We start from the raw sequence: 53,881 nt of genomic DNA, 5'->3' as shown, positions 1-53,881 counted from the left end.
GTGTGGGAAGTCATGCTAATGCGGCGAAAAACCGGAAGCAAGTGTTGAAGCAAGGCAAGACGGAAAAGAAGCGGTTTTCATGTTGTTCTCCGCACAGAGCTCGGTAGAGCATCCTTGAATCCCTGTGTGCACTTTGTGTTGGAAGAATCTGGTCATAACAGCCGCTGTTCGCATTCAAATGGACTTTGCCAATTTTCAATTCCGAAAATAGTCGCTCCAGGCAGGTCTCTCTCTCCAACAGGTACCAATTATCTGGTCGGCAAGCTGGTCAGTGACGTCATGACGGTTTGCGACTAGTGTTGCCGTGCCAACTATCTGAAAATAGAGCCCGGTCGTCCCTTTCTGGGCTTTGACCATATCTGGGGCATTTCCTCTCTTTCTCTGTTCATCGCATTCTTTCATTTTGCGGAGTCAACAGAAAATCTTTATTCTAACCAACAATGTTTGGTTCACAAACATCCCGCCCGTCGTGTCCAACCGGTTTTTGGCACCCATCTTTTATCGATTTCGACATCGAAAAGAGAAATTTTAGCATTCATATCATTAAAATAACAAGGAGGAACAAATGAGAGGAAAGAATTTGGAAAATGATCCATGAAAACGTGTGAGGAGTCCCAAATATAACTGAAAATCGATTATTACAACTTACCAGGTGATCCATCGACTATGCTGAAGATATTTCCATCCATCGTTTTTGTCGGTGTGTAGACGTCGCCCATTTCGAGGTGTTTCACGGTGCAGGCGACCTGAAAAATAAGACGTTTTAAGCAAATTATGGTGGAAAAAGAGCGAGAAAATGAATTACGAGATTGAAAGTCCATTAAAACCAAAGTATTAATGAAGATGTGAACAACAAATTCAATACGAAACGAAAGGGAAAGAAGGAAAAAGATGAAATCGGTCCCCGCAGAGACGTACACGCACACACACACTGAACATTGAGAGAAGAGGCTAGTGTGTCCCTCGTGAGCGGCGCACACGGATCGATAGAGCGGGGGGAGAGCGTCTGCGGGGTCACATGACGGGCGGCGCATAAAGAGAAACGGGAAGAGAGAGGGAAAGAGTGTGTGGCGGGAGGAGACACAGTGTTTGTGGGGAGGAGATACGTAGTGGGAGGACGACGGTGAGTGCGGAGATGAGGCCGTGGGGGAGTAATGCATAGAGAGATGGAGCGCCCGAGGGGCCTCCCTCGGGAGTACGCAAACACCGTGACGCGCACACCACCACGACATAGTGCACGGTTTTTGCAGTTTGAATTTTATAACCCTATTTTTAAGATATTTTGGCTTTTACGCTTTTAAAACTTCAGTTTTGTGCATTAAAAAATTTGAAGCGTGAGTGTTTCAGACTTCCAAAGAAATCAGACTAGAAAAAAGGAGAAAGAAGTCAAAGAGAACTGGAAAAAAGGAAATCAATAATTACAGTTAGTTTTTCCTCCTTTTTCGCTGAAAACAAGTACAAAACCAGCTGTTGACAACAACTCATTTATCGGAGAGACTTCCTGGATGAGGAAACGCATGTGAAAGCAAAATTGATCTAATGAACGTGATGGGATGCAAGTTGGTCGAAAATTGCTGAAAATCGAGGAAAGGAAAAAGAAAAGAATTATAGAAAGATGTATCTGATCATTTGAAAAGACCGGATGGTGTTCTGGCTACTGGAGCACATGGAACGTCAAAAGTGAAGCAGTGAAATCGTGAAAATGGTTGGGGAACAGAAAAAGTCGTAAAATAATGCTACTGGACTTCATGAAACCAAATAGAATCAAGCAAACAAGCATCGGGTGAGTATTATTTTGTCAAAAATTGCCTGGACATAAACAACCTTTAGAAACACCGGTTCGAGAAGCAGAATAATGTTTACAACTGCGGATAGCAGAGAAGTCTTTCTACGAAAAATTTTTTGTGGAACTTCAAACAATCGGGAAGTTCAGTATGGCACGAGAAGAATGGAAACGCTGTTGGATTGGGAAGAAGCTCTACTGAAATTGTTGTTGAATGTAGGACAAAGTGTTCGGTGGTCAATCAAAGCAGTTTTTTACATGAATGCGTGACTGGTTCGAAATATTGTCCTCTGATTCGAAAAAATGGAAAATACCTATGAAAGGCATTGGAAAGCATCGGGGTAAGCATTTTTTAACAAAACTGGTTCTTGAAACATGACAAATGGCCATTGAACAAAAGCAAATTTTCAGAAACATCGTCGATAAACGATTCTGGAATTGGCAGAGGCATGTTTAGAACAATTGACATGCTCAAAATATCATGAAGTAATTGAAAGAAATGCACAACTAGAAGACTCAAAATCTGGGAACGATGTGAAATTTGAGGAACTTTTCAGAATGTTCCATCCGAATCTGCTTGTTCAGTTTTGGCAACATCCGGAAGTAGTTTGGAGAGAGGAGAAAAACAGATGGCGAGTAAATCGGATTTCGACTCAAAATTTGGATGAGAACTTAAAATAGCGACGATAAATTGGCGACTATCAGTAAGTTTACATTCTTGATCACTGATTTTCACTATTTTGAGCACTGTAACGGACAATTTAGTCACATCAAAAAGCGATTTTGGTCACTGTAACTGACAATTTGGTCACTGTAATTAAAATTTTTGTCATTCTAACTGACGATTGAGGTCAGATAAACTCGTGATACCGAAAACATGACGAAGGACTCGTGAAATGATTCAATTTTCAGAAACAACAAGGAGATACAAGTCATGACCAGTCGACACAATCATATTGTCACAAAGCGACTGGAGAATATGCTAAACTGGAGACTTCGATATTTGAGAGCGGCTTTGAATTCAAGATGGTGGTCCGAAGATCTAACGAGAAGATGGAAAACAGAGATTGCGGAAAACTTGAATTTCAACATGTACTTGAGATACGGACGCGGTTTATTGTCAGGATAATCATTTGAGTAAGTATTTGATGTTAAACGACCTTCAATCATGAGGAAACTTTCAGAAGCATCGACAAAGGAGACATGTGAAACTGGCGACAAGAATTCCGGGACATTGGGAAAATGTGCCCAATTAGAACCTCCAACATTTGAGAGCCATTTGGAGTTCAAGATGATGTCTAAACTTTCAAGTTCGAATCGAGTCAGTTTTTAAATCCGGATGCAAACGTGGACGGGCAGAGTTGAGCTATCATTACACTGAGAAAATAGAGAATGAAGCAAAAATAGGAAATATTTTGATTCCGGATTTCACAAATTTTTTCAAAAGTGACCGAGCGATGATGTAAATGAGACAAAATCCATAGCGTAACCTGTCAATGACATTGCAAGTATCAAGAGCCGATGTAAGACTGATCACACCAACTTTCGCGAGCATTGTGGATTTTAAGATGCGCATTTCCAATAAAACCAAGAGAGCCATGTGGAGGAGTACTGGATTGCCAAAACATGACAGATTTTTTGTCGGGAAAATTATTAAAGTGAGACTTCTCAACGTCACAACAATGACCCAGAAGATCTCTGAGACTGGATAGCAAACTCGCTTCTTCAAAAGTTATTTTGGACTATTGTAGACAATTGATGTGCTCAGTGTGTAGATAGAGGATCGAAACTGAAAGTGAATAAAAGACTGAAGAACCTCACGCATGGAGCGTTTCAGTATTGACAAGAAATCTGGGTCATTTGGAAAACTTGGTCAGCTAATGCAATCGATATTTGAGAACCATTTGGAGTTTAAGATGCTGTCCAAAACTTCCAGTTCCAATCGAGACAATTCTAAAATCCGAACGCAAGCGTGAAGTATGGTTGAGCTATCACTGGATTGAAAAAAAAGAGAAGAAAGCAGAAATAAGGAAAAATCGTAACAATTTAATTCCGGATAAAAATGAAAAAAATTTGTCAGGAAAGGCGTCAAACTAGCATTTTTTCAAAAAAGTTGTCAAAATGACTTGTGGAGCCGAACATATTCAAGAGTGCTGCTGGAAGGACGTGACCGGTCTGTGAAATAGCACAAACTATCAATCGCAGGGTGATAAACATACCAAGCGGCTTGAAAGTGAAATCAGTTGTGAGATATAGACCTCAGATCTTGAAAAATGGAGACTACCTGGCAGGAAGGACATCGGAGTAAGTTTTTTCTTGAAAGTCATTCTGAATGCATAGCGAATGGTCCCTGGAAATGAGCAATCTTTCAGAAACATCGACAAAGAAGATCTTGGAAAATAAAAAGCAATATCAATACAAATCTGGGGAGCTCAACATCTGTGATCCACTTGGAAGTCAAGGTGGTGGCAAGAAGTTCTGATCAAAACAGAGGGCATTCTGAAATCTGAACGCAAAAACAAGTAGAGTGAAAAAAGAATGAAACACGTACGAACCAGGTGAGTAGCTAAGCTTTCTGTCCTAAAGCACAACGATAATATATCAATACAAAACTGTTTTTCAGAAAGTTCTTTGTGAATCTGCTACCACTTTCTTGGAATTCAATCACACAATTCGATCAAGACCAAAAGCGCTTTGAAATGCGGACACAAACGTGAAGGAGCATGATTGAGCAATCGTAGGATAAAAATATGGACGCAGAGCTCTCGATGTTAAAGACGCTGCTGGAATGATCGACAATCATAAAATGCCCTGAATTTTATGGAAAAAAAAGCCAAACTGTACTTCGACATCTGGATTTGGAATTGAAACTGCTGGTCAGCAGTTCCAAAAGGAACGGAATACTTTTTGACATCGAGAAGCATTGGAAGAGCATTGGATCAAATTGTAACATCATGGTATTGGACTCCAAGGAACACTGAATACGATTTCCGAGAGTAATATGGAATTCAAGATGTGAAGTCGTAATTAAAACAGGAGAGTATTAGATCCGCACACGAACTGGGATGATCCATGAGGATGAACTCACGATTTCTGCGGAATAGTTGAAGATAACAGGTTAAAATGAACGAAAATCGTGACAAAATGGTTTTGGATTGCCAGAACGTCACCTAATTCTTGTCAAGAAAAACATAGAAGTGAGCTTCTTCTCAGAATATTGAAGCCAAAACGGTTGGTGCACGGAAAGCATGCAAATAACATTGGAAGACGTAAGAAGAAAATCGGTTGGTCTACGCTGCATCAGAAATATCGATGATAAAGTTATATGAAGCTGGCGAAGACAATTATGGAATAAATGAAAAGCTCCAAAGGACATGAATTTATTTAAAAAACCCGTGGATTACGATTACAGAACTCGTTTCACGACAATTTGGAAGCAATTGATGAGCTCAAGTGTGGTTGAGAAAGCGAAACCGCTTGTGGTTAGTGGACTGACTTGTGAGATTCCTAACGTGTGGAGCACTTTGCATAGGAGGATGAGGTCAGAATCATAAAACAGATAAGGTATCCTCAACCTTATATGACCTGTGAAACGTTGCTCAACACCGGAAAAAACAGAAGATAGATTTCGCCCTCTGAACTATGAAAATCGAAGGAGGAATAGTGAAACAGGACGGAGTTTGCCTACAAAAAAAACAGAAAGTGAAGTCAACAAGGAAGAATTTATAAATCAATTACTGAAATAACTAAGTTCGGGTTGTCTTCTGAAGCACGAAATAAATTATTGATTTTCAGAAAATATAATTCAAATCTGCTACCACTTTCGATATTAAAGAGTGGCTTGGAATTCAAGATGCTGATCACAAAATCCAACAAACGCGGAGGAGCATGGTTGAGCCATTGTCGAAAAAAAGAAAAAATATGAACGCAGAAGGTTTCGATTGCTCTCGATGTTGAAGACGGGGCTGAAATGATCAACAGTCTTAAAATGCCCTGAATTATATTGAAAAAATGCCAAAATGGACTTCGACACCTGGATTTATGACCGAAACTGCACAATCCAACGAATATGGAGGAGCATGGTTGGGCGATCGTTGAAAATTGTGTATTTTATGAAGAAAGAATGCTGATTCCTTGGAATGTTAGTCAGATTTTGAAGCGTAATCAAGACGCCAAGAGAAGCTAGAGATGCAGTGCGATAAGGCTGAATATATTGAATTCTTTTCAGGTAAATTTTCCACAAGATATGGTTCCGTGAAACAGAAAATTATCCGTAGGGAAATTCGAAATTTACAGAACATCTCAAAAAGATCAGAAGAGTGATTCAAGAAGATCAGAGTCTGAATGATCAACTACAGAGAGCTGGAAAACGAGAATGAATATGATTTGAACAAGGAGAATCTGTACGGAGAGAAGTAAACTTACTTCAAAAATTGGCTCCACTCTGACGACCTAGCATTGAATCATGGTTAGTCAAAAAAAAGTTTTTTAATGCCGATTGGGTGAAAAATGCGTCCAGCTAAATGCAGACTTTTTTGAAAACTTTTTAAAAAAGTCAAGGATTCGACCATATTTTTTAAATATTGATAGAACTCAAGCTTACTTTGGATTTTTGACTTTTAAAATGTGAAGTTTTAAAAAATCGAAGAATTTGTGTGAAAATTGTGAACATTTTTTGAAACCGGGACGAGATTTGGCAAGTATATGTCAATCAATGTCAAAACCTCAGGAGAACCAATTTGTGTTTTTTTCTTAACAATCAGATGTGAGCAAATTTTGTAAGTATGACGACGCGCAAATCTAGTATCTTCCAAAAACAACACAAACTCAAAATTCGTAAAGATGTCTAATGTGAGCTTAACCTAAACTAAATCTAAAGCAAATAATTTTCAGAGGAGTATGCAGTGTCAATCGTGAAGTGACTAGGATCTGAACGCGTCTAGAACTAGAAACAGCTTTGATTGGAACATGATACGGAGCTATATGGATTTTTAATCATTAACACTATTTGTAATTTACGTGTTTATTTTGTTTATTTTTTCTAATGTGCGGCATTTCTCATATTTTCTAAGACAGCTGGAAAAATGCTTTCTTAGATACATTCACATCCGAAACTATGGGAAAAACGAAAAATAGAATTTGACGGCTTCCCAGCAACCAGAACCTCTTCAGCACTTCCTTTTCTGCCTTTTTCCCTCTCCTCTCTTCTACCTCTCTCCTAACCCTGATTATATGCTCTACCCGTCCTCCGACCAAAGCAATTATAAAGCGGGATGCAGAATAAGGCATATGGGCAGGGTGAACTGATTTTCGGGAAGTGTCCAAATGGGCAATACGAACACTAGGGAAGGGGAAATTGGAATGTTGGGCCGGAAAAAAAGAAGACGAGGGAGTTGCAGTTTATGTTTTTGTAACGAGCAAAAAGTTAAGGCAGGAGACAAGTTTATCGACAGAAAATAATCTTTTATGTTAGTTTATACAAAACTGTAAACTGAAAATCATTCTTAATACGTTTGAATCATTTGAATGACTGAATCGAATAAAATTAGTGCTTGTAAATAAATCTAAAGCACTTTTATTTAATAAACTGGGAAAAAAACATTACACAATTGATAATACTGTATCGAACACATTAGATTTGACTTTTCAGAAAGTTATGAAAGAAAATTCAGAAAAAAAATTTTGTTTCAGATTTAGCGGAAACTTTTTACAATGATTATTAACATTACAAATAAATTCTTTTTATTGTTTTCAACAAACCGCCAAGTGGCTTTCGAGTTGCTGACAGTTGGCATTTTATAACTGCTACTGAACAATTTTTGGAATAAAGATTATTTTAAGCCGTTTATCGGTTTTTGTTATGATAAAGCCATCAATTGTACTCTGCTACATAATAAAAAATATGTTTAATCAACTTGATCGAGTGATATGACATTTGCCATCCTAATTTTGACATGGAAAAATATAGAAGCCAACAAATTTAACTATAAAAAAGCACAAAAGTTCGTTAGGTGAGTTGTTTCCCATGTTTTAATAATTTTCCTTACTTAATACCTCGCTACAAAATGTTTCAAGAAGTTACGAAAAAAAAATTTTTTTTGGACCAAAATTTTTTTCTCAATTTTTGAAAAAAAAATTCAGACGAAAAATGTTTAAGATTTAGATTTGGCTGAAACTTTTCACAATGATTATTTGCACCACTACTAAACTCTTTTCACTGTTTTCAACTGACCTCCAATTGTTTTTCAAATTTCCGAAGGTATTTTAAAACTGCTACTGTACAAATTTTGGAATAAGATTATTTTTTAGCTTTTTCCAGTATTGGTAAGGATAAAATTTGAAAATTTACATTTCCACATTAAAAAATGTTTTGATTAACGATAGGACAATTGACAGGCTAATTATGATTTGAAAAAAATCTTTAAACCAAACAAATTTGTACAGTAGCAGTTTTAAAATACCTTCGGAAATTCGAAAAACAATTGAAGGTCAGTTGAAAACAGTGAAAAGAAATTAGTAGTGGTGCAAATAATCATTGTGAAAAGTTTCAGCCAAATCTAAATCTTAAAAATTTTTTCGTCTGATTTTTTTTTCAAAAATTGAGAAAAAAATTTTGGTCCAAAAAAAATTTTTTTTCGAAACTTTTTGAAACTTTTTGTAGCGTGGTATTAAGTAAGGAAAATTATTAAAACATGGGTAACAACCCACCTAACGAACTTTTGAGCTTTTTTATAGTTAAATTTGTTGGCTTCTATAGTTTTCCATGTCAAAATTAGGATGGCAAACGTCATATCACTCGATCAAGTTGATTAAACATATTTTTTATTATGTAGCAGAGTACATTTGATGGCTTTGTCATAACAAAAACCGATAAGCGGTTTAAAATAATCGGCTCTATTACAGTTTAGATGTCCTTTGAAAACTTGAACGTCCCAAAAAACACTTAGACTCCCTTGAAACACTTAGACGTCCTTTGAAACATTTAAACGTCCTTTCAAATCCCAAATATGTTAAAAAATGTTTTAAACGTCCCTTTAAACATTTAGACGTCCCAAAAAACGTTTAGACGTCCCATTAAATATTGAGACGTCCCTTGAAGTCCGAAAATTTGGTTTTAAATACTTAGACGTCCCAAAAAATATTTAGACGTCCCAAAAAACATTTAAACATCCCAAAAGATGTTTAGACGTTTTTTCAACACTAAAAGCCACTGAAAGTGTTCAAGGGACGTCTAAATATTTTTTGGGACGTTTAAATGTTTTTTGGGACGTTTAAATGTTTTTTGGGACGTTTAAATGTTTTTTGGGACGTTTAAATGTTTTTTGGGACGTTTAAATCTTCAGAACTATATTTTGGAATAACAAGGGACGTCTAAACATTTTATGAAACGTTTAAACGTTTTTTGGGACGTCTAAACTTTTAAAAGGACGTTTTAAAAAAATTAGAGTTTGAAAGGACGTTGAAGTGTTTCAAGGGACGTCTAAGTGTTTTAAGGGACGTTTTAGTTTTTAAAAGACATCAAAACTGTAATAGAGCCAAATAATCTTAATTCCAAAAATTGTAAAAATTGGATACTTGCTTTAAAAATTGGATAATTGATTTAAACTTTGGATACTTGAATTAAATTTTGGATACTTGCTTTAAAAATTGGATAATTGATTTAAATTTTGGATACTTGTTTTAAAAATTGGATAATTGATTTAAATTTTGGATACATAAATTAAATTTTGGATACTTGCTTTAAAAATTGGATACTTGCTTTAAAAATTGGATGCTTGCTTTAAAAATTGGATACTTGCTATAAATGTTGGATACTTGCTTTAAAAATTGGATAATTTACTTAACTTTTGGATACTTGATTTAGATTTTGGATACTTGGTTTGAATATGGGATACTTGATTTAGATTTTGGATACTTGCTTTAAAAATTGGATTCTTGATTCAAATTTTGGGTACTTGGTTCGAATTGTGGATACTTGATTTAGATTCTGGATACTTGATTTAGATTTTGGATACTTGGTTTGAATATTGGATACTTGCTTTAAATGTTGGATACTTGTTTTAAATTTTGGATACTTGGTTTAATATTTGGATACTTAGATTATAGTTTGGATACTTGATTCAAAATATGGATAATTGATTTAAATTTTGGATACTTGATTTAAATTTTAGATACTTGGAATAACTTTTGGATACTTGATTTAGATTTTGGATACTTGGTTTGAATATTGGATACTTGCTTTAAAAATTGGATAATTGATTTGAATTGTGGATACTTGATTTAAATTTTGGATACTTGATTTAGATTTTGGATACTTGTTTAAAAATTGGATACTTGGAATAACTTTTGGATATTTGATTTAGATTTTGGATACTTGGTTTGAATTTTGGATACTTGGTTTGAATTTTGGATACTTGCTATAAATGTTGGATACTTGCTTTAAAAATTGGATAATTGATTTGAATTTTGGATACTTGATTTAAATTTCAATACTTGCTTTAAAAATTGGATAATTGATTTGAATTTTGGATACTTGATTTAAATTTCAATACTTGCTTTAAAAATTGGATAATTGATTTAAATTTTGGATACTTGATTTAAATTTTGGATACTTGATTTAAATTTTGGATACTTGGTTCGAATTGTGGATACTTGATTTAAATTTTGGATACTTGATTTAAATTTTGGATACTTGGTTCGAATTGTGGATACTTGATTTAAATTTTGGATACTTGATTTAGATTTTGGATACGTGCTTTAAAAATTGGATACTTAATTTAAATTTTGGATACTTGATTTAGATTTTGGATACTTGCTTTAAAAATTGGATACTTGATTTAAATTTTGGATACTTGATTTAAATTTTGGATACTTGATTTAGATTTTGGATACTTGCTTTAAAAATTGGATACTTGATTTAAATTTTGGATACTTGATTTAAATTTTGGATACTTGGTTTGAATTTTTTTGAGATTTGGTCCAAGTAGAGTTTTCTGTCAAAATGGTTCTGCTCATAATAACTGATCGAGTTATGAGCAGAACCGTTTTGACAGAAAACTCCACTTAGACCATATCTCAAAAATGACGGAATTGTCACTACAACTTTATGAATGTCACTACAACTTTAAGAAAGGTTAGAGAAAAGCGAGAGAGTATGGTGGGGACGAGAGACGCAGAGAAAGTTCAGAGAAAAGCGAGAGAGTATTATGAGAAGAAAGACGCAGAGAAAGGTTAGAGAAAAAGACTTACTGTAATTCAAGAAATTTGTGTGTTCATTTTTTTTTTGGGGGGAGACCCGACCTAATTTTTCTCCAAAAGATGTTTCAATCTGCGACAGTAAGAACGATAATTCAGCTTTACACAAAAAACAATGAGAGCAAAAAGTCAAGACGGAAACATCTAATGGAAGTTACAAACCAATAGTCCGAGAAGTGTTTGTTCAAACAGTGCGAGACGATGGTAGCTTCCATGATTCATCTCGAGATGAAAAAAGGGAAATTGCATGAGCTCAGAGAAGAAGACGGACGATCAAGGCGTCATGCCGACCGCCTCTTCTGTCAACAAAGAAGAATTTGAAACATTAATTCCAACAATTCAAGTGAAAGTTTTCAACCCAAAGAAGAATTGTTGGGAAACAATGTCGGTGATGTTGTACAGTGGAGCTAGCCAGACTTATGCGGACATGAAAATTTTCAAAGAATGGAATCTCCCAGACAAAAGACAAATGACCGATTGAATCAGTCAACAGGTACAAGAAAACTGCAGTTCGTATCCAACTCGGACAAGGAATTCTCGACTTTGACATTTTCGTAATAGATCATCTGGTTGGAAAAATTTCGAAGAGCAAATTATCGATGGAGGACACGAAATTCGTTATTCAAAATGCATTGGTAATGAAATAAGATGATTTGAAATTTTCGTGTCAACCACGGATAATTCTTGGATGTGACTACTACATGAGCAAGATCATGATCGTAGAATTTATCACACTTCCATCAGTGCTCTGGGAACCGCTTGTGAATTCACAACGATGGGACGTTCAGCCAGTAACATCAAGAATGGAGAACAACATCTTCTCATAGTCATCAAAAACTCCGATCCAGATCGTATCATCGAAGATGAGCGAAAAAAGGACATGCAAATGAAAACATCGTCAGAATTCTCAGGTCCATTAACCGTAGAGCAGTCACAAATAGAAAGGAGAAACTGAAGAATAGTTTGACAAGACTATCGAACTGAGAGAAGATGGTTATTGTACCAGACTCCCATTGAGAGAAGAACGCTCAATCCTACCGGACAACTTCGGACCTTCCATCAGCCGACTCCAATCTCATTCATTCAAGGAATTGCTTCAACAATAAACAAGAAAAGAAAGGAATAATTGAAAGAGTCGAATTCTCAAGAGACAAGACAGGAACCATCCATTACAATCGAAGTCAACCTGTGAACACACCACATAAGACTACTACAAAATGACGAGTTGTGGTGGACGGATCAAGGTAACTTTCAATTTTGGTCACTATAACTTTCAATTTGGGCTCAATTCTCATCACTTTTTGATGAAATGACTGAAATATGTGGATTTTGGGTATTCTAGGTGAAATATGCAGTGACCTGAATATCCAAATGAGCTGGTTTTCAAGTAATTATGTCACCACTTAGTGTACAAAACTGGAAATATTTATTTACATTTGTCTTTATCGAATCCTCGGGCCTTAGAATACCAAAAACAATGACAATTTGGTCAGTGTATCCGTCAGTTAAACTGACCAAATTGACAGTTACATTGAGCAAATTGTCTGCTACATTGACCAAATTGTCGGTTACACTGACCAAATTGTCAGTTACATTGACCAAATTGTCGGTTACACTGACCAAATTGTCATTGTTTTTAGTGTTCTAATGCCCGAGGATTCGATAAAGACAAATGTAAATGAATATTTCCAGATTTGGACACTAGGTAGTGACATAATTACTTAAAAACCAGCTCGTTTGAACATTCAGGTCACTGCATATTTCACCTAGAATACCCAAGATCCACATATTTCAGTCATTTCATCGAAAAGTGATGAAAATTGTGCCCAAATTGAAAGTTATAGTGACCAAAATTGAAAGTTACACTGACCAAATGGCAAGTTACACTGACCAAATTTTTTGAAACACTGAAGCAATTTTCTTAATAGAGTGAGCCCTGGAGCACACAAGTTGTGCTATTCTAGCTTGAACAATCTCTTCAGAAACACATCTAATTCAAAGCCATTACCATCAGTTTCTACGACCCCTTGGTCATTTCGCCATTTGCTAAAATCGATTCAAGGTCTCGATCGAATTTATGAAAAAAGATGCAAAATAGTAGGAATGAAAACATTTTGGAGAAATTGATGGATAGTTTGATGGTAATGGTTTTGATATTATTTATGCCAAACAATTGATGTTTTTTGAGTTTTTCTAAATATAATACAAAACAAATTTTGTGAAACGGACCAGTTTTGACGATTTTCGAAAAATTTTGGGTCTCGGCACAAAAATGACTACAGTAATTCTAAAAGAAAATGACTACAGTAATCCTTAAACTACCGTAACCCAAATAAAAAATGTATTTTCATGTTTCTTACAATTTTCTGAGTATAATACAAAAAAAATTGTGAAACGGTCCAGTTTTGACGATTTTCGAATATTTTAGGTCTCGACACGTAAACGGCTACAGTAATCCACAAAGAAAATGGCTACAGTAATCTTCAAATCACCGTAACCCCAATAAAAATGTACTTTCATGTTTCTTACAATTTTCTGAGTATATAACAAAAAAAAATTTGTGAACCGGTTCCGTTGTGACAATTTTCGAAAAATTTTGGGTTTCGACACGAGAATGGCTACAGTAATCCTAAAACTACCGTGACCCAAAAAAATATTGTTTTTTTCAAATTCCTCATAAAATTTGGGTTCTAGACATATATACATTCATCGGGTTTCCTCTACTTTGAAAATCTCGAAAAAAGGCGCATGTGATATTTCGTCACTTGGGTCTCGCAACGAAAATGGCTACAGTAATCCTAAAGCTATCGTAAATCAGATGAACAAACTTTTATTGACTTCGTTGCAATATTCTGATTATTATACAAAAAAAATTTGTGAAACGGTTCAGTTTTGACGATTTTCAAAAATTTTGGGTCTCGACACGAAAATGGCTACAGTAATCCTAAAACTACCGTAACCCAAAAAATATTGTTTTATTCAAATTCCTCATAAAATTTGGGTTCTAGACATATATACATTCATCGGGTTTCCTCTACTTTGAAAATCTCGAAAAAAGGCGCATGTGATATTTCGTCACTTGGGTCTCGCAACGAAAATGGCTACAGTAAGCCAAAAAACTACTGTAAACCATACGAACAAACTTTTATTGACTTCGTTGCAATATTCTGATTATTATACAAAAAAAAATTGTGAAACGGTTCAGTTTTGACGATTTTCAAAAATTTTGGGTCTCGACACGAAAATGGCTACAGTAATCCAAAAAAAACTATCATAAACCAGAATAACAAATTTTTTCTGACTTCGTTGCAATATTCTGATTATTATACAAAAAAAATTGTGAAACGGTTCAGTTTTGACGATTTTTGAAAAATTAGGTCTTGACACGAAAATGGTTACAGTAATCCGAAAAACTACCGTAACCCAAAAAATATTATTTTTTTCGAATTCCTCACAAAATTTGGGTTCTAGACATATATACATTCATGGGGTTTCCTCTACTTTGAAAATCTCGAAAAAAGGCGCATGTGATATTTCGTCACTTGGGTCTCGCCACGATCGACACGTCATCTAACTCCGCCCACTTTTTGCCACGTTTTTGCTTGTTTTTTTCTCGTTTTTTCAAATTTTATCGATTTTTTCTCACCAGTATTTTATCCGATCTTACCAAAACAAAAGCTCTTCTAGACCTAAATTTTACGCTGCGTCGTTTAAGCGCATTTTCAGATTTCTATTTTCTCAGCGCCGCGAGATAAAAATTTAAAAAGGCGAAAAAAATTCATAACTTTTGAAATTTCGAAATTTGAAACCTGAATTTTTTTTGACAGGGCACTACTTATAAGGAGCTAAAATTATAAATTTATTGCAAAAAAATAGATTTCAACAGGTTTTTAGAAACTCAAAAAGAATTGGGATCGGTCTAAAATTTTTGAAAAATGCACATTCCCACGGCTAAAATTTTTTTTTCAAAGCTTGATATTGTTCTTCTCATCTCAAAACTACCCATAGGCTGCTTTTTTACCATTTTAAGCGGTTAACTATCTAGATAAAAAATTTTCAATTTCCGAATTTTTAATTTTTTGCCAATTCCCCCTCTCAAATAACTTTTTTCAGCGTAATAAATCATCGCAAAGGCTCAAAATTTCTGGGGTTGAGAAAGCCGCTTCGGAATCAATGTTAATTGGAAATAAAGTGAGTTTAAATTCAAAAATAAATTTAAAAAATAAAGAAAAAATAAAAACTTTTTTTTCAGCCCTTTGATTCAATGGTGCTTCTCAAAACTTCTCGTCGGATCATCTTCAATGTTCACAATTCCAATCCGACCGTTTTGACATTCAACATCAATCGAAGGAACTTCAGGTAGTTTGTTTTTGTTTGGTTTCAGGTATAGGTGTTTTCATTCACTTTCTATCTCAGAAAACTGATAGAAAGTGAATTGAAATCGGGAGGATGACGGGTTCGGGTGGCTGGGTTCTCTTCTGGGGGTACCGAAAGAAGAGTTGGTTGGGATGGGGAGAAGGAGGGGGCTCTGGAATCGTGTGAGAGAGACAGGAAGACTGCGTTAAGGCTGTGGGCGGGAACTGAAAAATTATGGTAGTTTTAGAGAAAAATTAGTAGTTTTAGAGAAGTTATCAGTTGCGAAATCCCCATAACTCCACCAATTCTTAAGGTTTATCGAGTTTTTAGGATTACCTTGAGGATTTGGAGAAGTTTTCGGAAATACTTGCCTTGTTAGGAAAAGAAGCAGCCGCTTTATTTTGCACCGCGCAAGTTTTATTGCTGCGCACTTTCCGAATTCTTCGAATTCGTTGGTTTTGATTGCAGATGAGTTCAGTGTTTTATGAAATTTTTCAAACTCAACCAAAAAGTTACTCAAAAAGATACTACCGGCCAGGCCTGGGTCGAAATTTCACTCGGTCCGGATTTAAAAATAGAAACTCTGAAAATTTTTTCGAAATGCTTTGAAAGTGTATATTATTCACAGTCTGTCGCCGTAGGGCGTTAAAGACGCATGAAATTTGTTTGGATGGGTGTCGTAGTTGAAATGGGTGAAAAACCGTACTCCACTACGGTTTCAAATATTTTTACTACGGTTTTTATGTTTTCAACTTCGAGTGCCATCCGTACAAATTCCATGCGCCTTTAAAATCCTACGGCAATATACTGCAAATTTGTAATAGTAAAAATTTTTTAATTATCATACACATTTTGATTCAATAGAATTTTTTGGTCCAAAACTATACTTTTCTTCAAATTTTTTTCAAAACGTATTTCAAAAAGGCCAGCGGGCCGAGAATATTATCAACTCCGGCCTGGCCCGGCCGGTGACAAGTCTGCTAAAAATAATTTTATTGGATTAATCAAAAAAAATTTTAATTACAAAAATTTTCAGCCAAAAAAAAACTAAATCACGCCATATTTCTATTTCTTTTGAAATCTAGCTTTTGTTCTACTTAAAACATTTTCGAAGCAGTTTTTCGAATATCAAAACTTACCCAACAATTGGAAAGAAATTTTAGAGTATTGAGAAAAATATATTGAGAAACAATTGGTTGTGTTTGAACATTGACATAAACATCTCAACTGTAACTGCATACATTTTCAATTGGTCACATTTCCCATTTTTACAGTTTTCCTCTTTTAATTTTTCACTCAAGGACTATATTTTCCATTTGGTAATTATTTCGTTTTTTCATAATTTTCAACGCCCGTGAGTTAGAAACAAGACACTTATTTTTTGAAAAATTTGGAATGTTTTCGTGAAAAAAGATAAATTTTTTAGAGTTAATATCAAAAAACACCGTGCCTTGACAAATATAGGATTTTCACATTTATTTTTTTACAAATTAATCTTCGTTTTTCATAATCTTTTTCCATTTTTTTGATCAATGCGCGAGAATTACCTCAGATGTACAGCGAATTGCGCGCCCAAAGCTTCTCAAGCTAAAATGAGAAAAAGCTAATTTGTAAAAACGTTTTGTGAAATGAGAGAGTGTGAGAAATAGCAATTGAAAAAATGAAAACCGCATACGCAAAAATTTATTTTTTTTTTAAATTTTTTTCGTTTTATTCATCTATTTTCGAGTTCAATCCGGACAACCATTCGAGGACGAAGATTCAATGAACAATTAAAGTGAAGGATTCAATAGACAATAACGACGGAGGATTCGGTACGGAGGAGAAAAAGGCAAAAGATGCCTATCTCGTTTAGCGGAACATTGAAATAGAAGTTTTGATTGGTCTCTGATTTGATGTTGAAGTATGGGGTTGACTGCGCGCAAAAATAGAAAAAAAATAGTAGACATCAGATCAAAAATCATGAAAAAACTATCTATTTGAGTCTTTCGCTTCACAGATAGACCATCTTCGATGTCTTTCTGATAACACGCATCAACTGTCTTTATGACAAACTGACGTGTTTCTGAAACTGTGATTTACTGAAATCACCTGTCGAAAGTCGAAATCCATGCCAAAGAGACCCTGCGGGTGTCACTTGGTTCAGTGCGTAAAAATCCATGCCAAAGAGACACTGGGGTGTCCCTTGGTTCTGTGGAAGGCTCCCCCCCCCCCCTAGTTTAGCCACAAAAACTGTGATTGTTTTCCTGTGAAAATAATCTTATTTCATCTTCCTCACTTTTCTTCTTCATCTTCGACGGACTGCAAAGTGGTACTCTCGGTTTCTCCACAATTAGTCTTTTCATGACCTCTTCGTCGAACGTCGTTTGTTAGGTTATTGAGGAACACTGTTCTGATGGAATACACACGGCTTCTTGTACTGAAGACGATATACAGGACTCTTTTGCTACACACATATATATATATATATATATATATACACATATTTTCAGCCACTAGTAACTTCTGCAGCCTTTAAGCTCTTCATTTTTTTCTCATGACAACATGACTCAAAATACCACATTGGTTTGTTTTCCCTTGAATTATTTATTTCATAATTTGTTTTTTCAGGAGATAATTATTTTTTTCAGGAGATAAATGGTTTTTTTCAAGAGATAGTTGGTTTTTTTTGGAGATAATTTGTTTTCTCGAAAGATAATTGATTTTCCAGATATCGAATTCAAAAATTGATTGAACATGAAATCAATGCGAAATCAAATGAACTGAGTTCATAGAATTTGGTTTAAAAGCAGGATATTAAAGGGGAACTGCGGTATTCCAAAAATTGAGTTTTTTGATGTGAATCGACTCAGAATTTTATAGAAAAGAGAAAAGTCTCTTGGAGCCAGGTCCTAAAATTAGTCTAAAGCGAGTTATAAGCACTCAAAGTGTCAACAAAGGGCCCTTCGCCGTGAAAATTTACCTTATATTCCAAGGCAAAATTCTTTCGCCGTGAACGTGAAAAAGTGAATATTGAGAGAATAACGCCGTGAACTCTCTTTTATCTGTATATTCTACTGTTTAAATGAGGAAGTATATTCATGATTATGAAGTCTTTGGCTGGAATTGACCTAAGTAATTCGAGAAAACAATAAGAACTTTGCATCATCGAGAAAGTCACCGTTTGCAGAGAATAGGAGGCTCAAAGCCTTGAGTGCTCTCGAGCGAAATCCTGAATCGAGAGAAAATTGAGCTCCGATTTTTGACAAGACAGATATCACAATATCTTCAAACAAAATAAACCGAGATATATCAGAAACAAAAAAAATCACAAAAAGACAAAAAAGTAATGTATCTAAATGAAATATCTAGATTTTTCTACTTTCAATTAATGACTTTTTCTGAGAAGTTCATTTATAATATTCCGAACCGTTACTCAAAATCTTATCCAGCATTTAAAGGTGGACTAAGGTCAACTCTGATATTTTCATAGAATAATGTATGAGTACCTGTGAGTTCATTTTCATACCGAAAAAATTTTAAAAATCGGTCTGGAACCCGCTGAGAGCGATCGCCGGTGAGTTTGGGCATTTCGGTGGCCTAGAAATTCGACTTCGGCCATGTTGAATTTTTCAAATTTTAACGCTATTTTCTGTCATTTTTGTTGTGTTCTTTCAATAATTTCGAAAGTGAACGGCAAAAATTGATAGAATTATTACAAAAATGTTAGAAAAAACGGAAAAAAACTCGAAAAAAACAACATTTTCGAAAAAGTTCTAGAATGTTCCACGCCCACAGAAATGCCCAAACTGTTTTGCCGCTCGTTCTCCGCGGGGAATGAACCGAATTGAAAAATTCTTGAAATATGAAGATGAACTCACGGTAATGAACAAATGAACATACGACTGAACTCGAATTTCTGAGCCATACCGCCAATTTTCACCAGCCAGCGAAATGCCCAAACTCACCGGCGATCGCTCTCAGCGGGTTCCAGACCGATTTTTAAAATTCTTTCGATATGAAAATGAACTCACCGTTACTCATACATTATTCTATGAAAATATCAGAGTTGAGTTTAGTCCACCTTTAAACCTATTACGACTCAATGAATAATTGAGAAAAATTTTAGATTCTTTTAAAACTTGAACTGCATAAAACTAACTATTTTTCCAAATTTCAAAAATTCTTTTTTCTTTGTTTTCCAAATTCAGTTTCATCAAACTTTTTCTCAACAGTCAATCCATTCCCTCTTACATTTGCGCTCCGTTGCATATAAGAGAGTATCGGCAAGAGACCATGTATTTTTTCTCACACCGACGGAGGTTTTACTGTTTTTGATCTATTTACGATTTATTTCAGCATATTTCAAAATTTGCAAAACAAATTTTTTGTAAACGCACCCGAAGCAGAAAATGAAAAATCTGTGTCGGTGTAAAAATCTCTACGTTACTCGCAGATACTCTCTTGTTTGCAATGGGGTGCAGTTGTGAGATGGGATGCTAATGAATACTGTGCAAAAATATACTTTTTTCTAAATGTAAGTTCCAAGTTTTCGCTTCTAGATTTTTTTTGACCGGGTAAAAACATTCGTTTGCAGAATGATACCCTAAAATAAATTGAAACTACTGAGAACCTAGTTTCTTCTTGTTGGCTTGAGAACTGAAGGTTGCATTCAAAACACGTCTTTTGAAGTTCCGTACAGTTTTGTGTAATAGTTTTGCTAAATCTGTAAAAAGCAGACTTGTCAAAAATCGGGCCGGTCCGGGCCAAAATTTCTCTCGGTCCGGCCCGGCCCGTCGGCTGGATTCAAAAATGTGTACTCATTTTGTGTAACACAATTTTCTGAAATTTTTCGAAAATTTAGAGTAAAAATGCTTAAATTATCATACATATTTACCTTTTTATTGAGTTTTGAATTTTTATTTGGAAACTATTTTTATTCAAAAAATTTCCAAAAAAACATCAAAATTTCAAAAAATGTTTCAAAACGGGCCGGGCCGAGAATATTTCTGATATCGGCCCGCCCGGCTCGGCTCGTGACAAGTATGGTAAAAAGGAAACTTTAATCTTTAAAAAAAAGTTTTTAAAAAGTTTAACTCGACACGGAATATCATTAGTTCGCACGTTTTCCCTGTGCAACTAACCTCTTGAAATTCTTCATATATCATACTTTCTTTCTCTTTTTTTCCTCCTTCTCTCTCCCGCTTTCTTGAATGATTGTTGAATTTATTTCAGAGCCACCAAACTCAACAAATGTCATCCAATCGTTCCCCAACTTCTCCTGTGCCTCAGAGCTCCCCTTCTCCAACACCCACTCCTGAGAGTTTGAGTGAGGGATCAACGTCTGGACGTGAATCGCGATCGAAATCTGCGACGAGAACTCCTCAAATCGAATTGACTGAAACTCCTTCCCCTCAGTGGATTGAAAACTCCAGCGAAGACACTGGCACTGATACTGATACCAATTCCGATACTTCTAAGAAAATGATCTTAATCAATTCCGAAAAGTGTAAGTAAATAGTCAGAATCTCAGAAACTTAATAATTATTATTTTCAGTTCAATTGGTGAAAGTATTGGGGGAAGGAAGTTTTGGAAGAGTGTACTCAATCGTTGGAGAGGTAGAAATTAGAATATTCCTTGTCGCAAAATTAATTACCTGTTTTACAGAACGGTAAACATTTTGCGGCGAAGCTGTTTAAGAAGAAGAACGACTCAGAAGATTGTGATGGTGATGATTCGATTCGTGCAGAAACTGAGGTGAATTAATTATTGTTATAGAAAATCGTCTGAAACTACCTCATTGTTCCAATACTTTTCCAACTGTTCAAGTCTTAATGACACGTTTTCTGTGTTTTTTCGTTTTCCTAAACCAAAAAACTATCAAAACAGTTGAGATTTTTTTCAACATTTTTTTCCCCTAGGTAGTTCCAGACGGTTTTTGGTAAATGACGCTCTGCTTCACGTTTTACAAATTATCGATTTTCAGATCTTTCATCGTCTTGGGTCTTCTTCTCATAGATCTGTACTTAGAATGTACAAGACTGGTATGGTTCAAGATCCTCCGACTGGCTTCTTCCAAAATGTTCTCCTCATGCCGGAAGTCGGAGATTCTATCGGAGACGTTCTGGAGAGTAAGTTTATGATGTGTTTACATATTAAACGAATTTTCTTATTTTCAGAAGCAAAAAGACTCGATGCAAAGTTCAGAAATGAGAATTGTAGCGGAAATGAGAGAACACCAAAGGTTTCGATGAAGATGAATGCCATTCAACTCATTGGCAAGCAAATTTGCGAAGGCATGGAGTTTTTAAGCCGTCACCACATTTTCCACCGAGACCTGAAGCCTTATAATGTTTTCTTCACGAAGAAAATTGGTTTCGCAATGGAACATAACGCCAGTCGATTTTCGTTTGTGCTCCCAAAACATCTGTCCGTAAAAATCGGTGATTATGGAGAAGCGAAAATCATCACAGATTGGGACTTTGATCCGGAAACAGTACAAACAAAAGGATATCGAGCTCCTGAAATTCTCCTTGGTGAGTGAGTTTTCAACTGTTTCATGCAATACATATAGTTTAACTTTTTTATTTCATTTTTTAGGAATCAGTTTCAAATCCAATTCTGATGTATGGTCAACGGTGCTCACAATTCTTGAATTATACGTTGGAACGGATATCTTCCAGACGAGAGGTGGATCTGTCCCATGGGAAACCGAAAGAATTCGATCAATTCAATACGTTCTTGGGCAAAGAATCAGCACTGGGCTGTGGAAAGAAGCGGAACAGCAAGTTGGGTGAGTGAAAACAAAAACTGCAAGAGAATATTTACAAAATCTCAAACTGTTGTATTTCTGTTTATACGCCCTATGTTTTTAATGGACCGGCATCTTTAGTTTACTGACCTTCTCATATAGTAGTATTTGATACTCCGGCACTAACTTTCGAAATGAAAAAGTGATAACAAGGCAAAAATTAGTGTTAAGATTTAAAAGTAGACGATCATGCCATTTTTTATTAAAAAAATACCGATTTTCACGTCGTGATTTCGTTAGAAAAATTGATTTAAAAAAATCTAAACCTTAAATATTTCATTTTCCAGCGGAGAAGACATTCGCGAAAATTTGGTTTTGTTCGACGATGGGAAATGTTCTTCGGATCTGCCAACTCTATTGGATCATAAACGATCGTATCACGCCGATTCGCTATTTGAGTTCGTCCAGTTCGCGTTGATCGTCGACTATAATCATCGTCCATCATTCCAAGATCTCAGCTCACACATTTTTTTCAAGACTACTAAGAACTGATTTCACTGATTGTCTCTGTTTTAATTTCATGATATCCTCTCAAATTTCTATACCGTCTCTCCGGAATCCATCTCCATCGTTTTTGTTTATGATTTTTCGTAGGTTTCGATTTTTTTTATTTCCTTAATATGATTTATTAGTGATAGTAGGTAGTTTTTGAATGAATACTACACACATTCTTCTGACACTATTTTTTGACTTCAATATTCCTACAAAAATTATTCCATTTGCATAGTATCTCCCTAGTTTTCATAGTGTTAAGGTAAAACTACTGTGTCCCCCTTTCAAATCAATTCTAGATGTCTTTAATTTCACTCAATTTTCGATTTATTTCCCATTTCATCTTTTTGTGTCATTTATTCGATTCCCCAGTTGGTTTCGCCGTTCAATTGTGCTTTCCGATATCAATCGCTTACTTTCCTGGCAAGTCCAGTTGATCACTTCCTGGTTTCGCCAGATGATTCATTTCGAATAAACTGTACCATTCAAAAAAAAAAACGTTTCAAACTGCATTGAAAGTCTGAAAACAAAACAAAAAACGCAAAATTAAAATGTTTGGGTTTGCAAAGCAAGCGCGCAAGTGGCGTTAAATTTGGCACTTTTTTTTCAAAGTTCAGATGTTTGTCTCCAAAACACAGAACTCCCAAGAAATGATTAACAATTGCGTTTTTCAAAACTTTCACGGGTTGTCATTAATTGATTAGTTTTGTTTTTTTTTGCGAAACATATTTAACAATCCAGTCATCTGAGAGTATAAACACAATTGACGATCTCAGCAACGTTTTCCCAAACATTATGACTCCGTAATCACGTCTGCAACTCCAAACGTCAATATTTAACTGACTATCGATCTTATCTGTTAAACCAAACAATTGACAAATCAAGGAATAAAGTAAATTCTTTTACCAGCAGGTGACCCTTCCTCCAGAATGTGAGTGACGAAAAATCTTCCCCAAGGAAATGTGATATTATAAGGCCGATAGATTAGAGTAAGTGTGCTGAGACACACTTGCACTTAAAGAAGAAAACAATTCATGACGACACACTTGGCCATTTCCTTGTGTCTGCTCTTATTTGATGCCGAGTCATCAGAACAAAGTAATAAAGGAACTATATCAACCTAAATACTTGATAAAAATGTGAACGGGGAGACTCAGACACTCTAGTCTGGTTTTCCTCTTTCTTATTCCTCTCCTCTAAACGGCCCATCACAAAGAAGAGAGACGAACGAGGTCTTGAGCCAACGTTCTTGTTGTATTTCCCCGTTTCCATTGCTCCCAGTAATGTTTACGCCCGTTCAGTTGTTCGTTTCTTATTGTCTTCTGCTTGAAGCTCTGGATGTGAGCAGATCATAAGATGTTAGACAGAAATCATCTTTCCACATTCTACACTGTGGCACAGATTGTTTCAAACTTCGAGATATCCGTCTGCCGTGAGGACATTATCCATTGTGGAGAAAAACGTTAAAAAAATATTTCCATTTTTCTCACTATAGGAAGGTTTCTTATGACGTAAAACTGGGATTTCACAAATAATTCGGTCTCATTTACTCTGAAATTTGACACAAAAGTTTTTACCGTTTTTCATTTTCACCCTCCGTGTTGTCGTTCTTTTTCAGGTGTATGAATACCTGGGCTCTTCGGTTCATCAAAACATCGCAAAAATTGTGGGAATCGATTTCGTCAATTGGGCACCAGATAATTGTTACCGTAAAATTATTCTCATGCCATTATTGGGTATTTCTATTGGACAGATGATAGATCGTGAGTTTCTAGTTCTTTGATTGATTCAATTTTTATGATTTTCAGAAGCGCAAAAGCTTGATTTGGAGAACAGAAATCTGATTGGTGTGGATGCTTCCAAGGCCAAAGTGTCTTTTCGAATAAAGCATATTCAAGAAATGGGGAGCAACGTTCTCAATGGATTGCAATTTCTTTTAGAGCATCATGTGTTCCACCTAGATTTGAAATTGGAGAATGTGCTCTTCTCAAGCAAAAATTCATTTCACGTCGATTACAACGGGACTTCGCATTCCTTTATTGCGGATTTCGGGTTGTCTAGAGTAGAAAGTGATATTAGGGAGACTGCTGACATATTCCAAACGGAAACGTACCGTTCTCCAGAAATTTATTCTGGTAAGTAAAAAAAAATTTCTAGAAGGGGGGTGAATGAAAATTAATTTGTCTATGATAACATAAATGTCTTTCAGGTTGTCTCCCAAATAAAAAATCAGATCTTTGGTCTTTTTCAATCCTTCTGCTTGAGATGTATACAGGTGCAGACGACTTCCTCTCACCAGAAACGGAAAATGCGGAAGTGCAGCGTTTCAGAAATCTTCAATATGCTATTGATCAGCGTATGACAAGAGATTTATGGGACGAGGCTGCAAAAACAAAAGGGTAAGTGAATACAAACAAAAAAACGAAGCATTAAAACACTGACAAGGAATGTATTTTGACTGGCTCCCCTAACCTATCACTTTTATTTTCTTATTCAATAGCTCCCACAAAGAAAACACCAACCTGGAACGTTTTTCCTCTGACGTTACCTGGTTTTTGAAAAATTGAGATTTTTCAAAAAGTGAAATTTTTCTCAACATTTTTTTTCTTCAATTTTTTTGTGCACAATGCAGCGTGGACAGCAGACAGAAATTACATGTACTAAATTGCTAATTTCTTTGGCTACAAAATTTCTCAAAATGATGAGATTTGATAAATTCAACGTATTCAGCAAGTCTTTCTAAGCTAGAACTGTTTTACTGTAGTTTTTGAGAAGTTATGAGCTTCTGAATTTTTATCTCGTCGGGAAAAATTGCGCGTTTTGAACATGTGCCCTTTCTCGTAGAGTTGACAAAATAAGTTCTAATTTCAGAATCAGATACTTATAACTGATACATAAACTGTGTTTGTTCGGTTCCATTCAAAAGTTTTATCTTTATTGTGAATTGGGTTCCAAATCATGCACACCCCATTCATAGCACTTTTTTGAAAAACGAAATTTTTCAAATCCTTATATCTCGCTTCAAAAAAAAATGTTGAGAAAAATTTCACTTTTTGAAAAATCTCAATTTTTCAAAAACCAGGTAACTTTACAGGAAAAACCTTCCAAGTTGGTGTTTTCTCTGTGGGAGCTATCGAATAAGCAGATAAAAGTGATAGGCTAGGGGGGCCAGTCAAAATACATCCCATGTGAAAGCAATTGTGTTTGCTCATCGTTTTGACAAAATACACACTTTCATGACTATAAAATATAACTAAACTTGTTTTTTTCAGAGGGAACGAAACTCGTGGAGCTCTGAAGCTTTATGATGACGGCGCACCTGACTCAACCGCACCACGTTTGATGAGTTTGAAGCGCTCATATCACGCTGATCAGTTGTTTGAGTTCCTCAAATATTCACTGATTTTGGATTGGCACTCACGTCCGTCGGTTGACGAATTGCTCAGTCACAATTTCTTTAAAAATATTTGAAGCGCCATTTTCTTTCTTTGCTTTCCTTTTCATATTTCCCCTGTGTCTGTAGGTGCAGTATTTTTTCATATAAAATTAACTTTTCCCTTTTGTCTCTCTCACAGGTATTCAAAATAATTTTCTGAATACACCCTCGCCTTTTTTGTATTCCTTTTTTCTAGATCTCTGTTCTGCTTTTCCAAAATTTTCAGTCATTAACCTTGTGAATGACTGATGTTCTTTCGTTTCCCGTGATCTTCTTTCATTTCCTTTCAAATTTTTTTAAATAGGCGCCAAAACAGTTCTTTATATTGAATCATTTACTAGGTAATTCAGTTTATTCTTTCTCTCTGTCTTTACTTTTAATCTGAAATTGAACATCTCCCTGATTTGAGTATTATTATCATCTATTTGTTCTGTAGCATTCGAATTCTTATTTTACTTGTCCTTCCCCATTTTCAAACCTGTAGCTTGATCCATTCCCATTTAATCAGAGTTTACTTGTTTTCTTTTCAAATCACTCCCACAAAAAGCATTCTTTCATTTCTTATGCTATTAGATTGTCGGGCATTATTATTATCATCAAACAACTATCATTATCACAATCAATTGAATTCCTGGTTTATCCAGTTGAGAATAAAACTGTATCATTTTCCAGCTTCTCAAAACATATTCAGATACACAGAACAGTTACCGCATCTTGACAATGATTTGAAGGGTCCTCTGCTCTGGATTCCTTGCCCGTTACATTTGACTGAAAAAGTATCAGCGCTTGTTCCTATGAGGAAGGCTGTCAAACATAGTAGCATGAAAAATGTCGGATTGACTAAGTTCAGGATGATTGAGAAGTTTTTGTTGTTTCTACTGCTATCCTTGTTGGATTGATCTTCATCGTAGCAAATCTTCTTTCTCGAACAAAGATTGTAGCGCTGTTCGTCAATGTCCTGTTGAGTTGGAGTAATTAGTTTTGTAGAATCTGTGTTGATATCTTTCTCGAGATCATCGTCATCCAGTTTCATTGGAATCAGTTGGTTTATGAATCGATTCAGAGTTTTTCCGTTCTCTGATAACTCCATCTTTGGAAGCATTAAGGGTTGTAATCCTTCCGAGTTTCCTCCCATTTCTGGGTTGGTTTTCATCTTGAATGATCACCACTTGTCCAACTTTGCGTTGTTGGCGAGTACCACGTTTTGAGTCCATTCTCAATTTGTGATGTACTCTGAGCTCCGCAAGATACTTGTTACGCTACTGGTTCCATATCTTTGAAGTTGCTTGCATCGATAATTTGATGGCTTCAATCGTCCCCAACTTCGTTTCCATAGAGTTCTTTTTGATTGGCGGCAAGTAGTCTTCCTTGATGCCCAAGGTGTTTTACAGTGGAAGAGTGGTTTTCATCTTCTGATAGACAAAATTTATGGGATGTAGGGGGTACCTGGAGTCCACATCGTCTTTCACAAACGTCAATGATCTGCTGTTTATTGAAGCAGAAACTTCGTAAAACACAGTGTGGAGTTCTTCGAACAAAAGTTTGGACTTTATGGTGTTCTTCTGGAACGCATGTTTGACAGAACGGACCATCCTCTCGTAGAATCCTCCTCTCCATGAATTGCCATTGGATTGGTTGGAGTTCAACTGTGAACAGGGTGCTCCACCGATACTTCAAAACCGATTAAAATCGGTTGAAACATTCGTCGGTTTTTAGAAAAATAAATCGGTTTTTCTCCGGGGGGAAAATCGGAAAAAGTCGATTTTCTTCGATTGTGTTTTGAAAAAACTTCGTTCGGTTTCGGTTTTCATCGGTTTCATAGGTTTTCAACCGGTTAAAAAACCGATTATACTTTGATTTTTACCGATTTTTATCGATTTTCATCGTTTTTTCTGAAAGTTTAAGTTCTACAGTAGTTTGTCACGTTTCTATCATATTTTGTACTGTTCTCAATTTAGATTTTGCGTTAAAATTGATAATTACTCATCTTTGTTCAAATTATCTATAAAAATAGAAAAAAACGTATGAAATTATGGAAACGTGACAAACCGCCGCAGAAATTGAACATTCAGATAAAAACCGATAAAAATCGATAAAAATCGGTAAAAATCAAAGAATCGGTTTTTAACCGGTTTCTAAACTGATGAAAACCAAAACCGAACGGTTTTTTTTTCAAACCCCAATCGAAGAAAATCGATTTTTACCGATTTATGTTTGGTTTCATTTTGGTTTTTGTTTTTGAAAAACCGATTCAAATTAACCGGTTGAAGAAACGATTTTCACTGGTGAAAAAAACCGGTTTTTCTTCGATTTTACCGGCGGTGGAGCACCCTGACTGTGAAGCAACGAAATCTTACAAAATGATTAAAATAATAGCAACATATGCCATGAAATTTATCAAGATCACAACCGAAAGATTCCCAGAAGATTTTTCTCGAATAGGACTCGCCATAATTCGCTGCATTGAAGATAAATCACTATTCTCTGAGGGAGGATTTGGCACTTTCCAGTTTTGGACTCTAGGTCACGGCTGGGCTGCAGCGACGCGTGGCCTAGAAAAATCCACATTAAATACTCACAATCAGCCGAAAAAGTTTTGTACACTTCACACGGACTAGTGTATACAGTAATTCGAAAATGATATGAAAAAGTTTTCCAGTGGAGAAAACAACATAAAAAATGATAAAATGTTGTTTTTTGCAAGAAAAATACTCTATTGGCAGAAAATTGCTTTAAAAAAAAGAACAAGTTCAAAGAAAATATATGGAAAATTAAGTGTGAAGGCTTAGAAACTTGTGTAGATGCGAGAAATAAACTGACTGTTTCAGTAGACCGCAACTAATGTTTTTATTGAATTTTATAGCCTGATTTTACTATAGTGAACTGTTTCACCAAAAAATCCAAAAAAATAGACAATTACATCGTTTTTCCCTATTTTTTCGACATTTTCAAGAAAAAACGGCCCTCAGAATGTTCCAATAGACTGCAGCTCATGCTTTTATTAATTTCTAGACCCCCACGTTACTCTTGAAAACTGTTTCAGAAAAAAATCCAGTCCAGTTTTTGAGAAAATAATAGTTTTATGATTTTTTAACTAACATGGAATGACTCCCGACTGGCTCCACAAAATTTACGAATTTATTGGCTTATTTGATAGATTCTACAGAAAAAATGACAAATTTAACAGCTTTTCCGGTGACTGGACCTAATTTTCGAGATTTTCAGATTTTTAGAAAATCAATTTTTTTCAATTTTTTTTCAAAATTTTTTTTTCATCATTTTTTTTCTCAATGTTCTCCCAACTGGCAAAAAAAGCAAAAACAAGAGAAAAGTAGAGAATTTCATAGGCTTTTCGATAGGCTATAAAAAATTTTTTGGTCATGTTCCTACTTTGACCAGACCCCCGAAAACTGAGAGTCAAAAAAAATAATTTTTTCTGTGAAGTCGTTTGTCTGTTTTAAAAAGCTTTAAAAAATAGAAGAACTCATGCAAACAAATTTTTAAAAAAAAATTTGGGGGTGACCGCGAAAAAAAAAGAATTAAATTTTTTTGAAAATTTCGGTTTTTCAAGATTTTGATGGGTATAGGAAATATGTCATTTCTTCTGTTTAAGCTTTGAAAACGTTAGTATATTTGAAGAAATGAATAACCACAAACTTTTAAAACCTGTATCAAGAAGTTTAAATGTTACCTGATCAGTTTCCAATTCGTAGCAGAGGCTCAAAAAATGCATTCTTTTGAGGTGGTGAAAATTTCAAAAGCTTGCAACGTGCTTTAAACGTCAGATAAACGATTTTTGCTTTAAAAACATCCTTAAAATAGAAGATTCAACAAATTCGGTCACTTTAAACGAAAATTTAAAATTTTCATTTTACATGAAAATTTCATGTGGTCCCCCCTTCTGAAATTTTCATGTAAAATGAAAATTTTAAATTTTTGTTTAAAGAGTCCGAATTTGTTAATTTTTCTATTTTAAGTATGTTTTCAAAACAACAGTCGTTTATCTGACGTTTAAAGCACGTAGCAAGCTTTTGAAATTTTCACCACCTCAAAAGAATGCATTTTTTGAGCCTCTGCTACGAATTGGAAACTGATCAGGAAACATTTAAACTTCTTGATACAGGTTTTAAAAGTTTGTGGTTATTCATTTCTTTAAATATACCAACGTTTTCAAAGCTTAAACAGAAGAAATGACATATTTCCTATACCCATCAAAATCTTGAAAAACCGAAATTTTCAAAAAAATTTAATTCTTTTTTTTCGCGGTTACCCCCAAATTTTTTTTTGAAAAATTTGTTTGCATGAGTTCTTCTATTTTTTAAAGCTTTTTAAAACAGACAAACGACTTCACAGAAAAAATTATTTTTTTTGACTCTCAGTTTTCGGGGGTCTGGTCAAAGTAGGAACATGAACAAAAAAATTTTTATAGCCTATCGAAAAGCCTATGAAATTCTCTACTTTTCTCTTGTTTTTGCTTTTTTTGCCAGTTGGGAGAACATTGAGAAAAAAAATGATGAAAAAAAAATTTTGAAAAAAAATTGAAAAAAATTGATTTTCTAAAAATCTGAAAATCTCGAAAATTAGGTCCAGTCACCGGAAAAGCTATTAAATTTGTCATTTTTTCTGTAGAATCTATCAAATAAGCCAATAAATTCGTAAATTTTGTGGAGCCAGTCGGGAGTCATTCCATGTAAGTTTTAGACATTTTCAAGGAAAACGGCCTTCTAAAAGTTTCAATGGACTGAAACTGTTGTTTTTATTAAATTTCACAGCGCTAAAGCAGTACAGGGGTCTCCATAGCAGCGCTAAAATCTTTTGCAGTTGACGAAAATCAATTGTTTTTGTTTTTTTGTTGTTTGTGTTTTGTGTTCTTAAGGCTCGAGAATAGGAAAAAGACAATTGGAAATAAATATTTCGGGTTTTGGACACTAGGTGGTGAGCTAACCACCTGAAAACAAGCTGATTTGGACATTCAGGTCACTGTATATTCTACCGAGATCACCCAAAATCCACTTATTTCAGTCATTTCATTGAAAATTGATGAAGATTGAGCCCAAATTGAAAGTTACAGTGACTAAAATTGAAAGTTACACTGACCAAATGGCAAAAAAAAACTGAACAGGAAGATGAGTCTAATACAGAACAGGAAGATGAGTCCAATACTGAACAGGAAGATGAATCTGATACGGAATCGGAACACGGAGTCAAAATGAATCGGAACCTGAAACTCAAGATGACTCGGAACCAGATCACCAACAGGAAGATATTGGTAATGATTCCTGTCAATTTTACCTGCATAATATTCATTTTTCAGATACTTCTTGTGAATGCCCTTGTGAGCCTCGGTCCAGCCGGACTCGGCACAGAGAACATCATCGGGAACTGCACGTGTCTGATTTGTCTCAAAATGGACAATCAGTTGAAGATCAAACAACCAAACCACCTTCCGTTTCTGCAGAACATGTTCCACGGGGTTTAAGACGGAAACTCCCAACGGAGGCACCCACTGCGGTGCAGACTTCCAAAAATAAGTCTCTCCTTAACTCCAAGATCACCAAGCCGACTACAAAGGCACCTCCAAAACCAAAAACGAAAACGAAGCCCAATCCCGACAAATCGGTCAATGCTCTAATTACAAACGCCCCAAAAACCACAGAAGCTCGAACGACTAACAAAGCTTGACCTAGAAAAAATTAGGTCACGACATAGAAAAAATTAGGTCATGACCTAGAAAAAATTAGGTCACGACCTAGAAAAAATTAGGTCACGACCTAGAAAAAATTAGGTCATGACCTAGAAAAAATTAGGTCATGACCTAGAAAAAATTAGGTCATGACCTAGAAAAAATTAGGTCATGACCTAGAAAAAATTAGGTCATGACCTAGAAAAAATTAGGTCATGACCTAGAAAAAATTAGGTCATGACCTAGAAAAAATTAGGTCATGACCTAGAAAAAATTAGGTCATGACCTAGAAAAAATTAGGTCACGACCTAGAAAAAATTAGGTCACGACCTAGAAAAAATTAGGTCATGACCTAGAAAAAATTAGGTCATGACCTAGAAAAAATTAGGTCATGACCTAGAAAAAATTAGGTCACGACCTAGAAAAAATTAGGTCATGACCTAGAAAAAATTAGGTCATGACCTAGAAAAAATTAGGTCACGACCTAGAAAAAATTAGGTCATGACCTAGAAAAAATTAGGTCACGACCTAGAAATATTTCCTGACCTTACAGAAAATATTTCCTGACCTTACACGTGGCACCCTAGTTGCCGAATTCCACGTGGACCTGGCTGATTTTTCTGAAATTAATTCATTCCCCGCCTCGTCTCTCTCACAGACGATCCACGCCGCTCTTCTCTTCAAATTTTTCGTCTCGCCAACGGCCACAGCTTCGGGAGCCGTCCAAAACCTTCAGTAAATGTGAGTTTTTTGTGGATTTTGGGTCTTTTTTTGGGAGGAGCTGGGTCATATGCTGGGATAATATTCAGTGGAGTTTGTAGAACAAGCCTAGGGCTACCAGAAAAGTCTTATAAAATTTTTAGAAAAGAGGCCAGTAGCCGGTCCTGGCTCCCTCAACGCAGCTTGTTTTAGGAAAAATCACGAAAATTGCAATTTTTAGGCGCGCAGAACAGTAGGTTAAAGAAAGATATTAAGAAATTTACAAACTTCATTTGGTAGCTCTAGAGTAGGTTTATCATGTTTCAATAGATTCATTAGCTGTACTTTGAGAAGTGGGTCAGTGTGCGCTGTCAAACTTTGCACCTCTGAGTGAAAAACAAGCTCGGTGCCAGGCCCAAATTAGGCAACTTAAGAAAGGAAAATGGAAATTTTTTTTACCAGATGGATAGAATAAGACGCGGGCTACATTTTATATTTTAAATTTTGGTCAAGAATGTAGGTCATTTAGCCGCTAGAGCCAGGGAAATTTGATAATTTTTCGAAAAACTGGAAAATTTTTTTCTTCCAACTTTAGCGTTTTTGCGCGTGGATTTAAAAGTCAAATCTTTTAATTTGACCTATTTTTAAAATGTAGGGCAAATCTGGAAAAAAGTCGCAGTCCAATTCTTCCAATTCATATTTTAAATGTGACGTAATATTCCCAAAAACCGCATTTTTTCTGCGCGCAGAAAAATAGGTAACGGAGGAATACTAAAAAAGTTTCAAAACGGAGTTGTCAGCTCTAAAGCAGTTCTTTCATACTCCAATATTTTTATTAGTTTTACTGTGGGAATTGGGTCAGGGGGTCAAACTTTGCATTGTGGGAAACGCTCGGTGCCAGGTTCAAATTTGGAATCTTAAGAGGAAAATAGGAATATTTCTATTTTATGTAGGTAGACTAGGACACAGGGTACATTTTCTAATAAAAATGAAGTCAAGTATATAGATCATTCGGCATCAAGAGCCAGGGAATCAACAATTTTTCGAAAAATTGGAAAAAGCTGTTGTCCAACTTGAGCGCTTTTGTGGGTGAAATTAAGAGCCAAATCTTTCGGTTCGACTTTTTTTAATTTGTGATAAATTTAGGAGAGTCCCAGCCCAATCCTTTAAATTGATCTCTCAAATGTGGTGCAAAACCTATGAATTTCTTGTTTTTACAGCGCAATGCCTTTCAACCCTGCTCTGCGCAATATGACCGGAAAAACTATTGCCGGGTATCATTTGACTCAAATCATTGGCTACGGCTCGTATGGTGCAACGTATAAGGCAATCAGCGGAAGTGAAACAATTTGCTTGAAAGTCAGTGATAAGTTCCGTGGATACGAAAACGAGTGGAAAACTATGGAGAAGCTGAAAGGAATACGCGGAGTTCCAACATTGATCATGCACAACAGCAACGAAACCCTTTGGGTAATTGGTGAGCAGTCTACAAATTAATTGAAACTTATGTCATTTCTTTCAGGCATGTCCTTGGAAGGACCAAATCTCAAGACTCTTCAGGAAAGAAACCCAACAAAATCTTTCCAAAAATCCACTCTCCACAAGATGTTGTATCAGCTGGTTACAATTCTCGAGGAGATTCATACACGTGGTATTGTGCATCGAGACATCAAACTCAATAATATCATTGTGTCACATCCACGCTCCAACGATAACAGCGTTTATCTGATCATCTGCGATTACGGGCAAGCACGCCAATACAGAAATGAGGAGGGACAAAGGATTATGGAACCAGACGACGACTACCGCTTGGCGAATCGCTTTCACGCAACACCGAATGTTGATATGGGAGAAGATCACGGTCCAATGGATGACGTCCGCCAACTTTCCTACGCGGTTCTTTTCGCATCTGGTTACAATGACCCTGAGTACTTAAAGAATAGAACACATAGAGACAAAATCAAGCGAGAGCTCGTGAGTTATACTTTTTACAAATTCTTGAAAAAAATTAATTCAATATTTTTTCAGTTCCGTGCGCCAACCGGAGTTCTGCCAGAATGTGCACAGTGGATGGAATACTTTTTTGAAGCCATCTCCGAGAACGATGATATTGATTTTCCCAACTACGAAGAAATCAAGGATTCCATCCTCGAGGTGTTGCCGGTGACGAATGCAATTGAGCCCCTCAGACTCAGCTTGGAAGCTGACACGTGGTACCTCTTCTAGTTGCATTCTTTCTTTCGGTGTATATTTCCTCTCTTCTGTATTTCTGTAGTCCTTTTTTAAACTCTAATGATCTTTCTACTTGAAAAGTGTATTTTATGTCTTACTTTACTTGATCTGAATTTTCCCCACACTCAACTTGATGGTATCGATACTGAGCAATGCTCCTTACTTGTGAATGTCCGAAATAAAAGAGATTTATGAATTTTCAGTTGTCTTTTTAACAGGTTTTCAGAAATTAACTGTTTCAAAAATGCCTAATAAGTTGTTTGGACTCCTACTGGAAACTTCTGCAAGATTCTGGAAGCTTCTAGAAGATTTAGAAAGCGACTGGAACTTTTCTGCTCATTTCTAAAATATTTCGAGAGGTTCTGGAAGCTATCAGAAGTTTCTCGAAGGTACTCGAATCATCTAAAAATTTCTGAAACACTTTGAAAGCTTTTATAAGGTCGCTATCACTGGGGACTTGAGAGGAAACCTTAATCAATTGCAGAAAAGTTTATTGTCCGGCGGATGGTGTTGAAATTCAGACAGAATGAGGCCAAATTAACTGCACAAAGTACCTGATTTTAGTTATTCAAGCCAAAATGTTGACTTTAATAACTTTTTTTCTAGCAGAGATATCGCGAAACGGTAACGTTCATTAGATTCAGCGCTATTTTAACTACTTGACCGTCGAAATTCAGACAGAATGAGGCCACATTAACTGAGGACTCCTAGTTGTACCTCATAAAATACCTGATTTTAGTTATTCAAGCCAAAATGTTGACTTTTATAACTTCTTTTCTGGCAGAGATATTCCAAAATGGATACGTTCGTAATATTCAACGCTTTTTAAACTACTTTACCGCCGAAACACAGACAGAATGAGGCCAAATTAACTGAGGAATCTTAGTTTTACCTCATAAAATACCTGATTTTAGTTATTCAAGCCAAAATGTTGACTTATTCAAGCCAAAATGTTGCCAAATTAAGGGAATCCTAGTTAGAGCCAGCCGGCAGTGTTGGATGTGCTCCTTCTGGAGCTGCCAGTACTCAAGTTGGCTCCTTGTCAAATAAAGTTCGTTTTTAGAAATAAGTCATTAGATATAGGGATCTACCGGTTTTGTGTAATTGATGGGTGAGCCAACCGGCAGTGTTATATGTGCTATAAACAAAAATTGGGTTGAATTGGCTTCTCAACTCCTGAGCATCGTGCTTGAGCTCCAGAAGTCAAAAGTAATGTCCTCGGAAAAATCTTCATAACTCATCAAAAAAGGTTTCAAATCAGCCAAAACATGAACCAAAAGACGTGTCTTGTGTTTTTCTACAAACCAACATAAATCACGATTAAGAAAAAATAAATTTTCTAATTTTTTTCACTAAAAATTTTTTAAATTCCTATTTTTTCTCAATTTCTGGTATTTTCTGACTACAGCACAAACAAGGAACACATAAATGTGTTTTATTATGTGTGATAAAGCATCTTGCATGCAATATTTGAAAGTTATGTTTGTTTTTCATCCAGAAAATACCAGAAATTGAGAAAAAATAGGAATTAAAAAAATTTTTAGCGAAAAAAATTAGAAAAATTATTTTTTCTTAATCTGTAATTTTTTGATGTTGGTTTGTAGAAAAAACAGAAGACACGTCTTATGGTGCATGTTTTGGCTAATTTGAAACATTTTTTGATGAGTTATGAAGATTTTTCCGAGGACACTACTTTTGACTTCTGGAGCACTAGCACGATGCTCAGGAGTTGAGAAGCCAATTCATCACAATTTTTTGTTTATCTGATCATTTTCCAACATTTCAAAACAAAAAACTCAATAACTCCAAGAGAAAAATAAAAAGTTTTTTTTCGAATTTTCAAATCAAGATCAGGAAAAATCGATTATCAAAAAAATCAGTGATGAAAGTTTTTCAAAAAACATTTATTCGTATTGCTCAATATTTTGGCTTCTTTCAAAAAAAAGTTTAGGCAAAACGGACATGATTCAGCTGAGTTACACATAAAAGTATCTAGGGGTACTCACTTATGCTCGCTACTGTACAAGAAAAATGGTGCCAAACTCCCCCCCACAGTTCTCTCACTGCAATGAACAGCATACGATGACGGAGGTCAGGAAGAAATTCTGGATCCCAAATCTTTGCCAACAAGTGAAATCGCTCTTGTCAAAGTGTGTAGCCTGTCAAAAATACAACAAGCCGCCATTCAAATACCCAGACATGGTGGATCTGCCAGAGCTCCTAGTGAAAGAAACAGCACCTTTCCAACACACAGGACTCGATTATTTTGGTCCGATCTCCTACCGAAAAGAAGACAACACTGTCGCTTCGTGCTGGGTATGCCTATTCATCTGTGCCACAACAAGATTAGTCCACATCCAATTGATAGTCCGACCGGATACAAGCTGTTTTCTGAAAGCCTTTTAACGTTTTGTTAGCCTCTGTGGAAAACCAAATGCTATCGTCAGTGATAACGCACCACATTTCATCTTAGGCGACAAGATCCTCCAAGACATTGCAGGAACCACAACAAAAAACTGCAATTTCAACAATGAGGTGAAGAAATTTCTTGGAGACGCAAAGATCGAGTGGAAATTTATCACGCCATACGCCCCCTGGCAAGGAGGAATGTATGAAAGAATGATGCGCTCAATCAAACAATCAATGTTCAAAGGCATTGGACGGAGCATAGTAAAATGCCGCGTCGAATTTTCTTGGGCCTTGTTGACGCAGAAGCGTGTAATGGGTCGTACGAGAAGTCTCCGTTCAACTTTCAACCACACGGAATAACCGACATTCACATTGACTATTGTGGAATGTCGGTTCCGGGGCGCCCCTTCTCGCTGGATTTCACAAAGAACAAGTTTATCGAGGCCTACATTCAGCTACAAGAGACTCTGGGACGCGAAACAACTTTAGCTGCAACTCTATTAGCACCCAAATGTTCAAAGAAGGCGGCTACACCATATTCGGTTTTGAGCTGAGTCCCGTCGCTCAGGACAACTCGCTTTTTGAGCTGGTGCGCCAGACCGTCTCAACTCAGCGCTCGTCTCAACTTTCGCGACAAAACTCCACAGGAGGGCCTCTACTGTGTAGTCTACGCGGAGTTTGATCAGATTTTTTCTCTGGACGCTCTTCGCAATCCTTTTATCGATAGCATTGTCTAATTTTCGGGCATGTGGTCAGGAAAACTATGTCAAACGGCGTCATTTGTTGCTGTTGCACCATAGCGAGTTGGTGAGCTCCATATAGAAGGTTTTTTGCCAGAAAATCGGTACGATGTCAGGAGCATACAAATACTGGGCCGTGAACCGGAAGACGGTGTCAGGAAATACGGAAGGATGCAAATATGTGTGTGATGAAAAAGGGTAAAAATAGCCACGGTTGCACCAGACTTAACCCGTCACCACACTCATGCCGATAAATGGGATATTTGTCGCTAACGTCACAACGCTTGGGGAGCCGGGGTATTGAATCCTAATAAAACTTGACACAGTGTCGCAGATAGAAGTCATACACGCAATGAAGATAAAGTTGGATTCTGCTTTGTAGCGGGGTTGCCTGGCAAGATTCCGGACTATTGTGACGCTGAAGTACGGGAAAACCACAGAAAAGACAGTGGATATATTTATGTAGGGGATGAGAACGGAGAAAATTTAAAAGACATTCTGAAACTAATAGGTGAAGCTAATCGTACTAAGAAAGGAAATCGAGTTAAGATGGACTTATTCAAATGCGTATACTGTTTTTGCAAAACGATCTTGTGAAAAACGTTATACGCTATTTTCTACTTTCCCAGTGCAAAAATTAGCATTGATTAATTTAAATTAGCTTGACTCACTAAATTAATGTTTTTTTATTTTAACGAACTTCTTTGTGTTAAACGTATATTTTTAATCATATAATTAATATTGTTTTTGTGGAAACTTTTGAACATTTTCAGACAAATTTTTTGAAGATTCATCATTTTTGAAAGAAACCACACAAAAAATTTTCTGAAATTTAATTATGAAATCAAACTTCACGAAAAATATTTCGACATTTGTATTCACACGTCCAACACAGAAAAATTTGAAAAAAACATGAGAAGAACATTAATTCTGTGATTCTTGAAGATTTTAAATGACGTTAGCGACGTATATCCAACTTATCGGGATGAGTCTGGTGATGGGTTGAGTCTGGTGCAACCGTGGCTACTTTTTTCCTTTTTCATGTTGTACTTACTTACTTAGTTACTTTACTTAGTTACTTAGTCGATCCGTACTTGGGGTGTGGGCGCGGGTCACAGCTATCCATTTGTTTCGATCTTTTGCGATTGTTCTCCAAGGTTCTATCGTTTGAGTTCCTTGTCGCACTGAGATTACTTTTCTCAATGAGTCGGCCCATCGCATTGGTGGTCTTCCTACTGGTCTCTTCTTATTCCTGGGTATCCATTCTTGAAGTAACGTTGTCCACCGATTACCGTTTCTTCTCATCACATGACCAGCCCATCCTAAGTTTCGTTTCGTTATGAAGACGAGAGGGTCTTTCACTTGGGATATCTTCCTTATGTCTTCTCTGTGAAGGTTCTTCTATCGTTGCTCCGTGAGGTGAGCTTCCTCAAGTGCGGCATGTGTGATTCTTACTCGTTCGGAAAAGGCTTTTGTGAACGTCCATGTTTCAAATCAAAATTTCTCTCGTAAATAAATTCGAACCCCAAAAATTTTTTGCATCTTTTGTACTTTCTACCCTAAACGGGAAAAAAATGAATAGTTTCGTTAAATTTGATTAGAACGGTTAAAAATTTGAGTTGGAGTCAGTTTTTTAAAAATTTCACACTCAAAAAAAGTTTTTTCACCGTTTCAATTCTTATTCAAAAAGTCCTTGAAATTTGCAACATTTATGTCATAATCCCATATTTTCAGTATTACATCTAGAGAGAGTGAGACGCAGACGGTAGGGGTGTGTCCCGACAGGGTGGTAAAAAGGCGAAAACATCAACCTAACACTACTTATGGCCGTTTGCGCGTGCGCTTGCGCGGTCGCGGTCACGGTCGCTGATCGATTTTCCACTCCTCTCTATATTTATACGTATCTCACTTTCCCTTCCTTTGATTTGTTAGGAATACAAACGATCTTTCACTTCGGATAACTTCCTTATGTCTTCCTGTGAATATTTTTTTCTCGTTGTTGAGTGAGGATTATTCCAACTAGTTTCCTTTCGAGTGCGGCGTATGTAACTCTTATTCTTTCAAATAGAGCTTGTGTTAACGTCCTTGTTTCTGATCCAGATGTCAAGGCGGGGAGGACAGTGGTGTCGAAGAGTTGGGCTCGAATTTTAGGGCACGACAAGGCGTCTGTTGTGTTTTTGATGTTGTTCAATGCTGTCCATGCTGCTCTTCGTCTTCTGTGAGTTTCAGGCTCTAGATCGTTATTTGTATTAAGCAGTCTTCCTAAACACATATTCATCCATTTGCTTGATTGTTGTCATGGCATGGTTTTTATCCGACTGTTTTTAATGACTTGACCCAAATTTGTTCCTCAAATTTTTTTCTGCGTTCAAGTGTTCAAGTTTTCAAAATGAGAATGATGTCATCAGCGGATGAATTGGATTTCTCCCGTTCATTCTAATACCAGAGGAGTTATCGTAGTGTTCTTTGCCTTTTTTCAATTGTGACCATGACATTCCGCTGAAAGTCGATTCGAGACCGACAGAGAACAAATTTGGTGAAATAGGGTTTCCTTGTCTGACATTTCTGATAATGGGAATGCTGACCAGATCGTAAAACGGTGTGATCAATTGTTGTAACATTTGATCATGAGTTTTATGTACCCGTTGAGTATTTAGGCATTCCCAGCAGGAAGATCGGAAGATAGCTTTCCAGATTCTCTGTGTCTCCTAGCTTGAATATCAGAGCTGTTTTGAAGGTTTCCATTTCGTTGAAACTTTTCATCCTTTCAGGTATCGTAAGAATCTAGGAGTTTATAAACAGTTAAATGACAATTTTCAAGAAGTCTGCTGATAGTTAGTCTTCTCCTGCCGGTTTCTCGTTTTAGAATGAGTTCAGGGTTTTCGTTTTTTTCTCGTCAAATTGGAGGCGAAATGATGTTTGTTGAGGATGAGCGGTTCTCACGTTTGGCTTTTTGGTTTCAACCAGGTTTGAGTAGAAGCGTTTAATTCGATTTTGATTTTTTTTTCTCGAGAAATGAGTTTTTCTCCGGTCTCTCCTGATATCAAACAAAAAATTTACGGTTGATATTTTCAGATGTTTCTTGCCGGCATTTTCAAACTGGTTTTCTGGTTCGCTGCATCGATAAGTATTGTATTGGAAGAATAGACAAAATCAGTTTATTGTAGACGACTCCACGGTATTCTTAAAAAGGATTATTCTAGACATCGGCCGCTTCTTGCGGCAAGTCGTAGCGATGGAACGTCTATTCATCCAAACGAATAGTAAACTAACATCCTCTCTTGACGACAAGTTTTTACCATCTTCAGTGATAACGAGCTCATGACGTGCAAATCATTTTTGAAAAGAATCTGGTATGTCGATTGACAACTGAAACCGTAGAATTCTTCTCTCCAAGTCACCCATCAACCGAGCAGTGCTCCTTGCTCTTGGTGTCGGCAAAGTCACATTACCCAGAGTCTCTGTTTCGGAACAAATTTGGATCTGACCTGTCCGTGAATCTCATTTTTGAGAGTCACGTGTTGTTCGTCAGTCGACCTCTAGAATGATTACTTGGCACACAACAATGTCGTAGCCCTTATCAATATTTAGATCTTCGCAATACTGCACGGTTTCCCTTATGAGCACAGCTGCTGTCGGGTCTAGTACTATTCTAGGCCGCTCTCTTTTTTACTTGCTGAAACTTGGTGTTTTGAGTTTGTGTGGACACTCGCTCGTAGCCTACAATGGGCGCTGCTTTTGATGGTAATGGAATTCCATCTCCACTATTGTTTCCGTTTTTCATGAGGTTCGACTCGTACTTGTATTTTTTGTCTGGACTTATGTGGGTCCATCGTCAGTGAGTCGGCTTTACAAACTGTGAATTTATGTGAAAAACTCTGTTAATTCAGCAGAGAATGACAAGTTTTTCTCCACTATCGTTTCCATTTTTCATTGAATTTGGACAAATAAATATTTCATTTTCTTTTCTTTGTCCGATTTTAGCATTCAAGTTTCCTATGATCAGTTTAAATCTGCTTTTGCATGACTGATACACATCTTCTAGAGTTTCATAGAAGTTTGAGTTTTCCTCGTCATTGTATTCAGCAGTGTATCTCACTGTATCTCACACTTTATCTTTCTCTTTTACACACTCTTCTTTACTGTTAATTCAGAGTTGCTAACTTACGATTTCATCTGTTTCTATCTTTGAACTTTCATATCAATCCTCTTTTTTCTGAACTTTTCAGTTTTACTTTTTTCCGTTTCGTCTCTCGACTGATTTTTCAATTGGTGTTTTTTGAAAATTACGTTTCTGGCAGGACAGTACACATTTTTCTAATTTTAGGTAACATGAATCGAATTGAGTGTTGTCCCGTAGATGTTGCTCTTGTCTCTGAACAAGTTGTTGCCTCGGTGACTTCCGACTCTCTGACATTATTTTCGACGGAATGCTCAACAGTTCTCGAGACATATCGAGCTAATTCTATAGTCAACGTCTATGCTGATAAAGACCGTGAGTTGAAGAGTATATCATAACATTAAAATGCTTTACATTCATTAAAAAAGTGATAGATCCGCCATCTTCTTCTCATGTAAGCATAAAATTTCAAGATATTACTAGTTTATTGAGGGACGGTAATCGTGGTGAAAGATCAAATATAACAGAATTTTATAGTTAACATGGAATGTATTTTGACTCCCCCTCCCCCTCCCTAAGGTATCGATTTCTTTGCTCATTCGATGAGTTTTCCCGAGACAAAATGATCCATATAGGATTTTTCTGTGACGTGACCTCGTTTTTAAAAATTGAGACATGTCGAAAAATGCGATTTTTCGAAGAAAAAATTTCATCATTAAAATAAATTATTTTCCCGGTTTGCCCAAAATTTGAGTTTTACACATAATTGAAACCAAAATTTCGTAAAAACCTGCATTTTTCAAAAAATCTCAATTTTTGAAAAACAAGGTCACGTCACAGGAAAACCCTCTGTGGCTCATTTATTTTAAGAAAACTCGTCGAACGAGTAAAAATAAATTAGTACCTTAGAGGGGGCAGTAAAAATCATTCTATGTAAGTTCAAAAGGACATTGACTATGGCATGGTATGATGAAATGGCAAAACATGACGTTTTCAGATATTCACATGATAGGTGCAAAGCCCTTGGTATACACTGTTGATGTAGAAAACTCGGCAGTCGAATCAAAAGAAATCTCCAGTTTGGCCATGATTTGCTGCTCGGATTTCCTACGCGAAGAAAATAAACTGCTCCTTTGCTCAGAAGATTTATCAAACAAAGTAGTATTGTTATACGACGTCAACACTCATTCCGTCGTCAACAAGTTCAAGGTGCGTAAAAAACAACAAGTACAAAGGTTTCACATGGAATGTAATTTGACTGCCCCTCCCAAAGGTACCGATTTTTTAAGCTCATTCAATAAGTTTTCCCGAAACAAAATGATCCATATCGGGTTTTTCTGTGACGTGACCTCGTTTTTGAAAATTGAGATTTTTCAAAAAAAAGTTTAGAATTTTTCATCAATTTCACATTATTTTCCCGGTTTGATCAGAAAATGAGCTGAAAAGATGATTGTAGCAAATTTCATGTTGTTTTCAAAATAAAAATAAAACATGAAAAAGAGTTTTGGCCCTGATAATGGTAAAAATGTGACACCCTCCAAAAAAAAGATGACATGCACGTAGTAAACACTGCAACTGATCTGGATAATTTACATATACTCAACAGTACTCAACTAAATGGTTTTTTATAGCAGTATAGCTGCTCCCGATCAAAAATTGAAGAAAAAAACGTTGCTCTGAAAATTTTCATTAATCGAAAATATGTGACATGCTGGAAATAAGTTTGAATTTCTGACATTGAATGGATTCCTAATAAAATCTGTTAAGAATAATGATTTTCAGAGTGTCTTCACTCAACTTCATTTAAAAAAGTACATCGCTGCTGACTTCATCTTGTGATAAAACTCGTTCCTAAATCGCAAGCTTTCAAAAAATTCTAAAATTGCTGAAAATTCAACTGCTCGTAACTTCTCTCAAACTAGAGCAAACTAACTCAAAAGCACAGAACACAACAAAAATGACTATAACTCTTCAAAATTCAGTTTTGGGCTTCAAAAAAATTATTTTTTCGATTTTTGATCAGGGGGACCACATGAAATTTTTTTTCAGAAACTTGAAAAACATTTTGTTCGGATACAAACAGAATTAACAGTTTTGAGTTGCTTCCAAAAAAATGTTTTAAGTTTCTGAAAAAATGTCATGTGATCCCCCTTTATCAAAAGTCAAAAAGTAATTTCTTTAAAAAATGCCCAACACTGATTTTTGAACAGTTATTTTCACTTTTGTTCTGTTCTGTGTTTTTGAGTCAGTTTGCTCTGAGCAAATGAATTTCCAGCACATGAGAAAACTTACAATTTAGGGACGAGTGTTATCACAAGAGAAGTCAGCAGCGATGTACTTTTTTCAATAAAATTGATAAAACACACACTGAAAATCATTATTCCTAACAGACTTTATTAGGAATCCATTCAATGCCAGAAATTCAAACTTATTTCCAGCATGTCACATATTTTCAAAAAAATTAAAATTTTCAAAGCATCTTTTTCTTCAATTTTAGATCGGGAGTAGCTATACTGCTATAAAAAACCATTTAGTTGAGTAGTAGTTTTTTACTAATACATGAATGTCACCTCTGACATCCTCGAAAAACATTTTTTGGAGGGTGACACATTTTTACCATTTTCAGGACCAAAAAAAAGTTTTTCATTAGTTTCATATTTTTGTTGGAAACTGCATGAAATTTGCTTCAATTATATTTACAGCTCATTTTCTGACCAAACCGGGAAAATAATGAAAAAGTTGATGAAAAAAAGTTTCAAAAAAATTACACCTTCCGAACAGTATCAATTTTCAAAAACGAGGTCACGTCACAAAAAAACCCGTTATGAATAATTTTGTCTTGAGAAAACTCATCGAATGAGCAAAAATACCGGTACCGTAGGGGAAGGGGGGCAGTCAAAATACATTCTATCTCGGTCATTTCTTGAATTTACAGTTCTCTATAGTTACTAATGTATTTCAGACCGACAGAGAAGTAACTTCTGTGAAATTCCGATCGAAGAACTTCGAAGTTATGACTGCTGGGAAAAACGGAATCTGGAAAATATACGACATCCGTGGTTCATCCCAAAATCCTGTCTCCACACAATATGATCTTGGTGGACAGCTCCGTCTTCAAGGTCACACTGGTAGTGTTTCGTACTGTCTATCACATGTCAACGGAGCGAATTCTTTATATACCTGGAAAGGTCAAGGCAGACCACAAAAACGGTAAGAACTGTCAAAAACACCATAAAATTAGCAAAATATTCTTGTAGGTGGGAATACAGTGACAGAGAGTGGTTTGTCGGATTGCTTCCCGGGGACAACCCTGATGACACATTTGCTGTTCATGGATTTTTTAAAAATGCGCAGGTAAATTAGCACATGGGAAAGAGAAAAAAACCTAGAAAGAAATTTGCAGGCCATCATAACCAGTACGAAGAACTTACCTGCACACAAAACCAAGTACTTTCACAAGTACGGAACTAAAGACGAGAGTGGTCATTTCTGCATGAATGAGTTGAACAAGAAAACATTTGTGACCGCTTGTAAGACTGGAATTGTAGTGCAGTCAGCCGAATTCTCGTAAGTTTTGAACATATTGCCAGAAAATTAATTTTTGTCCAGAGTTCCAGATTACGCGAAGCATACGGCTCGCCTAAAAGATGCCGTTCGGAAACAAAAAAAAAGAATGTTCGAAGACGTGGAACACAAAGAGATGGAGAAAGTTCGGATTCGGTGGGAAACCGAAGCCAAGAAAAACGAAGGACTCAATGTGTTTGACACTCATTTAAGCGAGGAGAGCTTTGAAATCGGTGGAACTCTTGGCGCTGGATCATTTGGTGTTGTGTTCAAAGCAACATCTAAGAAAACTGGAAAAGATTTCGCGTTGAAGGTAAAAAAAATATTCTGTAGGAAAAATCATAATCTTATTTTTGTCAGGTCATGCCCAATCGGTGCAGCGTCTACACTGAAAAGTTTGTGACGGAGCGTGAGCTTCTCATCCAGCGAGAGATGTCGCACAAGAACATAGTCCCCATGTACGCAGCGTTCCAAACAAAACTTTCCGTGTTCTTTGTCTATGAAATCATGAATGAATCGCTTCAAGATGTTTTAAATAAGAAGAAGCCGATGTTGCTCGCTGTTAATGAAACCGCTTGGTTAACGGAGTGTGTGGCATCTGGATTGTGTTATATACACAAACGTGGAGTACTTCATCGAGATTTGAAGCCTGATAACATTTTATATGATAAAAATGGACTGGCAAAAATTTCGGATTTCGGTGTTGCCACCGACGAAAGGTACATAATTCTTTCAATTCCATTTTTTCACATATGAATTTCAGACACGGAACGATTTGTGGATCTCCGGGTTATATTGCCCGGGAAGTCATCTCCAGACAGAAACAAACTCCCGCCCTCGATTGCTTCTCTTTGGGAGTGATCCTCCATCGATCCTGCGTTGGCCGAACCCCTTTCGAGTTACCAGATGGACACGTTAGTGACGAATATGTCACAAAATGCAAGTATAGTCCCCCAGTCTCCATGAATTTGAGTGTTCGAGAAGTGACTACGAATTTGATCAAAAAGAGCCCAAGTGAACGTTGGACTGCTAAACAGGTGTGTGTTCAGAAATTTACGTGTGTTCAGAAATATTTTTTTGAAATTCAAACATTCAGGTGCTGTACAGCCAGCTGGTTACCGACTTCCAGCACCAGCGAGAATACAATCTGCAAAAACTTGTGAGAGACAACGAATTGTTATCATCTAAAGACGTGAACACTTGCCTCAATCTCCCGCTTACTGAATGATCAAATGTAAATCCTACTCGATTTTGTTTATTCTCAGATCATAACTTGCCATGTTTGTTTTCTCGATTCCGTTTTATGCTCCATCAGAGCCATTGTTTCTATTTCATGTCAATTTATACAAATTAAGATATTTTTTTGGCAATTTGTGAATAAAATATTTTTGTTTACGCTCGTTTCTTTACTTCAGTGCTTTACAGCTCTCCGAATTTCTAAAACTTTGTAAGGAGTATATGGATAGAGGTGAGTGAGAATACCAACTAGAGACGCCAGACATGTTATTGACCAATGTAGTTACCATCATTTTTCAGGCAAACAAGGAGGATGGACAACAGCGATCGAATCGAATGGGACAATTGGCGAGGTATGGAATATATGGATAGAGGCGAATGAGAATACCAACTAGAGACGCCAAGACATGTTATTGACAAATGGAATTACTGTGAAATGCAAGGCTCCTGGGCAAGGAACCGCAACTCCGCCTCACCAACAAGGAGGGAGCAGAGAGCGCGGTGGTGGAGAGAGTCTAGACACACACTTAACCACAGACATAACCAGACACATATTTTCCTAGATTATTACACTAAGTTTAGTTAATTTTATTCTTTTACATGTAATTCATTCTCTTTTTAATGTATTTTCTCTGTATCTCTATTTTAATCTTATCTATATCTATTTCTCTTTATTTCGTATTTTATCCTTTATTCATTTATTTCTTTATCTTCTTTCAATAAATTCGTAATTATCTAGAGGACACCGTGTTTGTTTGTTTATTTCAGGAACTAAATTTTAATTTAGATGTCCCTTCGGGTGGCATCTAACATGTAGGTCCCTCACGAACTCTAATATGATCTCACGATTCATGTAGAGAGACCAGAGGGCAATTTTGAAACCATCCTGTCATAGACACAAACATATCATTTTTGCATTAATCAAATTAGGAATTTACTTTCTTTTCTTTTAACTCAAATATGGTCGTGTATCATCCTTGGAAGCGGTATTTTGTGAAGGTTTACGAAGTTCAGAGATCGGAAACCGCCTGGAAGTAATGAGGAATAGCTAACCACATTCTTCCACACAAGATATCTGTGTCAAAATTCAGGTCATTTGAACCAATAATCTCTTTGATCGCAGTGATTGAAGTTTCAGACTAATTGGTAGAGGCCAAAACTGGGCATTTCCCATAACTTTTTTTCTAGAAGAGATATCGACAAACGCTAACACGCATCTGAACAAGCATGTTTTGTTCAGTAAATGTACAAAAATTCAGGTTATTTGATCCAATAATCTCTGTGATCGCAGTGATTGAAGTTTCAGACTAATTTTTAGAGGCCAAAACTGGGCATTTCCCATAACTTTTTTTCTAGAAGAGATATCGTCAAACGCTAAAGCGCATCTGAACAAGCATTATTCGTTTAGTATTTGTACCAAAATTCAGGTCATTTGAACCAATAATCTCTTTGATCGCAGTGATTGAACGATATCTCTTCTAGAAAAAAAGTTATGGGAAATGCCCAGTTTTGGCCTCTAAAAATTGGTCTGAAACTTCAATCACTGGATCAAATGACCTGAATTTTTGTACATTCACTAAACAAAACATGCTTGTTCAGATGCGCGTTAGCGTTTGTCGATAGCTCTTCTAGAAACAAAGTTATGGGAAATGCCCAGTTTTGGCCCCTACCAATTAGTCTGAAACTTCAATCACTGCGATCAAAGAGATTATTGGTTCAAATGACCTAAATTTTGGTACAACTACTAAACAAATAATGCTTGTTTAGATGCGCATTAGCGTTTGACGATATCTCTTCTAGAAAAAAAGTTATGGGAAATGCCCAGTTTTGGCCTCTACCAATTAGTCTGAAACTTCAATCACTGCGATCAGAGAGATTCCTTGATCAAATGACTTGAAATTTTGCACAAATACTAAACAAAACACGCTTGTTCAGATGCAAGTTAGCGTTTGTCGATAGCTTTTCTAGAAAAAAAAGTTATGAGAAATGCCCAGTTTTGGCATCTACCAATAAGTCTGAATCACTGCGATCAGAGAGATTCCTCGGTCAAATGACTTGAAACTTTGCACAAATACTAAACAAAACACGCTTGTTCTTATGCAAGTTAGCGTTTGTCGATAGCTCTTCTAGAAAAAAAGTTATGGGAAATGCCCAGTTTTGGCATCTACTAATAAGTCTGAACACTGCGATCAGAGAGATTCCTCGGTCAAATGACTTGAAACTTTGCACAAATACTAACCAAAACACGCTTGTTCTTATGCAAGTTAGCGTTTGTCGATAGCTCTTCTAGAAAAAAAGTTATGGGAAATGCCCAGTTTTGGCCTCTACCAATTAGTCTGAAACTTCAATCACTGCGATCAAAGAGATTATTGGTTCAAATGACCTGAATTTTCAGTTTTGGCCTCTACCAATTAGTCTGAAACTTCAATCACTGCGATCAGAGAGATTCCTCGGTCAAATGACTTGAAACTTTGCACAAATACTAAACAAAACACGCTTGTTCTTATGCAAGTTAGCGTTTGTCGATAGCTCTTCTAGAAAAAAAGTTATGGGAAATGCCCAGTTTTGGCCTCTAAAAATTAGTCTGAAACTTCAATCACTGGATCAAATGACCTGAATTTTTGTACATTCACTAAACAAAACATGCTTGTTCAGATGCGCGTTAGCGTTTGTCGATAGCTCTTCTAGAAAAAAAGTTATGGGAAATGCCCAGTTTTGGCCCCTACCAATTAGTCTGAAACTTCAATCACTGCGATCAAAGAGATTATTGGTTCAAATGACCTGAATTTTGGTACAAATACTAAACAAATAATGCTTGTTTAGATGCGCATTAGCGTTTGACGATATCTCTTCTAGAAAAAAAGTTATGGGAAATGCCCAGTTTTGGCCTCTACCAATTAGTCTGAATCACTGCGATCAGAGAGATTCCTCGGTCAAATGACTTGAAACTTTGCACAAATACTAAACAAAACACGCTTGTTCTTATGCAAGTTAGCGTTTGTCGATAGCTCTTCTAGAAAAAAAGTTATGGGAAATGCCCAGTTTTGGCATCTACTAATAAGTCTGAACACTGCGATCAGAGAGATTCCTCGGTCAAATGACTTGAAACTTTGCACAAATACTAACCAAAACACGCTTGTTCTTATGCAAGTTAGCGTTTGTCGATAGCTCTTCTAGAAAAAAAGTTATGGGAAATGCCCAGTTTTGGCCTCTACCAATTAGTCTGAAACTTCAATCACTGCGATCAGAGAGATTCCTCGGTCAAATGACTTGAATCTTTGCACAAATACTAAACAAAACACGCTTGTTCTTACGCAAGTTAGCGTTTGTCGATAGCTCTTCTAGAAAAAAAGTTATGGGAAATGCCCAGTTTTGGCCTCTAAAAATTAGTCTGAAACTTCAATCACTGGATCAAATGACCTGAATTTTTGTACATTCACTAAACAAAACATGCTTGTTCAGATGCGCGTTAGCGTTTGTCGATAGCTCTTCTAGAAAAAAAGTTATGGGAAATGCCCAGTTTTGGCCCCTACCAATTAGTCTGAAACTTCAATCACTGCGATCAAAGAGATTATTGGTTCAAATGACCTGAATTTTGGTACAAATACTAAACAAATAATGCTTGTTTAGATGCGCATTAGCGTTTGACGATATCTCTTCTAGAAAAAAAGTTATGGGAAATGCCCAGTTTTGGCCTCTACCAATTAGTCTGAATCACTGCGATCAGAGAGATTCCTCGGTCAAATGACTTGAAACTTTGCACAAATACTAAACAAAACACGCTTGTTCTTATGCAAGTTAGCGTTTGTCGATAGCTCTTCTAGAAAAAAAGTTATGGGAAATGCCCAGTTTTGGCATCTACTAATAAGTCTGAACACTGCGATCAGAGAGATTCCTCGGTCAAATGACTTGAAACTTTGCACAAATACTAACCAAAACACGCTTGTTCTTATGCAAGTTAGCGTTTGTCGATAGCTCTTCTAGAAAAAAAGTTATGGGAAATGCCCAGTTTTGGCCTCTACCAATTAGTCTGAAACTTCAATCACTGCGATCAGAGAGATTCCTCGGTCAAATGACTTGAATCTTTGCACAAATACTAAACAAAACACGCTTGTTCTTATGCAAGTTAGCGTTTGTCGATAGCTCTTCTAGAAAAAAAGTTATGGGAAATGCCCAGTTTTGGCATCTACTAATAAGTCTGAACACTGCGATCAGAGAGATTCCTCGGTCAAATGACTTGAAACTTTGCACAAATACTAACCAAAACACGCTTGTTCTTATGCAAGTTAGCGTTTGTCGATAGCTCTTCTAGAAAAAAAGTTATGGGAAATGCCCAGTTTTGGCCTCTACCAATTAGTCTGAAACTTCAATCACTGCGATCAGAGAGATTCCTCGGTCAAATGACTTGAAACTTTGCACAAATACTAAACAAAACACGCTTGTTCTTATGCAAGTTAGCGTTTGTCGATAGCTCTTCTAGAAAAAAAGTTATGGGAAATGCCCAGTTTTGGCATCTACTAATAAGTCTGAACACTGCGATCAGAGAGATTCCTCGGTCAAATGACTTGAATCTTTGCACAAATACTAAACAAAACACGCTAGTTCTTATGCAAGTTAGCGTTTGTCGATAGCTCTTCTAGAAAAAAAGTTATGGGAAATGCCCAGTTTTGGCCTCTACCAATTAGTCTGAAACTTCAATCACTGCGATCAGAGAGATTCCTCGGTCAAATGACTTGAAACTTTGCACAAATACTAAACAAAACACGCTTGTTCTTATGCAAATTAGCGTTTGTCGATAGCTCTTCTAGAAAAAAAGTTATGGGAAATGCCCAGTTTTGGCATCTACTAATAAGTCTGAACACTGCGATCAGAGAGATTCCTCGGTCAAATGACTTGAAACTTTGCACAAATACTAACCAAAACACGCTTGTTCTTATGCAAGTTAGCGTTTGTCGATAGCTCTTCTAGAAAAAAAGTTATGGGAAATGCCCAGTTTTGGCCTCTACCAATTAGTCTGAAACTTCAATCACTGCGATCAGAGAGATTCCTCGGTCAAATGACTTGAATCTTTGCACAAATACTAAACAAAACACGCTTGTTCTTACGCAAGTTAGCGTTTGTCGATAGCTCTTCTAGAAAAAAAGTTATGGGAAATGCCCAGTTTTGGCCTCTAAAAATTAGTCTGAAACTTCAATCACTGGATCAAATGACCTGAATTTTTGTACATTCACTAAACAAAACATGCTTGTTCAGATGCGCGTTAGCGTTTGTCGATAGCTCTTCTAGAAAAAAAGTTATGGGAAATGCCCAGTTTTGGCCCCTACCAATTAGTCTGAAACTTCAATCACTGCGATCAAAGAGATTATTGGTTCAAATGACCTGAATTTTGGTACAAATACTAAACAAATAATGCTTGTTTAGATGCGCATTAGCGTTTGACGATATCTCTTCTAGAAAAAAAGTTATGGGAAATGCCCAGTTTTGGCCTCTACCAATTAGTCTGAATCACTGCGATCAGAGAGATTCCTCGGTCAAATGACTTGAAACTTTGCACAAATACTAAACAAAACACGCTTGTTCTTATGCAAGTTAGCGTTTGTCGATAGCTCTTCTAGAAAAAAAGTTATGGGAAATGCCCAGTTTTGGCATCTACTAATAAGTCTGAACACTGCGATCAGAGAGATTCCTCGGTCAAATGACTTGAAACTTTGCACAAATACTAACCAAAACACGCTTGTTCTTATGCAAGTTAGCGTTTGTCGATAGCTCTTCTAGAAAAAAAGTTATGGGAAATGCCCAGTTTTGGCCTCTAAAAATTAGTCTGAAACTTCAATCACTGCGATCAGAGAGATTCCTCGGTCAAATGACTTGAAACTTTGCACAAATACTAAACAAAACACGCTTGTTCTTATGCAAGTTAGCGTTTGTCGATAGCTCTTCTAGAAAAAAAGTTATGGGAAATGCCCAGTTTTGGCCTCTACCAATTAGTCTGAAACTTCAATCACTGCGATCAGAGAGATTCCTTGATCAAATGACTTGAAATTTTGCACAAATACTAAACAAAACACGCTTGTTCTTATGCAAGTTAGCGTTTGTCGATAGCTCTTCTAGAAAAAAAGTTATGGGAAATGCCCAGTTTTGGCCTCTACCAATTAGTCTGAAACTTCAATCACTGCGATCAGAGAGATTCCTTGATCAAATGACTTGAAATTTTGCACAAATACTAAACAAAACACGCTTGTTCTTATGCAAGTTAGCGTTTGTCGATAGCTCTTCTAGAAAAAAAGTTATGGGAAATGCCCAGTTTTGGCCCCTACCAATTAGTCTGAAACTTCAATCACTGCGATCAAAGAGATTATTGGTTCAAATGACCTGAATTTTGGTACAAATACTAAACAAATAATGCTTGTTTAGATGCGCATTAGCGTTTGACGATATCTCTTCTAGAAAAAAAGTTATGGGAAATGCCCAGTTTTGGCCTCTACCAATTAGTCTGAAACTTCAATCACTGCGATCAAAGAGATTATTGGTTCAAATGACCTGAATTTTCAGTTTTGGCCTCTACCAATTAGTCTGAAACTTCAATCACTGCGATCAGAGAGATTCCTCGGTCAAATGACTTGAAACTTTGCACAAATACTAACCAAAACACGCTTGTTCTTATGCAAGTTAGCGTTTGTCGATAGCTCTTCTAGAAAAAAAGTTATGGGAAATGCCCAGTTTTGGCCTCTAAAAATTAGTCTGAAACTTCAATCACTGGATCAAATGACCTGAATTTTTGTACATTCACTAAACAAAACATGCTTGTTCAGATGCGCGTTAGCGTTTGTCGATAGCTCTTCTAGAAAAAAGTTATGGGAAATGCCCAGTTTTGGCCTCTACCAATTAGTCTGAAACTTCAATCACTGCGATCAAAGAGATTATTGGTTCAAATGACCTGAATTTTCAGTTTTGGCCCCTACCAATTAGTCTGAAACTTCAATCACTGCGATCAAAGAGATTATTGGTTCAAATGACCTGAATTTTGGTACAAATACTAAACAAATGCTTGTTTAGATGCGCATTAGCGTTTGACGATATCTCTT

The 53,881-nt window shown here is 36.3% G+C and overlaps 7 protein-coding genes across 7 annotated transcripts in view; 5 read left to right on the top strand and 2 right to left on the bottom strand.

Moving 5' to 3' along the window:
- GCK72_022062 (uncharacterized protein) overlaps positions 1–719 on the bottom strand; it is a gene marked incomplete at both ends in the record, with an annotated part of 7,085 nt that extends 6,366 nt beyond the window's left edge. The window contains one exon of the mRNA XM_053734630.1: positions 650–719. Within this exon, the coding sequence (XP_053578196.1) occupies positions 650–719 (70 nt within the window). The remainder of the gene's footprint in view (positions 1–649) is intronic.
- Positions 720–20,626: 19,907 nt separating this feature from the next.
- Positions 20,627–22,677, top strand: GCK72_022061 (uncharacterized protein; the record flags this gene model as incomplete). Its single annotated transcript, XM_053734629.1, has 7 exons — positions 20,627–20,882; positions 20,931–20,992; positions 21,042–21,131; positions 21,361–21,505; positions 21,554–21,910; positions 21,975–22,167; positions 22,473–22,677. The coding sequence occupies 7 exons, from the start codon at positions 20,627–20,629 to the stop codon at positions 22,675–22,677; spliced, it is 1,308 nt and encodes a 435-aa protein (XP_053578195.1).
- A 1,283-nt stretch (positions 22,678–23,960) lies between these two features.
- GCK72_022060 (uncharacterized protein) lies at positions 23,961–26,148 on the top strand (the record flags this gene model as incomplete). Its single annotated transcript, XM_053734628.1, has 5 exons — positions 23,961–24,017; positions 24,296–24,440; positions 24,486–24,812; positions 24,953–25,076; positions 25,950–26,148. 5 exons carry the CDS (start codon positions 23,961–23,963, stop codon positions 26,146–26,148), a joined length of 852 nt encoding a protein of 283 aa, XP_053578194.1.
- A 641-nt stretch (positions 26,149–26,789) lies between these two features.
- Positions 26,790–27,248, bottom strand: GCK72_022059 (uncharacterized protein; the record flags this gene model as incomplete). Its single annotated transcript, XM_053734627.1, has 1 exon — positions 26,790–27,248. One exon carries the CDS (start codon positions 27,246–27,248, stop codon positions 26,790–26,792), a length of 459 nt encoding a protein of 152 aa, XP_053578193.1.
- A 3,905-nt stretch (positions 27,249–31,153) lies between these two features.
- GCK72_022058 (uncharacterized protein) lies at positions 31,154–31,592 on the top strand (the record flags this gene model as incomplete). Its single annotated transcript, XM_053734626.1, has 3 exons — positions 31,154–31,199; positions 31,255–31,382; positions 31,428–31,592. The coding sequence occupies 3 exons, from the start codon at positions 31,154–31,156 to the stop codon at positions 31,590–31,592; spliced, it is 339 nt and encodes a 112-aa protein (XP_053578192.1).
- A 2,127-nt stretch (positions 31,593–33,719) lies between these two features.
- Positions 33,720–34,721, top strand: GCK72_022057 (uncharacterized protein; the record flags this gene model as incomplete). The annotated part of the gene is made up of 3 exons (XM_053734625.1): positions 33,720–33,972; positions 34,018–34,469; positions 34,524–34,721. The coding sequence occupies 3 exons, from the start codon at positions 33,720–33,722 to the stop codon at positions 34,719–34,721; spliced, it is 903 nt and encodes a 300-aa protein (XP_053578191.1).
- Positions 34,722–42,208: 7,487 nt separating this feature from the next.
- GCK72_022056 (uncharacterized protein) lies at positions 42,209–46,788 on the top strand (the record flags this gene model as incomplete). The annotated part of the gene is made up of 9 exons (XM_053734624.1): positions 42,209–42,371; positions 42,994–43,205; positions 44,959–45,206; positions 45,254–45,350; positions 45,400–45,563; positions 45,606–45,873; positions 45,921–46,279; positions 46,324–46,597; positions 46,657–46,788. The coding sequence occupies 9 exons, from the start codon at positions 42,209–42,211 to the stop codon at positions 46,786–46,788; spliced, it is 1,917 nt and encodes a 638-aa protein (XP_053578190.1).
- Positions 46,789–53,881: the final 7,093 nt, after the last annotated feature.

The sequence above is a fragment of the Caenorhabditis remanei genome, chromosome X (assembly GCF_010183535.1).
Source record: "Caenorhabditis remanei strain PX506 chromosome X, whole genome shotgun sequence".
Lineage (NCBI taxonomy): Eukaryota > Metazoa > Nematoda > Chromadorea > Rhabditida > Rhabditidae > Caenorhabditis > Caenorhabditis remanei.
The sequence above is the reverse complement of the archived record's forward strand: the minus strand, read 5'-3'. Positions and strand labels throughout refer to the sequence as shown.